The sequence below is a fragment of the Apium graveolens genome, chromosome 8 (genome assembly GCF_009905375.1).
Source record: "Apium graveolens cultivar Ventura chromosome 8, ASM990537v1, whole genome shotgun sequence".
NCBI classification, from domain to species: domain Eukaryota; kingdom Viridiplantae; phylum Streptophyta; class Magnoliopsida; order Apiales; family Apiaceae; genus Apium; species Apium graveolens.
Window position 1 is genome coordinate 115,541,318 of NC_133654.1, and position 72,089 is coordinate 115,613,406.

The window sequence follows — 72,089 nt, forward strand, 5'->3', positions numbered from 1 at the left end:
ATGGCTAATATGTTTTATGTTTAGATTTCAGATCTTATTTGAACAGAACAAATCAGTACTTAACTGATCAGTACTTATACTGGACGTCAGAACTTAAGGGATATCAGTACTTATGTTATCAGGAGATAAGCATCAGGAGATAGATATCAGAACTTAAGTGCTGAAGGACGATCAGATAAGGACAGTAGCTGATTAAAGTTAAGAAGATCAAGATAAACATAAGAAGAGATATGCATGAAGAAGGAATTCCGTAAAGAATGGAATACTTGGAAGGAAAGATATCTGATTGATATATATTAGGAAGCAGAATTATATTCCATATCAATTAGCGATTATCTTGTAACTGTGTAATATATAAACACAGACATAGGGTTTACACTATAAGTGTTATCATTATTGAGAATATTATTTACTGTAACTCTAGCAGCTCTCGTGATATTTTGTTCATCACTGAGAGATAACAGTTCCAGATTGTAACAGAGTTTATTGTTTCAATAAAGTTTGTTTTCTGTTACATAAGTTCTTGAAGTTTGATTTGATTATAATAAACACTGTATTCACCCCCTCTACAGTGAAAGTGTGACCTAACAGATTGTGATGAGATCATAATAATGAGACCTAAAAGATGATAACTCTAAACTTAAATAGTTCCTGGTCGTAGGATTACTAACTGGTAATTAATAATCCGCAAAGATCGGTACATACTATGCTTGCTTCATTATGAAGGATGTCTGTTCTCATAGACATTTGTGTGGTGACACTATAGCTAGTATGTAGGTGCTTATTATAGAATAAGTACACTGAACATGACTCACACAGCTGAACAACTGATGGAGTTCACTCACGTGTCAGCAGTTGTTCACATAGTGATAGTTGTACAAGTATCCTTAGACTTGATGTCATCATAGTCATCTTGTGTACACTGAACTATGCTTTGGTTTAGTTATTAATCTTCAGGGACAATTATAAGGGCTTTACTGGGTATAGGAATTTGTATACGAAGATAGTGTATGATCAATAAAGGATCTACCCCTTCCAGTGTAGGAAGAGAATGTTCAATGTTGATCCACTTATGTTAGTTCAGGAATCTCTGGCCAGAGTGAATGAAATTAGAAAGGAGTTTCTAATTTACATTAAATAGAACTAAGCATGGTGAATGGGAAAGCAAGTGATTAAATAAGATAGGTTTGACACAAGTTTCATGCCTTGTATTTAATCGTGACATTGCAGGGTAGAAGGAATTGATTGTAAGGTAACTACTCACTGAATAGGTTATTGGCATTCTAAGCAGTGAATTCGTATTATCCGGATTGTCGCGATATGCTGAGAAGTATCCATCACGATGTAGAATAAATATGATTAATTAATTAATCATATTTAATGAATTAGAGAATTTATATAAATAATGATAAAATAGTTTTATTATTATTTATTTCTACTACCGGCTTAATATTGAACCTACAGGGTCACACCATAAAAGAGAATGATTTAATGGTGGAGGAATTAATTAATAATGGCTGATAATTATTTATTTATAAAATAAATAATTAATTGGCAAATTTAATAATTAATTAAATGAGATTTAATTGATTATAAATTAATTAAGAAAGGTTCTTAATATTATTAATTAAGAATTTAATTTTTAGAAATTAAATCAAGTGAGAGAATTATTTCTAAATAGTTTAGAAAAAGGATTAATAATTAAAAGGTGTTTTAATTATTAGTGAGAATAATAAAGGGTTAATAATAATAATATTTTATGGGAAAATTTTCAGCTAAAAATTTTGCCTATAAATATACTATTATAGACCCTATTTTTGCCTCAACCAAAAAGATTTACAAAACCCTAATTCTCTCCATCTCCTCCTCCTTCATTACATAGTTTTCTTGGTGGATACCGGTGGAGTGCTTCACATTTGAGTAGTAGCTGCTAAGGATCTCCGTTCATCATTTTTGGATCGCCATTAAAGACCTCCATATTTCCATTAACGTAAAACTTCTTAAGGTAAACATACTGAACTACGAATTAAATATTATTTTTCGCATGGATCCTGCGGAGGGTTTCGTTTCATTTTTTTTAAGATTTAAATTTACATTTTCGCTGCGTTTATGTGCTAAAAACCCTTCAATGGTATGAGAGCTACTTGCAAAAAGTTTTTAATTCGTTTATGTGTTTAACTGTTTTCGATATATGAGCATGTACGTGATTCGCCATGATTTGATGTTGATATAATATGCTTATATATGTATGGTTTTGAATATATGATATTCATGTGAGTTGTATAATCATAAGATGATTATGTAATCTATATATATACTGATATATACATGATTTATGTTTGTTCTAATTATGAGAATCATATTAGATACGGATTCTGAATTGGCTGCTGCAGATTTGCTGAAATCTGGGTCTGGTGTCCGATTTACGCAAACGAATACCCTATTCCATAGGTAAATGAGCGTCTGAACAAAACTGATAGCTTAAGCTATCAGCGACTCGTCTATAAGGCGTTTGATGTCGGTTACTGCCCGTAAACAGTGATTCTTGTTTTTCTGATTTGATTCTTATTTTTCTGATTTTTGTCATATTTTCTTTTTATGATTAGATCATGGATAATATGATATGTTAAGATCAGATTATGTGTTTTAACATGCTTTTATGTGTTGTAGGAGCATGGTGGATGGTTATGACCTTTCGACCTTAGTGTAATGGTTTTGGTTTTGGTTTTAAATACGACTTGCATGTCATCAATCTTTGTAATCATAAATCTCGAATGTAACTCGAGTTATTCTTATAAGTTCATTAGATTAGTTTTACTTTCAATCATGTAATGTAATTGAAGACTCAAGAAGGCTATCCAATGGAGGTGATACAAAGAAAAAGACTTATGTAATAAGTAGTTGTATTTATTTCCATCACCATATTAGATTGAGCTTGATCTTTATCATGAGCTTGATAAAGATCACATAGGATGGGGTCATAACCAAACACATTTACTTTATTGTACTTTACATTTACTTGTTTATTTAATTTTATATATGAGATATATGCCTATGTTTACCATGCGATGATAGATTTAGGTGAACTTAAATCAATATAAGGCGTGCTCTAGAAAATCTAGAATAGGAATCGTTTCTTGCCTTAACAATAAATATTATGAATACGATAATGAGATTCTTGTGTTTATGAAACACGTAATTGAATATGAATTTTCAATATTGAGAGAAAGGATGATTCTGTCAACAACAGATTTTTATCTGTAAGAAAGGGTTATTAAGTGACGCCTCTTGACAATGCTCCACCCGATCTGGGAATCATCTGATTATCGATTATTGATTTGAAATATTTAATTTAAAAGGAAGAATCTCTTTATAATATGATTATGATTGTAACATAATATAATCCCTCTAAAATTAAATAATATCAAGTAGTAATTGGTCAATGACACAACGGGCTTGTGTCGGTCATAGCCTTCCAACATGGTAGAAAATGGTTCTTATTTTTAAATCATTGTCGTTTCATGCTACAGCCGAGGGCTTTGATTTCGAAATAAGAAATACTTATCTATTACATAGAGATGTGTACATTGAATTAGAATCTAAAGGTCGGTACGTGCTACAGCCGTGGGCCGTTGGAGACTGATTCAATTTTATGAAATGTTGGGTTAGACTTGACTTAGAATATTGAGTTTGTCGTGCCACAGCCGTGACTTAATTATTCAAGAGGCTAAACTTATATTAGGGAATAACATAAGATGTAATTGACAAGAGTTGTCTGCCTATTGAACATCACATGACGTTTCATGCCACAACCGAGGTTGTGTGATGGAATGTAGGATCCTTATTCCCACTAGCATTATGAATGCTTAATTTTCACTTAGGGGGTTGAAAAAAAATTAGATAAACTAGTGGGAGACACTTATGAATAAAGACCCGATTTATATAGTGTTTTGAAATGAAATTGAATATTTGCTATGTGTTGTTATGTGTTTATCATTTACAGATTTACTATATTCGTCATGTCTTCTGCACTATCACTCCGGAGCATACTAGATGCTCACAAGTTGACGGGTCCTAATTTAGCTGTTTGTTTTCACTGTAACAAGTTGGGGCACTGGAAGAGGAACTACAAGGTTTACCTTGCAGAATTGAAGAAGAAGGGTAGTGAGACTACCGCTTCTGATTCAGGCATGTTTATGATCGAAGTTAATATGTCACTAGGTCAAATTTCTACTTGGGTATTAGATACCGCCTGTGGTTCTCATATTTGCAATTCGTTGCAAGGACTAAAGGGAAGGACTCTTGAAAAAGATGAGGTGATTCTACGTATGGGCAATGGAGCAAGGGTTGCGGCCATATCTGTAGGATCATTTAGTTTACATATGCCTACAGGCAAGACTATTATTTTGAATAATTGTTATTACGTTCCCTCTATTGTGAGGAATATTGTTTCTATTCCTATGTTGGATGTGGATGGTTTTTCATTTATTATTAAGAATAATGAATGTTCTATCCTTAGAGATAATATTCTTTTTTGGACGTGACATTTTAACTAATGGTCTGTATGTATGTGACGTAGAGCATGATTTACTTCAGATTGAACAAACTAATAAAAGAAAACGAGATGATGAAAATCTGACTTATTTATGGCACTGTAGGCTAGGTCATATTAGTGAAAATAGACTGCAGACATTGCATAAGGAAGGATTACTTGACCCCTTTGATTTTGAATCATATCCTACATGTGAGTCTTGTCTATTGGGTAAAATGACCAAATCTCCATTTAGTGGACATGGAGAGAGGGCTGCAGATTTGCTAGGATTGGTACACACAGATGTATGTGGACCAATGTCTACGCAAGCCATGGGTGGATTTTCGTACTTCATTACTTTCATAGATGATAGATCTAGATTTGGATATGTGTATTTGATGAAACACAAGTCTAAAGCCTTTGAAAAGTTCAAAGAATATAAACATGAAGTGGAGAAACAAACCAAACACAGTATTATAACTCTTCGATCAGATCGAGGTGGTGAATACTTGAATGGAGAGTTTCTAGCTTATCTCAAAGAAAATGGTATAGTCTCCCAGTGGACTCCTCCATATACTCCACAGTTGAATGGGGTATCTGAAAGGAGAAATCGAACTTTGTTAGACATGGTTCGGTCCATGATGAGCTATATGCGAATCTTCCAGTATTCCTATAGGGTTATGCATTGGAAACCTCAACTTATTTACTGAATAAGGTGCCTTCCAAATCTGTTCCTCAAACACCATATGAGATATGGAAAGAAGGGAAAATGAGTCTTAAACACGTTAAGATTTGGGAATGTCCAGCTTATGTCAAGAAAGTTGACCCAGATAAGCTGGAATCTCGATCCGTAAAATGTAATTTTGTGGGATATCCTAAAGAGACTTTGGGGTATTACTTTTACACCGATCATCGGGTGTTTGTCTCCAGACATGCTACCTTATTGGAAAAGGAGTTTATCCTTGAAGGAAACAGTGGGAGCAAAATTGAACTTGATAAAGTTCAAGAAGCACAAACTACTACGGATCAAATGGAAACACTTGTTCAGACTGAACAACCTTCTGTGGAACAGCCCATTCGTAGGACAGGGAGAGTGTCTCGCCAACCTGAGAGGTATTATGGCCTTGTCATTGAGAATGACAATGAGTCGTCAATCATTGATGATGACAACCCTGTGACCTATAATGAGGCTATGAGTAGTGTTGACTCAGAGAAATGGCATAGTGCCATGAAATCCGAAATGGAATCTATGTATACCAACCAAGTATGGACTCTGGTTGAGGCGCCTGAAGGTGTTAAGCCTATTGGGTGCAAGTGGGTATACAAAAGAAAGATTGGAGCAGATGGCCAGGTGGAGACCTATAAGGCCAGGCTCGTGGCAAAAGGATTCAAACAAAGGCAAGGGATTGACTTTGATGAAACTTTTTTGCCTGTAGCCCTGTTAAAATCAATTCAGATTTTGCTTGCGATTGCTGCTTACTACGACTATGAGATCTGGCAAATGGACGTAAAAACAGCCTTCCTCAATAGGAAACTTGAGGAGGAAGTGTATATGACACAGCCAGAGGGTTTTCTTTCCAAGGGAAATGAACACCTAGTGTGTAAGCTGCTGCGAACCATATATGGTTTAAGGCAAGCTTCTCGTAGATGGAACATCCGTTTTGATGAGACTATCAAAGAGTTTGGTTTCATCAGAAATATAGATGAACCATGTGTCTACAAGAAGGTTAGTGGGAGCGCAGTAATATTTCTTGTATTGTATGTGGATGACATACTTCTTATAGGAAATGATATACTGATGCTACAATCAGTCAAAGTATGGCTATCAAAGAACTTCACCATGAAGGACTTGGGAGAAGCATCCTACATTCTCGGTATGAAGATCTATAGAGATAGATCTAGAAGAATGATAGGTCTTACCCAGGGTACATACATCCAGAAAGTGCTTAAAAGGTTTAGCATGGAAAACTGCAAAATAGGTCTCATACCGATGAGCCATGGAGTGTCCCTTTCCGAAAGAAATGTCTTCTAAGACACCTGAGGAAAGAGAGCGTATGAGTAAGATTCCTTATGCTTCAGTAATAGGATCTATCATGTATGCGATGTTGTGTACAAGGCCTGATGTTGCTTATTCAATTAGTGTGACGAGCAGATATCAGTCCAATCCAGGTGAAGACCGCTGGAAAGCAGTGAAAAACATCCTTAAGTACTTACAAGGACTCAGGACATTTTTCTTGTTTTTGGTGGTGAATCTGAGTTGAAAATAGAGGGTTATACTGACTCTAGTTTTCAATCAGAAAGTGATAGAAAATCCATGTCAGGGTACGTGTTTACTCTGAATGGTGGTGCGATTAGTTGGAAGAGTTCCAAACAGTCTACAACGGCTGACTCCACAGCGGAAGCAAAATATATAGCTGCAAGTGAGGCTGCAAAAGAAGCCGTTTGGATGAGAAAATTTGTTTCTGAGTTGGGAGTTGTTCCTAGCGTTAAAGAGCCTAGTGTGTTGTATTGTGATAACAACGCAGCAATAGCACAAGCCAAGGAACCTAGGTCTCATAAAAATTCAAAACATGTCATGCGGCGCTTTCATCTGATTAGGGAGATTGTTGAAAATAGAGGAGATGTCAACGTCGAGAGAGTTGACACACATAACAATGTAGCAGACCCACTCACAAAGCCACTTTCTCAGAGTCACTTTGATCGTCATAAAGACAAGATGAGTATTAGATACCAGAGTGATTGGCTTTAGTACAAGTGGGAGATTGAAAAAGATATGTCCTAAGTCCAATCATGTATGAGGATTTAGGAATAACTTTAATGTAATCTGTTTTGATTTCATTGATATTAATAAAAGACTTGTTTTGTTTTTATTGCGGGCTCTATCTATTTAAATGTTTAAATAAGATATACCACAGTTTAGAGTAAAGCTTTTTATGGATTGTGATGAGATCATAATAATGAGACCTAAAAGATGATAACTCTAAACTTAAATAGTTCCTGATCGTAGGATTACTAACTGGTAATTAATAATCCGCAAAGATCGGTACATACTATGTTTGCTTCATTATGGAAGATGTCTGTTCTCATAGACATTTGTGTGGTGACACTATAGCTAGTATGTAGGTGCTTATTATAGAATAAGTTCACTGAACATGACTCACACAGCTTAACAACTGATGTAGTTCACTCACGTGTCAGCAGTTGTTCACATAGTGATAGTTGTACAAGTATCCTTAGACTTGAGGTCATCATAGTCATCTTGTGTACACTGAACTATGCTTTGGTTTAGTTCTTAGTCTCCAGGGACAATTATAAGGGCTCTACTGGTATAGGAATTTGTACATGAAGATAGCGTATGATCAATAAAGGATCTACCCATTCCAGTGTAGGAAGAGAATGTTCAATGTTGATCCACTTATGTTAGTTCAGGAATCTCTGGCCAAAGTGAATGAAATTAGAAAGGAGTTTCTAATTTACATTAAATAGAACTAAGCATAGTGAATGGGAAAGCAAGTGATTAAATAAGATAGGCTTGACACAAGTTCCATGCCTTGTATTTAATCGTGACATTGCAGGGTAGAAGGAATTAATTGTACGGTAACTACTCACTGAATAGGTTCTTAGTATTCTAAGCAGTGAATTCGTATTATCCGGATAGTCGCGATATACTGAGAAGTATCCCTCACGATGTAGAATAAATATGATTAATTAATTAATCATATTTAATGAATTAGAGAATTTATATAAATAATGATAAAATAGTTTTATTATTATTTATTTTTACTACCGGCTTAATATTGAACCTACAGGGTCACACCATAAAAGAGAATGATTTAATGGTGGAGGAATTAATTAATAATGGCTGATAATTATTTATTTATGAAATAAATAATTAATTGGAAATTTTAATAATTGATTAAATGAGATTTAATTGATTATACATTAATTAAGAAAAGGTTCTTAATATTATTAATTAAGAATTTAATTTTTGGAAATTAAATCAAGTGAGAGAATTATTTCTAAAGAGTTTAGAAAAAGGATTAATAATTAAAAGGTGTTTTAATTATTAGTGAGAATAATAAAGGGTTAATAATAATAATATTTTATGGGAAAAATTTCAGCTAAAAATTTTGCCTATAAATATACTATTACAGACCCTATTTTTGCCTCAACCAAAATGATTTACAAAACCCTAATTCTCTCCATCTCCTCCTCCTTCATTACATCGTTTTTTTGGTGGATACCGGTAGAGTGCTTCACACTTGAGGAGCAGCTGATAAGGATCTCCGTTCATCGTTTTTGGATCGCCATTAAAGACCTCCATCTTTCCATTAACGTAAAGCTTCTTAAGGTAAACATACTGAACTACGAATTAAATATTATTTTTCGCATGGATCCAGCGGAGGGTTTCGTTTCATTTTTTTTAAGATTTAAATTTACGTTTTCGCTGCGTTTATGTGCTAAAAACCCTTCATAAGCAGACCATAAATGTCACATTGGACAAGAAAAGATTTTTTAAGCCAGCCTTTGACCGCATTGAGTATATAGAAAAGATTCAAGAAAAACAGCAAGCTCAACTATCTGATATTTTAAAGAATCAAGCTGCTCAACAAAACCGACTCAATGAAATCCAAAACTCTGTGGAATTGCTTGTCTCCCTGCTTCTACCAGATGATGCCAAAAAGGGGGAGAAAGTAATTAAGTCCAAATGCACAACTGATCAATCACTGAAGGGTAAGGATGATGATAATGAAAACCAGAGAAACCCTGAAAGGAGTAGAGGTCTAAGTCAAGGCAGGGGTTCTTTATCAAGGGAAGCCAGAACTATAAGTCAAAGAACAAGTTCTGATACTAAAAGGATAAGTTCTGATGAACAAACTCTGAAACTTGATGAAGAGATCTCCAAAAGGCTGTTCCTAAAAGACAATCCAGGCATGGATATTGAAAGTCTGAAGGAAAAAGAGATTAGACTGAAAGCTGAAAATGATAAATCTAAGTCAAAGTCTAAAACTCAAGTCATAGCAAAGAAACCACCTAAGCCTAAGGGCATTATGATCAAAGAGAGGACAAATACTGAGGCATCTAAGGCCAAGTCCAAATCACAGGTGGAAGTTGATCCTAGATTTAAGGGTAAGGCAAAAGTTGATGAATCTGTAAAGATATATATGCCAATCATGGATCTGGAAGTAAATGCTGATGAAGATACAAGTCTGATTTTGAAGGAGAAAAGGAATATTCAAGCAACCTCTGACAGAGCTCAAGTTGTCTTGACATCAGAAGAAAAGAAAACCTCTAACATTGCTCATGTTAAACCTTCAACAGTTCTACTACCTGGGTTTACTAAAGCTCAACAATCTGTTCAACCTATGAAGACTTCAACAAATGTTTTTCAGGGTAGATTGATCCAAGGGAAGGAAGCTAGAGATAAAAAAGGACTAGGTAATCCTGATGAGAAAAGAATAAACAACTCTACCTCAGATCCTACATCCCTTACTGAACCAGGAGTAGGGACAACTCCAGAAAGACTAAATCAGTTAGAGTCTGTACAGATGGTCTACAACTCCAAGCTAAAAGAAGACATAATGCTTTATTTTATGATAGACGGGAGAGTATTCCAGATAAGAAAGAATGCAATTCGGTTGAAGTATTATGAAGAACTGCATCATGTTTTATTTCTACTTCAAGTGAAGAACAGGTCAACAGATGGTGCTGCCAGATACTTAATATCTGATATTCAGAGGCAGAAGAAACTTTACTCTGTAAAGTCTGACATACCATACTATCCAAAGTACAGAGCTCAAAATGGTGATTTAGTTGAGATGAAGCCCAATACCGCCAAGATCACTACTTTTCTGCGTATTAAGGGTGTTGAATTTAATCCGGAGTTTGACAAAGCTTATCTGATCAGACTGGATCAGGAGATAAGGAAAGCAAAGATTAATGATCTCGGGGCTGCTATCTTTCAGACAGGAGAAGATACAGTTGAACTTAAAGATGCTAAAAGGAGGATGATAAATGAACTTGAATATGCTGAGAGAACTCTTCTGAAGAACTATCTCAGAACAACTCCTGACATTCAAGAGATCAAACACTGAAGCCAGGTCGAGGACTACAACTGTTAAATTTTGAAGGATATACAGGCTAAAGCTGATATCAGACTTTAAGGATGATAAAAGCTACAAGGATTGTGAGTTGTAGTTATCTAGTCAAATTCTCATATGCATTTGTACTTAATGTTTTTGACATCATCAAATATCTATTGAACTTGTATATTATGCTAATTTACAAGTTGGGGGAGATTGTTAGATATATTTGTGATGTCATGTCTAATAATGATTTGTGTTTAGTTTTCAGATCTTGACTAACAGGACAAATCAGGACTTAACTGGAAATCAGTACTTATACTGAAGTCAGAACTTAAGATATCAGAAGATATTCATCAGAAGATAATATCAGGACTTAAGAAGACTTTCAGATAAGGAAGGCGGCTGATTGAAGAGAAAGAAGATCAAGACTAAAACAAGAAGAGATATGTATGGAGAAGAATTCTATAAAGAATAGAAGACTTGGAGGAAAAGATAACTAATTGATATATTTTAGGATACATAATTATATTCGATATCAATTAAAAGATTATATTGTAACTGTGTGGTATATAAACACATCATAGGGTTTACACTAGAAGTGTTATCATTATCGAGAATATTATTCATTGTAACCCTAGCAGCTCTCGTGATATTTGTTCATCACTGAGAGAGAACGGTTCCATTACAATACTGTTTTATTAATAAGATTATTCTTTGTTACATACTTGTATTCTTAATTCGATTTGATTGTGTTATACACTGTATTCAACCCCCTTCTACAGTGTGTGTGACCTAACAATTTATTATATGTATTCTTTGATTGTGGGTATGCACAATAGTGCTGGAGGAAAGCTAAGGGTTGTTATTGACACGAGGGAAGTGGATGATGCACCACGATGGGTACTTGAGAAACTGAGCAATGGAAGTACATGAACGGTGAAAAATATAGCTAAGGTATTGTAGGGAATCCGGTATGACAGTAATAAGAAAGTGTGAAAGTTACAACATATTGATCCAGGTGCATTGATGGAGTTGAGCTCTAGACAAGTAATAGAGTGGTAGGAAGCTCAAAGAACATATCACCGTAGTAGGCAAATACTGAGTATTAATGGAGAAAAGTAGAAGGTGAGCTAGAAAAAACCTAAGATATGATGGTGTAAAGTTAACGTTGATGCCTCAGTATTTGCAGGGACTGTAGGTATAGTTATAAAGAATGATAACAGTAAATATGTTGCAGGAAAAAATCTGTGAAAATGGAGGAGATACTACACTGGAGGCTGAAAGCTATAAAAATGTACGCAACATTGAGTTGGCCGAAAGAAAGGGCAGCACAGAATGTAATTATCGAGACGGGCTCTCTGTTGGTGGTACAAGCACTTCAACATGATCAAACATACGAATTGAAGGTGGGTAGTATTTTAAAAAAAATGTTGTACGATGCAAAGACAAAGAGATGATATTCTCATTCGTCACGTTAAAAAGCAAGCAAACTCTGTATTATGTGTTGGAGATTTTGTAATCGGATTCTATTGATCTTTAATGAAAATCTTTGATTTCAAAGAAAAATATACATAATTTCTTCTTAATTTCTATTACGTATAGTGTATTCAAACATTTATCTCTCTTCTGAAAATGATCAACACAATTATTACATTTTTTGTTGACAATTTACATGGCGTAATTATTCATAAAACACATTATTATAGAAATCGACCGATTTTTCAAAAATCGTTAATAAAATGATAAAAATATTTATCTGATTTGACCTATTTCCAATAAATTACTGATAAATTATCCGATTATTTTAAAAAAATTACCCAAAAAATTGTAAATCATTACCTCAACGGAATAGTTCGGATTTGCGAAATTGTAATAACTTAATCTCTTATATTTTAGTTGTAGATTTGACTGAATAATACCGAGACCTTTATTCGATTCGCTTCTTCATCTCGTAAAAAATTAAACACCAATTCCACATCTGCCTCCTCTCCCCTTGAGCACGCAGGTCTCAAATCTCTCTCTCTCTCTCTCTCGGACTCACACACACCGTAATATTATTACTTGTAATACATAAACATGCTTGTTTATTCTTATCGAATCTGGTTTTTTGTTATCATTGGTTGTTGCTAATTGTTTAATTCCAAGGCTTAAATCTAGGTCTATCCTCTTTCACGCTTTTATTATTCAATTCATTTTGACTTTTCTCCTTTTTTGTATTATTATTTTCATTTGATTTTAATTATTTTTATATATATTTGTGTTAGGGCTAAAGCTGAATTGTTAGTTAAGTGTTATGATGTGGTCTATTGTAAGGCGTAAAGTTGCTTCTACCGGATCTTCGGTTAGTTACTTTTCGTAATTACGCTTGTTAGTTATGTATATAGATGTTTTGCGTTTTTGTTTGTCCGCTTTTGTTTCCGTAAATGCTTATTATTGTGATTGTGATTGTTTTTAGAGGTTAGGGCAGTCGATAGGACGAGTTCGACCCGCAGCAGTAATATCACATCCACGAACTTATATTGCAGATGAGGTATCATTGTTTTGTGATTGGTATATGTATTTATAACATTTGGACGTTTTATGTTTTATGTTGCCTTGACTAGATATTTAGCTGATTTGTACTTGTTAAATGTTTGTTGAGGTAATGAATTGAGCTTTAAAGAATTTCTGTAGTGTTATGCCACGAGCTACTAGCAATTTACGGTTAAGTTCAATGAAATGATTCAGATTTCGTTGAGTACTAAGATATCTTTGTTATGATTGTAGATCGTGACAAACTCCCTCATACAAGCATTTCCTGCTATTTAAACTTCAAATTGAGATGAATTAAGATTATTGTTCATTTTTCTTGATCACAGATTTCTTAGGTCTTTCCATTTAAAGAATAAACCACATAGTTTAAGGGATAAGAATCAGAATTATAAACTATATTGTTTTCATATTTCATTATTTAGTATTTACTTAACTATGAAGGTTCATATTCAACCTATCCGTGATTTTTTGACATTGAAAGCTTTCTTTAACGGATCTATTGCTCATATTTTTTGTGTGCTGGTCATTTAATCACCGTGAAGTTTCTTTGTTTCAACATTGTAGGTTTCTTTGAATTTTACATATCATGGTTCATTTAACAAAATATTATTTTTTATTATGTAGTCACCTTATTGGTCCTATAAACACTTATCTAATGTTTGTAAATTTTACAGACGCTACACATTAGAAGAGGATCCAAACTTATTCCCAATGTTCGGAACCAAGGTAATCTGCTAATTTTGACGCAATGATATTATACATGCAATTATTCTTGTTTGGTTGCTGATTTTTTATAAATTATGTATAGGTTGCTACGATAACTCAAGGCCTGTAAGGTTGGTATAACACCTCTCTCTCTATATATATAATGGTCTTATTTGTTTGATTTTCATCATTATGTTCTATCTTTAAAAGTAAAAAAGTACAGATGCTTTTTCACTTAGAGATTCTTGGTATGTGATAATTCCCTGCTCTTGTTACATAATTTTCTAGATCATTGATATTCTTTAATGTTTTGATGAGCACAGGAATGTTGTGTCATATTTTCGAAGTAATGAATCTGTATCAATGTGGAGTAGGTCATTTTCTTCGGATAGTGGTATGATACCTCAAAAATGAAAATTACATTTTTTCTCTTCTTTTCTTTAACCTCTACATTGACTAACTTAAGAAAGCTCATGGTAATATTATTTTTTATGAAGGTGAACTAGTTGAGGCTGTTGTACCTTTTATGGGTGAATCTATTACTGATGGCACTCTAGCCACCTTTTTGAAGAGTACGTTTCCTCGGGTCACTGTTTTTGTATAATGAGTATACTTGATTGTTATAATGATTGACTATACACCAGTTCCTTATGTAATTTCTAATTATATAAATAGTTTGCATTTTATTTATTTGGAACTCATTCTGTGATAACTGGGAGCAGAACCCGGTGATCATGTTGATATTGATGAGCCCATTGCACAAGTTGAAACTGATAAGGTAATATTTTGAATATATTAACCTACTATAGAAAATCATGATCAAGACTAACTTTTTCGGCAACATTCAGGTGACAATTGATGTTGCAAGCCCCGAGTCCGGGATCATTAAAGAGGTAATACATATTAGCAGGATCAGTATTATTACTTTACACCATAGTGCTAATTTACTAGAGATCTATTATGCTTCTGAGGAAGTAGCTATTCTTATCAGTTTGTAGCCAAAGAAGGTGACACAGTGGAACCAGGCACCAAGGTAGCAATAATTTCAAAGTCTAGTGAAGTTGCAACACATGTAGCTCCCTCAGAGAAGCCACCTAGCAAGGCTGCTTCTGAGTCTGCTCCTGTGGAAACGAAGGTGGAAAAGCAAATGCCTAAGGCAGAAACAACGCCTAAAGACAAGCCTAAAGTACCTTCAACACCACCTCCTAGACCCTCAGCCTCCGAACCTCAACTTCCACCAAAGGAAAGGGAAAGAAGAGTAAGCTTCAGGAGTTCTAATAACATGTTCCAGTTGTCATGTTGCTGTACCACTTAATTTTTTTTAATCACCCTCTTTCCATTTAACTTCACTATGATTTTTCCAATATTTACATCCTCTTTTATCTCAGTACAAAGTGTTACTTTTTTTAGGTTCCGATGACAAGGCTGAGGAAACGAGTTGCGACACGGCTGAAAGATTCCCAAAATACTTTTGCGTTGCTAACAACATTTAATGATGTTGATATGTAAGTGTCAAATAATACAAGTGATGCATATGGTTCATGTTTGTACTGAACACCTTCAGTACACTTTTTTAACACACCTTGTGAATTTCATTATAGTTAATTAAATTTAGGTCCTACTTTTGAACTCTAGACCTCTTCTACCACTAGGAACACCTTTGCCACTGCTCAGGAACTCTTTGGTTCTCTACTTTTAGTTTAATCACCAAGTAAATCCTTTTCTGTTCCATCATTTAATGTTTAGGTAGTTCTTGTTCTTTTTAGTTTCAAATTATCTGAATCCATGTCCAATGGTTCATCTTAATTTTATGTGTTAAATGCATTGCTGGTGTGAACAGTTCTGACTAACTGTTATGAACTTTTTTGAATGGCATTATATTTAATGAAATGAAAATTGTAAAAAGTTGAATTTATATGAAAAAATGAGTTTTTGAAGGTATAGTTGACGCTTTAACCAATTCTATCATTTAGAAAAATGAAAGCTGAGATTATTTCAATCTATGACATTTCAACTTTGACCATATCTGATTTTGTGCATATCCTCGATTTTGTACTCCTTTCTGGAGACTAACATAGTGGTTATTATTTTCTAGGACTAATCTGATGAAGCTTCGTTCTGAGTATAAAGATGCTTTTCTTGAGAAGCATGGAGTAAAACTAGGACTAATGTCTGGTTTTGTCAAAGTGCGTGCAGTAATATGCTGGTCTGCAGCACCTTTATGAATTTTTTTGATTACTGTTTCTGGTTGATGGTTACACCCACACCTGTATAGTATTTAAATTTCCTTGATGTTTGTTTCAGGCTGCCGTAAGTGGGCTCCAGAACCAGCCTATCATTAATGCTGTTATCGACGGGGATGACATTATTTATAGAGATTATATTGATATCAGTATAGCTGTTGGTACACCAAAGGTCAGTTGCTAATGGAAGTAAAACTAGTTTCTAATGTAATCTATGCTGCTCTAGTACAGAGTGTTTGCGTGACGCGTGTTGGACCCGAAATTTAGGGAATTTGGGATCTTTTGGACACAGTTTTGAGGAAACAACATGGTTTGTAAATTAATAATTTAATAATTTTGTTTAACATAATTGTGAGTACAAGATATAAATATTGACATAGTAGACGGCATAATAAAGGTGAACTGAATACAGTTAAGTAGATACTACTCTATTTTCACTATCGCTATGAAATAGTATTATTAATTATAAATAAGTTTTAAAGGTCAAGTAACTATTTTTTTCATGTCTATAAAAAAGGTAAATTAGATATAACTAATTTAGTTATTAATTGAACTTAAAAAAGGTATGATTATGAGTATCTACTTGTTTTCGAAAACAATTGACATTTTTCTAAAACAATTGACATTTTTCTAAAACAATTGACATTTTTCTAAAACACAGAGTTCTAGGCACAAAGTATTTTCTTTGCGTAATGGACCTTTTTTGAATACATAAACTAGAACTGAAATAATTATTGATAATTCTTGGTATTGTAATTATTCTTTTTCTGTTAATAATTTTTAAATATGGTAATCACTATACTACATAATCCGTTAATTGTAAATGGTCTTGAGAGTTCCAAGATAATTCCAATATATAAACTTTTTGAAATTTGCACAAATAAATTATTGGGTATTACTTTATATAATTGTACAAATACATGTTTAATTAGTAACACTGATATTACAATACCAAATTTCTTTAACTGTTCAAGTGTCTAGGAATAATGTTAAAGTAAAAGGTGGATATTCTGTGTGAGTATGTTCCGCTGAAAACAGTCTTCAAGTTTCATCTAGGAGAAACTAATGTGTCCTTTTGGTATTGGCTAAAAGTTTGCTGGTACAATTCACAGAGTATGGCCTGTTTCTTATTAAGTTTTCGTTTTAGGTTAGATCTTAATGAGAGTCCATTTCTAACCTATACTACTGTATAATGTAATTCTTTATGCTTTTCTTTGAAGGGTCTTGTTGTTCCAGTTATTCGCAATGCTGAGAAAATGAACTTTGCTGATATAGAGAAAGAGATCAACACCCTAGCGAAGAAGGCTACTAATGGTTCAATATCAATTGACGAGATGGCTGGAGGTTCATTCACAATATCTAATGGAGGTGTTTATGGAAGCCTTTTGAGTACTCCAATTATTAATCCTCCGCAGGTAACAGATCTTATTAACTCTATTCAGTACAAATATTTTTATTGTTAAAATAAATGTTTTTAGAACTTCACACGGGAGTAGAATTTATCAGAAATTATGTTGAACCCTTTAAATAAACAAGTCAAAACAAAACAAAACTTTGAACAATTCATTAACTGTTGAAAATGGGGATGCTGGATTTAATTTTTATGTTGGAAATTAATGATTACCCAAGTTACAACTGTCTTCCGCGGGACAGAGCTGTTGCAAGATTAAGGTAGGACATTTTTTAGGCAAAGGTGGTTTCTGAAACCCAGATGATTAATTACACATTTACTTATATGGAACATATAAAGGAAAAAGCTTGTAGAAAAATATCGCATTGACTTGGCAAAGGCCCCTTTTCCTTGTACTGTGTTGCAACTCTCATGTATGCCAGTCACCTTCAAAATTTTAACATGCATATGAGAGGTAGACAGGTCTCCCTACAAAAATATTGCAGTGACTTGGAAAAGGCCTTTGTCCTTTGCACCATGTAGTAACTCTCATGGACACCAGTCACCTTTAAAATTTTTACTTGCAAGTGGTAGACAGGACTCCAACTCCCTACATGCAAATATTTTATTTAAATTTACTGCCATACAAATGGTGTTGCAACAGTGTTTAGTACCTTATTTGGAGACGAGCCTAGTGTTATTCATCTAAACGCGGGATAAACTTATATTGCAGAAGCACTTGTAATACCTTACTTTTTCTTTATATCCTCTTTGCAGTCAGCTATTCTGGGGATGCATTCTATTGTGAATCGCCCAATGGTTGTTGGAGGTGAAATTGTTTCAAGACCAATGATGTACATTGCCCTAACTTATGACCATAGGCTAATTGATGGGAGAGAGGCTGTATATTTTTTGAGGCGTATCAAAGATGTTATAGAAGACCCTAGAAGGCTTCTACTTGACATATGAAAGCAGAGGGCAGGCACCCTTGTAGTAGACCCTAGTTCCTTATGGGAGAATAATGAATCGTGAAAGTTTGGTTCAAGTATTATTCAGTTGCGGCAACTATTTCTGAGTTTGCAAGTGAGAGTTTGTCATAAAACGTAAGTTATTTTTACTGTATTAACACTCTGAGGGTTCTTGCACCCGATCGAAGGAACAACTTTATAGGGAATCATCTAATGAACTACTTGTGGTCATCATGATTTTCATTTTGGATAGTTTGGCTGTGTGCGTGTTTTCAAGTTTCTATACTATAAATTTTGATATGTACTATTGGTGCATGTAGATCATGTATATTGTGGTCTGAGCTAATAAGTACTCCGGATCCACTATTTTCAATAATATTGATATGTACTATTAGCTTGTAAAGACGTGCTTGTGTAGTTTCAAACAGCCAAAACTTGCCATTGTTCTACTGATTCATGTCATGTTTCTTTTGGCACATAGAAATACTAGATTATAACTGTGCAGTATTTTTTGCATAATATGTTAAAAATTGTTTTTAATAACATACTTATATTTAGCTCTGTGTCTTTATACATGCATATTCAGTTTTAATATTAAGAGTCAAATTTTTAATCTATCAAAAGTATATTAATATTAAATATTTTAATAGCTTATAATAACCCTGGTGATGCACGGTTTTTACTAATACTATATAGTTTTTTTAAATGAAACTGAGTTTTGTTTTGTAAGATGCGCAATTTATTTATTCAAAATTTTATATGATATGATTGGATAATAATTATAAATATCCACATGCATATTTGATATTTTATTTCGAGATACTTAAGTTTGGGAAAGAAAATAATATTACTAACTGAAATATATAAAATTATTGTTATTTTTATGTATGTTTATGAAGTATTATTATTTTTTTCATTTAAACAATAAATTTTAACCCGGTAAATAGCATATGAATCACATTTAATTTGATTTTAATTTTGTATTATCTCGAAAGTCATTATGCTACCCAAATTTAACCAATTATATTTATTTTGATTTTCACTTTATTTAAAGTCGGATAAATAATATGCCTTTATTTTAATCATATTAATAGTATATATTATTTTATTTTAACTGATCAAATTCTATTGAGATTTTAATTATATCTTACTGTGGATCAACTCTTTAATTTTTAGTCTTGATGAATAATATATATTATTTTATTTTAGACCGACATTTTATTAACGTTTGACGAATTAACAATTCAATAATATATTCTTTTTAGCTAAATCAACAATATTTATTATTTTGTTAGCCTAAAATCCATTATACCAAATAAATCCAACTAATTATACTTATTTTATTTTTAATTTATTTTAAACTCGACCAATAATATAATTTTGTTTTACCCGGGATGAATATCATATATTATTTTGTCTTATTTGAAAGCCTATACAGAGAACAACAAATTATCTATATTTAGGTTTTTAAAAAAGTAGGATAAATAACATATATACAAAATAATTCCTTTATTATATAAACCAAGGTACAATATTTACTGATCGACTGCCGAATTTTTAATGTTGGGTGTTCAACGCATAAACGTTTAATTTTTTTATTTAAAAAATGTTTATTTATATGTAATAGTTAAAAAAATTAAATTAAAGTTCAAAAGAATAAAACAATTACTCAGTTTTGTTTGATTTTATTTCGGCTAACTTACTGATGAGTGGACCATTTTTTATTTAAGAAAAATGTTGAGATGTGTGTATATGTGCCGAGTCGAAATAAGGAAAGTTCATGTATCTCCAACAGTTATGATTCAAAAATTCAAATTTGGATTATTGATCCAAATTTCTACAACAGTGTGATCCAAACATTTAATCCAAATCACTTTTTATATATAATAATATATAAATATCATATTAAGTAATTTTATCTTAAATTTATCGTTTAATCATTATTAACAATTTATATAACTTTTATAAGTTAATTAAATAAAAAAATTAATACACATAAAAATATTAAAATTGTGCGCTTAATTCACGAAAACACATTTATTGTAATAATTAACATACAAAATATTATTGATACACATTAATTTTCCGAATTAGTATATTTTTCTCACAAATGCTCAACATCTCTAAGTGTAATATGTGTCTATTTATTTTTTATTTTTCTAAAACAGTCTACGAATTCTTGGAATCGGGTATTTTCATCGATGGGAATAGTCTAAACTTGGATTCGGCACTTTTGACTCTTTAATGTAATTCTATTTAAATTTTAATAAAATTATATTTTCTCATTGTTTTAAATTTTAGTTTAAAAAAAATCTTGTTAATTATTAATTATATTATGTTATTAATTATATAAGTAAAAAATCAAAAATTATTTTAAAATCTCATAAAGTACAAATAAGAAAACCATTATTTTCCAAATTTAGAGTGAATAATACTATTAATTGATGAAGAGAATTTGAGATAATTTACCCCAAATTTAAATTTTTGGATTGGATTTGGACTAAGCATTGGAATTGGGAACGCCAAAGAAAGAGGCAGATTTGAAGTTGACAGGCAGAAGTTAATTGTACAATAAAATTCATTCATTCGACGAAGGACCTCTTATATCCATACATATATTCGTGGCCTCTAGCCTCTTCACATTCTTCTCCTCTTTTTATTTCTTAAATGTATGTTTAAAATAGTATTTCACATATTTACTTTTGCTCTATAACTTGTTTATTCTCTCTTGGATTAACCTGTTGAATTGTGATTATATCTTCTTTTTGTGCAGTTTGTGAGATTACTTAACTGTATTAAGGTCAGTTTTGCGTTTTCTTCTGCTTCAGTTTTGCTGTTATTTATATTTATTCTAGCAGGTAATATCGAAATCGATTTACATGATGACTTTAGCTACAGGTTATCTTAAATAGTTTGTTATGGATTATCTTAAGCATTAGATGTGTGTTTTGGCCAAGTGTATGCTCTCTTTGAAGGTAGTTATAGTACCATGGTTCCACCATGTTGACAGTTGACAATTCCGGAGCTATCTGTAAGAGTCTAACATACTTGGACACCAATACCACACTTCAACAACCTGTTCGTTGCAAGGTTTCAAATGTTAATCTTCCAAATCATGCTCTCGTTTCATTGGTCAATATAAATAGTGGTTGTAGTAGTGGATTGCACACATCTTCTTTTTTTCAGAAAGGATGTACTCAACTTAAGGTACATCATTTACCGCAACAGACAACTTCGAAAAGGTGGCTTGTAAGTGATATCTTTCGACTGGACAATATATTCGTCTCTTGCCTCTCAGATTTTCCCAATATCTATCTTTTCATTTCGGAATTTTGTAGTGTCAGTTACATGATACGATTTCATCAGATGATGAGTATCGCTCCTCGCGAAATATAGCAATCAGCTTGTTTAAGAGATACAAAAATGTCATTGACCGTGGTGGAGGTGACAACTTGAAGGTATTAATAATTTTCACTTTCATTTTTAGTTAGCTACATTTGTCAAAAATTTTGTTACGATAATCCATACTAGGATTTCATTGGCGCTGGGGTAAATGCTAATGCATTGGGATGCACTGATGAAGGACTTAGGAAAGAACTTACAGATATGAAAGAATCTGGTTATGAGATTGAAGCAATGCAAACTTATGGTGGAATCACCAGTTTAAAATCCAAGATCTGCTATGAAGAGGTTAGTCCAATCTACTCTTAAACAAGTTCATTAGTTAGTGAATAAGCATCATTGTATACTTATTTCCAATCTACTTTATTCCTATATTCTAATTAGTTAGTGAATAAGCATCATCGCAAGTATTCCATGTCTTTGGTTTGTTATTCAAGCAGCATAGTTACCATTTCCGTTATCTTTATTAGAAAAACTTAATATAATGGAAGTAAAAAAGAACAATCAGAGGGCTACAATAATGTATATTCCAGTGGATTGATGTCACTCCAATTTCGTATGATTTTAAAATTGTAAACTAAAGATGACTGAACTTAAAAGGTTGGAGGAAAATACTTAAAGGTTGTTCTTATAGTACTGGACTTTGTTTTAAAGGATTTTACTGTTTGATGCGTTTACTTATGGTTTAAGTAAAACTGAATGCATGGCCATTATGTTATTAATGATAATGTTGAAGCTTCTAGTGTCTTTCCGTGTGTCTAGGCAATTTAACATTGTCAATGAGGTATCTTATTTTTAAGATTTCGAGTAGAGAAGACCTTTTTATTGGTGAATTTGTGTGTACCTGATTTTTATTAAGAAGATACTATTCATTTGCTTTAATTGGAAGGTACCATCTACAGAAGCCAGAGTTGTACCGGTGTCAGAGGAGGCACACTCAAATTATATTTACAATGCTGTAAAATATCACACCCAATGTTTGATGTGGGTGTCACCGTGAATACATATAGATATGATTAAAAATAAAATATGAATATGTTTGAATGCAATGTGAGGTTTAACCATTTAATTTTTTGGAACAGTTTTCTGGTTTCATTTAAAAAAAATATATCAGTAATAATTTGACATTATGTCTATGCCATGCAAAAGGAAATGAGGATCGAATGGAGAGGTATCTACCTATGGTTTCTAAATGAATAAATACTATACAAAATAACTCCTGAACAGAGATTGGGATTCTTATTTTCTCCCATTATTCTTGGTTACAGTACTGATTTTTTTCATATGGGGCTATGGTCCATATAGTCATTAATGACCTTTAAAGCAGTCCATGGTTGAGCTTTTTTTTTTTTTTTTTTTTTTATTTCAGTCACTTAGTTAAAGTGTTGTGCTTCAGATGAACATGTAGTGTACCCATTTAAAATGAGCTGCCTTGTTGCATTTCAAGTGTTTTCAGGGCAGTATCAATTTTTATGCAATGTACACGAGTTTGCAAGTGGTTTTATATTCATTAATCTACCAATTTTAGTTACCCGATCGGCTGTGTCCGAATTATTCTATACTTTTAAGAGCTCATTAATGGGGTGGTGCACAACTGATTTCTACAAAAAATTTAAGTTCCTATCATCTTTCTTTCAAATTTTAGTTTTACCAGTTTGGTTTTATTGTTTACAGCTATTGATGTAACTCACATGCACATTAGTTTCATGAAAAGCAAATATATATGTGTCTGTGAAATGATGAATGAATAATCAGTAAACTTGCTAACGTTGTTGCCTTCTGTATTCTCTTGGCAATGCAGATTTCTGAGTGTATTGTGTGGCTGAGTATAATTTTCATAACCATCCTGTGTACACCTCAAGCAACCATTGTGCGCTGGTCTTCAACATCTCCAGTATCTGATGAAATGAAGAATCAGTGGAAAGGCTTCTGTGCCATCATAGCAAAGGCATATTATGTGCGAGGAATGGCATGGTTTGTTAATATGTTTTGATTGTTCAGCTTCAGCATCTTTTTTGACGTTGAGTTTTATTGCTTTCAAGACTATATTAAGTTGCTTTGCATGATGTACTAAAGAAAATTTTTCAAGTGCCGTAAAATTTTGAAGAAGTCCCAGAATTTTAAATTTAAAGAAGTGAATAAGCAATTTTTGAAGATAGCTAGACACAAACGGAGATAGAAAATAGAGATACATTAAGCTCTGATAGCTTTGTTACTTAAGCTTTATTGTTCACAATTTGTTATAACCTTTTCCTGATAATATATATTTTATATCCATATTATAAAGTATAAACATTAATGTTTATTTTTTTCTTAATATTAAAGGCTACCTGTGAAGACTCTTCAATTAGAGCAATTGGCAGTATCTGGCTGTGCTGAGGAGCCTTCAGTGGTTTCCAGCCGGATGAGATTGGTTTTCAGTACACTGGAGGTTTGTGCTACTAATTTCATGTGAATTTTTATTTTGTTCTTTGGCTCCGCTATTTCGCAAGTATCTGGGAATTATTTTAAGAAAAATGCTTGGTGTACATAATTGTGTACAAAATTATGTACATAATGACATGTGATGAGTTTTAATTGGAATGACCCACTCTATTCATGTCAACAAGCCCAATTAAAATACCCCACATCAATTGCATATCATTCTGTACAAATTTTTTGTACAAAATTTTGTACACCTAGCACTACTTTTATTTTAAATTTGCTCTAATATAGTGATCGGATGCTTTGATGATTATCGTCGACTGTTATTTACATTTCACACCTTTCAAATAATTTATTAGGCCTTATCTGATCCCACTGTATTATAATGTGTTATGAGTACTTGTAAAATGAACCAAAATTTGATAAGAATTGGTCCATGACACGAAGAAAAAGGTACAGTAAAATACAAGTTGATCGTGAATGGTCCCCAAGTTGTAGCCCTTCTAAAGAACGTAGCCTTTAAAGAATGGAGAGAAATTTATATGGGTATCACGGGAAGCATCATATATTATTGCAAAAAGAGGATATGTGTATTTGGACATCATTAGTTAGTGGTGTAAGTGTGCTAAACAAGTCTAACTATTCGTAAGTTATGGCGTGTTTGATTGGATAGAATGAAACATGGAAAGATAAAACTAAATTTGTACTAAATACTGGATAAATGTATATAACTTTTGTTCTCCTCCATTCCATTCTGAGCTTAAACTAACAAGTTTTGAAAAAAAAAATGCTCCATTCCCCATCTTTACTCACTTTATATACAGATGTCATAATTTTTTTTTATAAAAACTACTCATTGTATTCATTCTTCCATTTTTGTTCATTCCTCTATTCTGTTCCGAGTTCAAACCGACCAATTTTGAAAACAAAGTGCTCCATCCCTGATCTTTACTCTTTTTTTATTCAGATTCTTGTCAAGTTACCGGTTCTTCTAAAATCTCAAGATGTTAGGAATTGGGCTTACGAGGATTGTGATCACTAGGTGTTCCATACAATATCAATATCTTTAATAATTATTGAGAATATTGGGGGTAGCAGGAAGACGAAGGAAGACAAACCTGAGTCCTCCCCCGCCAGCCTGAGGTCTGATATCATGTCCATGTTACGAGTTCTCCTAATATCTCAAGGTGTTGGGAAATGGGATTTCTGGGATCATATTTCATTATTAGGGGTGATCAACGGGTCAGAACCGGATCGAACCGAACCGGAACCGAAAGAACCGAGAATCGAAATAGGAATATTTCAAGAACCGAACCGGACCCGTTTATATGTAAGAATTTACGGTTCGGTTTGGTTCTGAACCGAAAGAACCGAATTCATATTTTATTTCATAATGATTTATTTTGCATATTATTTTATATTTTAACTTTTTAAATTTTGACTAGTTTTGATTATTTATTAAGAAGATTTTTATTAGTGGTGGATCGTTTTGAATTCGATTACTTTATAATATTTAAGAAGAAAAATATTTATAAAAGTATTCAAAAGTCCATGTATATTTAAAGAAATGAGTAATACAATAAAAATCATATTTTTCTTAAAATTTATTATAATATTATAAATAAGAAAACATAATAAGTAATATATATATATATATATATGTGTATATATATATGTGTATATATATATATTTGTATTTATTCATTTATATACGGTTCGGTTCGGTTCTTACGGTTCTAGTATGTTAAGAATCTAACCGAACCGAGAAATGAAATTTCTAGAAAATCAAGAACCGAACCGGACCCGAATTAGTTAAGAACCGAACCTGAACCGTAATTTTGATCGGTTCGGTTCGGTTCTCGGTTCTGAACCAGGAAATGCTCACTCCTACTCATTATCAACAGATCTTATTAATTAAAAAAAATTACTTATTCTTTTCACTCTTCCCTCCTCCCTTTTTCCTTTGATTTTGTTCATAATTTCCATTCCATTTAATTCCCTCCAACCAAACCGAAGTAGATCTTTTTTCGTAGACTTTTGATGTTTGACTTGACGCTAATTGAGTAGAGCTTGAGTTTCAAATTATTTATGAGAGGCGGCATAAACAGCTTCTGTTGTTTAATATATCCAGCAATATGTTGAAAATGACAAAAATAACCATTTTAAAAAAAATTAAACAAAATAATCATTCTGAAAAAAGTGGCCAATTTTTACCAATTGAATACTACAGTGTTAATTGCTTATCTCAATTTATAAAAGATACTCTACTGTTAGTTGGATATTTCATGTATGTGATAATTGATTGGGTATCTGAATACTGCACTCATAGTTGGGTATCCGATACGCTAAAGTTGGCCAATTTTTAAAAAATGGTTATTTTTATTAATTTTATATAGAAAATAGGCTTAACTTGTCCTTCACAGTAAAATATTGCAACATATTCTTCAGTTAGCGCTTCACCTAAGAGTTCATTTAAGAGTATGCCACCAAACTAAATCCTATTATATTTAATTATGTAATTATTAAAAAATTATATACATGTATGTTACACGTTCAATTGAGGTGAGTTCAATTCAAACTTTCGAACCAACCTCAAGAACTTTTGTTAAGTCAAGCTTTAAGCTTAAAATTCGTGGTTTCTCTCGACCCTGATTCACCCATAAGCGTGCATCAGTTAACATCAGCGTGAAACATTATACATGTGGAAAAATATAAATCCGAACACATGTAAAAACATGCAGTTCTGTGACAAGTAGTGCTTAAATTTGACATCTGATCTTTTGTATTCTACAGGTTGTAAGCCCACAGTGGCCAAGAGTATAGGGAAATACGGAAGCAGCATACAGAAGAATAATGCATACAGTAATGTATATTTGGAATCCTAACAGTTGATGTATATTTGTGCAGAAAAGTAGTCAAAGATAGATGGTTTCCATTTCAAGTTCTATGCAAGGGTTTTAAAAATTGATCCGCATATCAGAAAGGATCTTTCATCCTCATTTTATTTTATTGAGTATTAGATATGTTGAACCATAGTAGTTCTCATTTACTAAAATTATGTTAACCTCATCTATTATAAAACGCCTTAGCCTAGCGGGCTCAATGACTAGTATATATAATAGTGCAACATTAAGTTTTTGAGAAACATTTTATTCGTAATTACTATTTTATCCCTTTATTTTATTAAATGTTAAAAATTGTTGTTTTGGATGGGAATCAAACCCAAGTCAACTATTTGTAAATTTAGTATATAAACGCATATTTGTGAAACTCTTGATAACATTAAGTGTTGAGGTAGAGTTTATTTATTTACACTGTGTCTTACTCTATATTTAATTTGATATTTATTTTGATATATCTATAAAATATAACGATTTGAGGCTTGAATAAATTACTCATTCAAGTTTCTGGGTAAACATTTTATTCGTAATTACTATTTTACCCCTGTATTTTATTAAATGTTAAAAATTATTATTTTGGATGGGAATCGAACTCAAGTCAACTATTTGTAAATTTAACATATCAACCACTTGAGTTAGAGACACATTTGTGAAACTCTTGATAACATTAAGTGTTGAGGTAGAGGTTATTTATTTACACTGTGTCTTGCTCTATATTTATTTTGATATATCTATAAAATATAACGATTTGAGACTTGATTAATTAACTCATTTCTATATACTAGTTTTATACTACGGCAAAACCGTATATATATTTTAATTGTACTAACTTTTTATTTATAATTAAATTTAGAGTTCATAGGCAACTTTAGTAAAAAAATTCGTTATAAACCCAAATTTCTTGTGTAACATAGCTAACTTATTCTAATCAACGAACTGAAGCATAATTTTCTAATCATAGTAATTTTAGAAATATATTTTTCTCTGTAACCATCGAACCATGTTAGTCTCTTTATACTAATTTTATAAAAAAATAATGTAGAATATTCATAAACATAAAATATACAGTATTGATAGACGAACATTCGATAAATAAATAAATTAATAATCTCGGTAAATAAAAAAAATTACATTCCTGAATGTATTCATTCATCGAGATTTCATTGTACATGTTTGTGATTGTTCTAGAGATGAGCAAACCCGGACCAAAAACTGAAACCGAAACCAAGACCGAACAAAACTGAACCAAACCGCACCATGAAAAACTGAACCAATTAATAACCAAACCGAATAAAAACCGATCCGATAATATAGTTGCGGTTGGTTTTAATATTTTTTAAACCAAATACAAACCGACTGAACCAAACCCTTCACAAATTTTCAACACATCTGTAATTCACAAGTCAATTGATTACCCTCCATTTTCATTACTTTAGTAATTTGGTTGATTACTTTTTTACCATTAAAATTGACGTATAATTTATATATGTCTTACAAAACAATCAAATAATCATGTTTATCCCAACAGGAGCAAAATGGCAAGGGGATAGGCCGGTACACAAATAACTTAGTACTTTTTTTAGTCATCTATGGAAGGAGGTCGTAAAGAAATAGATTTGAGACGAAAATATTTAAAGAAGAAAATTTTTCTTTACCAAAATATATGTATATCCATTTACGATCTTATAATAAGAGCAGAGGATCATTCCCTATGAATCGATAATTAGTTAAATATTATGAATATAAAATCATATTTATGAATAAATAATTTAGAATCAATATATACCCCCGTAAGCACATAATATGTGACGTCGAATATGCCCATGAATTGCATGGGGGAAGTAATTAATACCGCTGATATTTGAACATGATGAGAAGATAAAAAAAACTTTTAAAACAACGCACATAACGACCATCGTCCAGTTCACGATAATTTTAAAATTTTCATTACTGTTAAAAACTAAAAACATCTCGGTATGAAATGTTTAGCTACCATCATTAATAATAATCATGCTCTACTTCAATGATTTGGATCCATTTTTATTGCGTAGTTAATTCAAATCATTTATTTTAAAGAGTAAAATGTTCGATAAAGAAAATTAAAATAATATATTCTTTTATACTACAATCACTTTGAATATTACATGTTCTTACATATTTTTTATAAATATACTCATATTTTTCAGTTATAAATATTTGTAAAATATATATTTAATAAATATTAAAATATTTAAAAATTAATAGATAAGAATTGCCCGTGCCTTGCACGGGTTTATGTTTATGAGCTAGTTTAAGTAATACACTAGCATTTTGCAATATATTTTTTTGGGTTAATTGCATAGTTCACCCCTTTTGTTTGGACCATTGTCACTTTGGTACCAATAGTTTCAATAATTGCACTTCACACCACAGACAAGTTTGGGCGCTGCACTTTGCAACCCTTCCGTCAATTTCCGCCATTACCGTTAAAAAAGCCGGGGGTAAAAATGTAATTTGACAATGTTTAATTACATTTTGACCCCTAAAATTCAACAAATTTTTCATATTAACCGCCGAACATGTTTTTTAACAATTTCGACAGCTATAAAAAATATCCATTTTAACCCTTTTATTAAAAAAATTTATACTACTTTTAAAATTTAGAAACTCATTTTTATAATTTTTCATTGAGTGTGTCATTATAATTCCATTTTTAATGAGGCTCATCGTTTCATAAATGATAATTTTATTATCTAGCACTTTCATTTTTTACAAATTTTCAAAAAAATATCATTTAAGGGGGTTATTATCAAAACAAATAAAAAAAATTCAAATTACTTTCGAAAACAAAAAAAAATCAAATTTTCAAAACATCGAAAATACTATCAAATTATTTTTTTTCGAAAGTAATTTTTAAAAATATTTTTTTTAAAATTTTTGAAAAAGAAAATTTAAAAATAAATTTTCGAAAAAAATATTATTAAATTAATTTTCAGAAAATAATTTCTTTTAATAAAATGATTAAAATGTATATTTTTTTATAGTTGAATGTCGAAATTGTTAAAAAAAATGTTCGGGGGTTAATATGAAAAATATGTTGAACTTTAGGGGTCAAAATGCAATTAACCATTGTCAAATTACATTTTTACCCCTGGCCTATTTAACGGTAACGGCGGAAATTTACGGAAGGGGTGCAAAGTGCAACGCCCAAATTTGTCTGGGGTGCGAAGTGTAATTATTGAAACTATTGATACCAAAGTGACAATTGTCCAAACCAAAGGGGTGCCCTATGTAATTAACCCTATTTTTTTTCAACAAGCTACTTGAACAACTCCAGAGAAGCCATAGGCCTTTTGTTTAGTAATTATCTCCCTCTTTGCAAGAAGACGCGGGTTTACTTTGTATGAGGCTTCCTTGGTTTGTTCTTGTGCCTTTATGGGCTGGTCTCTCCTCATCAACACTTAATGGGTGGTTGCTCAGGCCACTGTTGTAACTTGTAAGTGCTCATGCAGCTGGTGCTCTTGGTGTGTGGTAGTGTATGGTGATTTGTAGGTGAGTGGTGCTTCGTCATTTTTGTGCCATCACCGCCAGAAATTTGAATTTTAAGCCTTTGTTGAATGGTAACATGATACCCTACAAAATTCGAGTCCTATAACTCTCAATATTCTTGTACCTGACTCCAATTGTTACAGGGTGTTGAATTAAACTGAAAGACACGTATCAAAAACTCACTCTAAATATTGGCTGCTCATTTGCATAATTCTACTTTCAAATGACGTCGACGTTTATGTTACTTTAACTTCATGAGAATTTGTCGACTTCCGTAAAAGAGACAGGTGGAAACAGTTGAAAGGTTACACGTCAGTTAAAATAAGCTCCTATATTACCAATCATCATGGGTGTAATCTTAGCAAACCTGGCCGTTTTGGAAGTATATGTCAACCTCAACCTTTTGACATTACTTGCGACCGTTCATCTTACTGGTCTTGCTACCGAGGTTTTTAATGTTTTACACTTAAATACCTAACCCATTATTATATTACTGGGAGCTAAATTTTATCATACACTTTCAAAAACTAAAATTTCAGAGAAAGCTCACACTTTCCAAGTAAAGATCTAAGGTACTGCCAGCATATAAAAGTTTTTTTGAACAAAACCGAGGGCAATAATTAGAAAATCATACTATACTTCCACTTTGTTTCAACTGGAACAAACAATTGAAGGGACGAGTAATCGAGCAAGGACAACAAAGAAGTAAATAAATGAAATAGCTCAAAATTTTGCACTTGTTTACACTAGTACAACACTAGGAAAGAGAACCAACCAGAAGAATTACAGTCAAAATTGAAATGTGATATCATCTGCAGATGTTCATGACAAACTTTCAGAAGTTAGTAATGCAGCATTATCTTTTAATGTCTTCCTTGCACGCCAATGGACAGCAGCAGCAGCTTCTGAAGTTCCCATCTGCAAGAATCAAAGTAAGATCGGTAAACATGTGTATCCAATCTACAATATCACTTGGGCAATAAACACAACTCAAGTAATATTTCTCTATAAAATAAGTAAATAACTGGGAAAACGAGGTGGATTGGGGAGAGGGATTATACTGGAACTGGAGTAGATTAAAGTGAAGTTTTCTCTGAGAATGATCAAAACATATTTAGCTCATGACCCCATTGTATATAAACTGCAAACTTACCTTAATCTCCATATTATGATAATCTTGCCACAAGCTCACGTCTTGATCATAGGTTGCAAGTGCAGACTCAAATAATCTTTGGACTTCTACCAAACTGCTTCTAGCACTTGCAGATGCAAGATTCTGTTCCAGCTCTATGCAACTTCTATATAATGCAAGACCTGGATGAGGTAAAGCGAGATATCTGCATATGAAAAAAGCACACGCTTCTCAAGTAAGATTACATTCTACACAATCTAGCTCTTATAAAAGTTAAATTATAGTGTCTTGATAGATCAGAAGAAGCCTGTGCAAGTGAAGATGGTCAAAATTGACACTTAAATAAGCAAATGTAATTTTCTATGCTTAGTGTGCAAGAAAAAACTTAAAACGCCCATCAAAAGGATAAATTACTAGAAGAAAAAGACACAAGATACCAAGCCGGCAATATTTGAAACAATTCAACCAAAAAGACAGAGTAAAACGGACACTATAAAAAATGAACTTCAAGGGCACATATAAGCATTAAATTTGGCTAGTAAAAAATACTCATGTTGTAAAGGGATACTTCCTGATTATCAGAAACGAAGTCAAATATTAAGCTAAAGGGATGAATATTCATCACCAAATTGAAAATCATACCGCTTATACATCTCTCTTGCACTCTGAATTCCATCTTTTTGAAGAAATATTTTAACAACTGCAGAAGACAGGGAAAAGCCATCGTCGCTACCACCATATTCAGCCAACAAACTAAGTGACATCTCCACCAGCTTGTCAAAGTAACGTCTTTGATCTCCAAAAAATTTAAGAGCCTGCAAAAGAGATGACATCAATGAACCTACAACTTTGTTTACCCCGTTATTTATGAAAAAAGCATGAACACAAGGAATAAAGAACAATGTTGGAGCAAAAATTAGAGGCATAATATCATATATAGATGACAAATTTCTAGCAGATGAAAATATGGGTGTCAACAGTAAAAAAGTTGCTTCACGGAAATTGTTTTCCTAAACACTTTTCCTTTACATTTCGGAGAAAAATAAGATCCAACGACGAACATAAATACGCTTTTAAGAAAAAATATATTGCAGGAATAAAACCAAACTGTACAAAATTTGTAAGCACTTGGTACTAATTCAAAATTCTTTTGAAACATTGAAAAAATATATTAAGTGTAGCAGCAAGAATGACGTAGAGAATAGTACTCAATGATTAAGGGGGTCTAAGTGGCTCAATAGCTTAACATGAACCGAAATTTGTTTATTCCTGACTTTGAGGAAAGAAAAGGCAACACTAAGGGATACATTATTTACATACCATAAGCCACAAGCTCTGAGCTTCTGAAACTGATATCCGCATTAGAATACTTTTAAAGAGTTCAAAGACAACTGAGAGATCAGTTTTGCTCGGAGAAGGAGATTTTTCTGTAATGCACTTAATCTCCATTGATAGCCGCAAATCCCATAAATGCACTGCATCTAAGAATTTTCCACTACAAAGCCTTTCTGCCAATTTCCTAGCTTCGTCAGATCTCCCCGATTCCATTAAGAATGTTACATGCTGGCAAGCAAGATCTTCCGTAAGACAACCTATTGTCTCAGCCTTTTCATATACCATAATGATGTGTGAGATAGAATCTACACCATTAGCTAAAGCAGAGCTACCCAATTTTCCATCTTGTTGAACAATCGCATCCATTAAAAATTTTGTATAATGTTTAAACATTATATCTGAAGGTACGACTTCTACAGCTTCCTCATAAATCTAGAAATCATTAAACAAAGTACGATTACAACATCAACCAAGTAGTTGCCGAGGTAAATAAAGCAGCTGCAAAAATAACATTAAGGAATAAATTTACTGACAGCTACTATATGTAAAGCCTACACTATTTCTGGTACGCACACTAGGCAACAATGTAATCAGAGTCTCCATAGGGAGAATATTGCTTGCGGTTGTCTAAAAATTAACATCCAGGACCTTTATATGTAAATAAGAGATACATAAGATCGTTCTGTACACGTCCTCATTCCAAAAAGAAACATAAACATTTCCAGTTCCATATCTTTGTTTATCCCAAAAATAACGATGCACTTCAGTATATTTTCTAATTTTGAATATACATTAGTATGAAGTCCAAAGTCCCTCCTATAATATGCAAAGTTATTACTAGTATTTGGGGCTACTACAATAATGCGGTTGTACAATCAATACGGAACACAGCTACTCTGTTCAAAAGAACTCACTGGATTACAATATCTCGATCAACACACACAAATTTATTCCTTATGAACTGGTCATAAAAACATAAAAATAAACATTTCACATTAATATGATGTAGCGAATCCAATATATAAATCCACAACACAGTAAGAGCCATAAAACAAAACAAAAAAAGACTCTGAAATTTTTTAATAGACAAAGAAAAAACTAGAAATTAAAAATAAATGTCACTTCAGTTTAGAAGATTGAATGTGATACAAATGCAAGCTACTTAGAACCACAGTTCTCTTAATAATTGAAAATACCTGAATGGCTTTTTGCAACTTCTTTAAGCTAACATCTCCAGTCATTCGATGGGTATTCTGAAGTTGAACTGCTTCACTTCTTGCAAGCCAGTCCCAGTACTCAGTTTGTTTCGAAAAATCTCTTCTCATGTCAGCAAGTATTTTATTTTTCATTTCTTCTGAATGTGCTAAGTCTGTAGCTTCAAGTATCTCCAGCATTCGAGTTCTCAAGCTAAAATCTAAAGGGAGGGCTTTAATGGCATTGCTGTAAACGGTTTGAAGAATGCTCAGACCTTGCTCTCCAAACAGATCTGAATTTTTCTCAACTTCTCCATTTCTAGTATCTGCTGCCTCATCATCATCTTTCTTGTCATTAAGAACCATAAACAACTCTTTGTTTTCGTCTCGCCACTGCTCATCTGAGAGATCATGATTCTCACGAGACAGAGTTCCCTCATCTTCTCCAAGAGCAACTTTTCGAGCTTTTAACTTATTAAGGTATGTGAGCTCCATACGAATATACTCCACCCATAGATCAACTGAAGTTGGGCATGCTCTCAAACCAGCATGCATTAAAGCACGAGCAGATGCTACATTTAAGTTGGTGTCAAACTCCCAAGCAGCAGCATATATCCAAACCCCTGGTACTTTGGGATGAAACCTAACTACTTGAGCAAGAGCCTACATAATAAAGTAGTACTGTTTCTTAAAAACCATAGTTAAGAGTTAAAATTATTATGGCAAAGCAACCTTGATTCTCAAATTGCTCATTTACTTTACAAACCTCCATCATGGGAAAAACCAACCAAAATTACCACAGAATCAACAAAGACATATAACAGCTGATTATTAAACACTTAAGTGATTAATAATTAACCACATCTCCAGATATAAAGTCTCCCACAATTAGAACAGGCACACTAACCGATATCGATAAAATAAGCAACACATACACCTCTATTTCTTTGGAAGGAGCGGATTGAAATTCATACCATCTTGTAGGTAATATTCATCAATGTCATTCCTTTAGTTTTATTCAAATTTCTCATTCCATTATTTCCAACAGAACGGAAAGCTAAATGTTGATAAAAAAAAAAACTTAAGCTTACAACACAATCCGTTTGCAGAGACAAGCAATTCATTACTTAACACACCCACCGGAATCATAAAAAAGAAGCAGCTAAAACTAAATTATCATACAATCAAACAAATAACATATTGATTGGATAAACTAAAACATCAAACCCATTTTTCATTTACGGAGATTAATCATTTTTCCACATTACCTTCTTCAAATGGCCATTCCTTTTCTGCCTACAAAACTCAAGATACTGAAACCAAATATCCAAATCACCCTTAAACCTATTAGTAGCCATCTTATAAATCTCGACAATTCTGGATATCCCCGAATAATCGGAAACCGACTTCTTCATCCTCTTATTCCCCTTTTCCTTGAGCTCTCGGGAAACCGCCTTTCGTCGTAAAATCCTAAGATTATCCAAATTCTTCTCATAATCAATGTAATTCAAGTAGTCTTGTTTAAGAGGGCTGGGTCGTTTGAGTCTGTACTCGAACTTGCGACGTTGTTTGACAATCTCGGCGATTTCGAGCTTGCTGAAGAGATTGCGACGTTCGAGGTCGTCGAGCTCTTTGACCATGCGCTCGAGCTTGAATTGGACCACGTCAGCCATTTTTACACAGTTAGGGTTTAGTGTGTGTTTTTGGGGAGGTGGAAGAAGAAGAAGAGGGGGTTTTAGGTTTTGGTTTGGATTAATGTAATGGGCTTTCAGGTTTCGGGTTAAAAGGCACCCCGGGGGGCTTCAATAGATTAAAAACAGACCCAAGAGTAGTTTCATTTATTGTAACATTATAACAATCATACAAACTCACTCTTGCAATAACAATTTTAATTTAAAATTGGACTATTTTGGTTGAGTTGCATTGGATAAGGGTTAATATTTCATAAACCCTCGCCCAATCCAATATATCCGGGTTAATATAAAATCAACCCAACTATATTTTGGATTTCAGATGGCTCGGTTTGTTCAGCCGAAATAAGGGGCGGGTTGGATCGATTTCACGAGTTCGTCGATTTTTTGTTCACCCTTAATTATCACGACCATCTCAATCACACTTGAGCCCTTAAGCAAAATTTAACGAGACATTTTTAATATTAAAAATAATTTTAATTTATTTAAAATACCAATTTATATATTATTAATACATTACGATGTATTGCTTCTTTTTCTTATATTTAAACTAGTGTATATTTTAGGTTATTACAAGATAAATATATACAAATTTATGATACTAACATGATAATTAATTAAATCTACATTTTACACAAAATTTATATATCATTTTATTTATTTTTAGATAATTTGAGTATGTTAATGTAATATGTAAATTAATTGGATGCTAAAAAAGGTTTTTTTAGCAAAAAAAATATAAAATATAATATTTATAATTGTTATGGGTTAAAAACTTCGGGTGTATTTATTACTAGGGTTCGTGAGTTTCGAGACTCGATTTGACTGCTCTTGTGTTTCGTGACTCGATCTATCTTAACAAGATGCCTACGTACCCTACGATATACCAAGGATCAAGTCAAAAACGTAGTTCTGATCTGTGGGGTGATGTCTCTTATATAGGCATGGAATGCCTTGAAATTAGATTAGGGTTACAAGTCTCAAATTTAGAGTGGACTTTGGAGTCCTAGGAAGTAGGGGACTGATTCCTTATCATATAAGGCCTTTTGGAGGCTGATCCACAAGGACTCATATCCTTTCTAGGACTTTTAACAATAGCTGATTTTTCCCATTTTTATTAACTATGAAAATAATTAATATTCAGGGTTTTTGGGCCTTCATAAATGGGCTTTATTGTTGGCCCATCCCGGACATAATTAATGCGATATTAATTACGCAATCAGGGTTTATTTTTCTTCCCAATCATTTGTCCCCCAACTTCCGGGAAATCGTAAAAGATTTCGAGGAAGTTAAGTTCAATTAATCCCTTATAGGTATCGTTATCTACGTAAAGTGTGGAGCGACCTACACTTTTACAACGATTTTCCTTGTACGTGGCTTCAGGGTATTTTTGGAACCTCCTTATAATTTCCCTTACCTTATTCCTATTTTTTAGGAATTTTCTAGTATTTTTGCTCAATTTACAGGAATTTTCCCTTAATTTCTGGAATTTTTCTTAATTTACAGGACTTTTCCCTTAATTTCTGGAATTTTCCGTAATTTACAGGAATTTTTTTAACTTAATTTCTGGATTTTTTCTTAATTTATTGGAATTTTCCTTAATTTACAGAAATTTTTCCTTAATTTCAGGAATTTTTTTTTCAAAAATTCTTATTTTTCTGAATTTCCCAGAAAATTTTCCATCTTTCTTTCTTTCTTTCTTCCTTTTTCTTTTTTTGTATAATTTCAACCAGGAATCCATTCGACCAGGATCCTGGTCGAATTATGGTCCCAAAACTCCCGGTCGAAGCTCCTTTCGGTCAGGATGATTTGATCAGAATCCTGACCGAATTAAACTCCCATGTTTTCTGATCGTGCATAGTTTTGACCAGGGTGATTCGATCAGAATCCTAATCGAATTTTGGTCAGGATTTATTGTAAAATCAGATTTTGACTGAATGAAGGCCCAATATTTTCTGCTCGTGGAAATTTCGATCAGGAACGCTCGATCAGAATTTCTGATCGAATTTTCGGTCAAGACCTGGTGCTTATCCCATTTTCTGACCGAATTAAGGATCATTATTTTACGATCGAATGTTTTTTCGACCAAGATCCTTCGACTAGGATTTGGACAAAATTTCAGTCAAAATTTTAAAATTTTTGATCGAATTACACCTCTATATTTTCTGGGCGTGATGTTTTCCGAGCTGATGCTTTCGATCAGGAATTAAATCAGAATCCTGACCGAATTTAGGTCAAGATTTTAATTCTTGATTTGATTTTAATTAGGCCGGGCTTTTCATTCATGGGCTTTTTACTGGGGCCCCCTTTTTTCCATGGGCTTTCCTTTTTTTGGCCCATTTTTTCCTGGGCTTTCCTTTTTTTTGGCCAATTTTTTCCCGGGCTTTCCTTTTAGCCCATATTTTATTCCAGCATATTCTGGAAACTATAAATATATTATTATTATTATTATTATTATTATTATTATTATTATTTTTTGATTTATCCAGGAGACTTCTGGAACTTTCTTGATTTTGGGCCCAAGCCTTTGGGCTGGGCTTTTAACCGGTTATAACTGGTTGGCCTGCCTTTTTTACCGGCCCAGTGACCTGTTGGGAGTCCTATATAAGAGTGGGGGGAGTGAAGTGGTTTCTCACACTTCACTTTCTAATTTCCAAACTCTCCTCTCAAAACCTCTCTCTCCATCCTTAAAGCTTTTTCCGGTGAAATCATCCTTTTCCGGCCTCCTCCTTCCTCCGCTTCAAGCTTTACTCCAACCTCCATTAATGGCTGACAAAGGTTCAGAAAGGGCAGCGAAGATTACTTCAACATCTAAGAGAGGTAACGACATCGAAATTCGCTCTTCTTATATGTCGTTGATAGATATGATTAATACTAGGGGAGACGAATACCCGTATAACGCTCATTTAGATTCCTTTGATTATTATAACAAATGATATAAGGCATATGCTATTAACGAACTTAACACGACTTATAACGTTCGCCTTCCCCTTTGGATAGTTCCTGCTGAAGGTGGTGATCGTACATGCCACTGGAAGCCTGACACTTTATTTGTTTATATTGATGCCCTTACCGCGAGGCTAAGGTTTCCTTTTCATGAGTTCATTCCCAGATTATTAGCTGATTTGAAAATCAATCCTTACCAACTTCCCCCAAATGCATGGAGAAATCTCCTTTGTTTCATGGTTTTATGCCTTATGAGTGGTTTTCCTCTTTCGGTAGCTGTGTTTAGAAAAAAAATTCAATGCTATAATAGTGCCCAACCCGGTTGGGTTTTATATTAGAAAACGACCCAAGGTCTCCACAAATCTTCAACAGTGCTTCAATCCCTGATAATAACCAGCACTAGAGGGATAGTTTTGTGGGCTCAGATGGGAGAATGGTGACTGGGGCATACTCTTTAGATCCTCCTTCGGGAAGGTCAGTGATGGCAGCCCTAAAACCATCCACCCATCTCCCGAGGAAACTATCATATATAATGAGCTTATAAAGGATAATGACCAGACTCCCAACTGGACTTTGTTAGAGGAATTTTCTTTGATTCAAGTGGGACTTTCCTCAGTCTTTACGCAGGGTACTTCTTTTCTTCCCTTCCCATATTTTCTTCTTTTTCATGCACTATTGACACCTCTTATCTTTGTTTTTCCCTTGTTTTTGGAGCCGCTAAGGAAATCAACAATGAGAACTTGCCTGTTGTTGAGGAAACAACAAGAATGAAAAAGGCTCGGCTTGCGGGGTTGGACCCCCGTGGTAAGGTAATGGAGCCAAGCTTTATGAAGAAATATAAAGAGCCCATGGTGGAGGCTTCTTCTGGGGAGACTGAAACCCAAGATGCTCTTGCTTCTATAGCTACTTGTGCTTTCCAGCCTCTCTGGGGATTCCGTCGAGGGGATACCGTGGTTGGTTCCCCACAAAGCACGCATGTGATTGGTCCTATCACTCTGTGATCCCTAAGGACTTCACTAATATTGTGACTGGTCCAGATTTGGAAAGGATAAAACTTATGGGTGCCCAATCTCTAGCCTCGGTAAGAGTCTTCCATTTTTAACTCCTCCTTTTTTACATATACTAGCTTACGGCCCGTGCGATGCACGGGTCTTGGTTAGTATTTATATATTTTAAATTTTTTATATAATTTTATTAAAATTTAATATAAATAATTAAATAATATATAATAGTTATATATTTATAATTTCAAGTTAAGTTCAAATAGTATAAATAGTATATGATTGATGAGATCTTATTCGTATATAACAATGTAAATGTTATTGTTGGTGAGTGAGATTCGAATATGAAAACTTATACATATCTTTATAAATAATATAAATATTTGTTATTAATGGGATTCGAACTTGAGAACTTTTATGTATATTTATAAATAATAATATAAATGTTTGTTGTTGACAAGATTCGAACCTGAGAACTCGTGGAGTGTATTTTTTTAGTATTTCGATTTAACGACTATGATTATTTGATGAAGAAGATCTGACGGTCGTGATAGAAAGGGATAACCAAAATGAGGGGTTAACCAAACTATAAATTATACCGCATTCCGGCTATTATAGTATAATATGCACATCTTAATAAATATTTATATATTTTCATTTCTATTTTATATAATGTTATTATAGTTCTTTATAAATAATTAAATACTAAATAATGATTATATAATTATAATTTCATGATGTATAATTTAAGTTAAGTTCAAATAATATAAATAGTATATGATTTATGAGATCTTATTCATAAATAAAAATATAAATGTTTGTTATTGGTGAGATTTGACCTGAAAACTTATATATATTTTTATAAATAATAATTTAAATATTTGTTGTTAAAGAGATTCGGCGGGATTCGAACCTGAGACCTTGTGTACTATATTTTTTTAGTATTTTGATCTAACGGCTCTGATTATTTGATGAAGAAGATCCGACGGTCATGATGTAAAGGGATAACCAAAATGAAGGTTAACCAAACTACAAATTATACCCCATTCCGGTTATTATAGTATAGTATAGAAGATACTTGTAACATTCTTTTGTCTTACACCCTTTATTTATCATTTTGTTTCAGTCCAATGCTTATTTCCAAGCGGCTGTTAGGCAAGCCGAGTCCTGGAAGAAAGCCTCGGATAACGCCCTCAGGAGGCAACAGAGGAAGTATGATGTGTTTGAGAAGAAGATGAAGCACAAGGAGGAGGAGCTAGGGGAGGCTAATACCGAGCTAGTTACTCCGAAGGCTGAGAAGGACATAATCATTGATGCTTACCTGGACACGGATGAGTTTGCTTAGTCCATGAGGGTTAGGGATAACACAGTGTTCCCTGGGTTTTTCAGGACTGGCTGGGACACGGCCCTCGGGACCGTGAATGAGGCTTGTCTCGATATTAACCCGACGAACTATGTGTGCCCCGATGATGAGACCTTACTACAGAGGTTCCGTACCCGTGTAGTTATCTCGGATGATGTTCCTCAGGATCAGCTTCTTCCCCCTCCAGAGTCGTCTTCCAGACCTGCTGCAACGGATCTTAGCTCTTCTTCTACCGAGACTGGCACTGCTGAGATATCGCGTGAGAGCGGACGGGATGACGACATGGATGCCGATGGCACTTCTACTCCTTAGAGTTTTCATTGGCCCTACGAGGCTTTGTTATTTATGATCAGAACTTGTAAAAGTCTCTTTATTTATCGAACTTTACATTTTTATATCCGAATTTATGCACTTAGTTTTATTTATAATAACTTTGTGTGATGTATGAACTTAGTACCATATATCGAAAACTTCATGAATTTCATAAACTCTTGAGATTCATCCCTTACATAAGTCTTGGTAAAACTAAAACATAAAATAATAGCCTTGTAACACTAAAACATAAAATCCTAAGTGAGCAAAGCTTCAAGGTGCTTTTTAACCTATTTTCCAAGTGATAATCTTGCTCATCAGGCTTATACGTAGTAGACTTTCAGGTTCTGCGCGTGCCAAGTCCTTGGTACTTCAAAGCCATCAATAGTTTTCAGCCTGTACGATCCTCTTCCTTGAATACTTTTGATCTTGTATGGCCCTTCCCAATTTGGGGCAAGCTTTCCTTTCTGCCCTACACCGGAAGCTTCCAATTTTCTTAGAACCAAGTTACCTTGTTTGAAGAACCTTTCTTTCACCCTTAAGTTGTAGTAGAAAAAAGCTTTTTTCTGATATTCCACTATCTTGGCATGTGCCTCATCTCATACTTCATAAATTAGATCCAGGTCTAGCCTTTGCCCTTCCTCATTTTCTTCAGCATTGTATGCTTGGATTCTGGGAGATGAGTGCGATATTTCCACTGGAACAACTACCTCCGCTCCATATGCCAACATAAAGGGTGTCGCTCCGGTAGTGACTCTACAAGTGGTTCGATAAGCCCAAAGTATTGGGAGTATTTCATCCACCCAATTATTCCTAGATTTTTCAATCCTCTTCTTTAGCCCATCTAGAATTATATGACTTGCCACTTCCGCTTTCCCGTTGGCTTGTGGATGAGCTACGGAGGTAAACCGCAACTCGATCTCATTCTCCTCGCAATACTTCCTGAACTCTTCATTGTTGAACTGTGTTCCATTATCGGTGACAGGATATGAGGGATTCCAGATCTGCACATGATGTTTTCCCACAGGAATTATGCAACTTGCTTGGTTGTGATCTTGGATAAAGGTTTAGCTTCAATCCACTTAGTAAAATAATCTATAGCTACAATCAGGAACTTTCATTGTGTAGTAGCCATGGGAAAGGGCCCAAGTATATCCATTCCCCACATGGCAAAGGGAATGGGTGAATTGAAGGAAGTCAGCATCTCAGGGGGTTGTCGAACAACCGGTGCATATTTCTGACAATGATCACACTTCTTCACATATTCTTTGGCATCGACCATCATCTCTGGCCAATAAAAGCCTAAATGAGTTATCTTGTGTGCCAAAGCTCTGCCCCCAAGTGTTGACCATAAATGCCCTCGTGAACTTCTTCAAGAGCCAAACGTGCCTCATTAGGCCCAAGACATCTTAAGTAAGGAACCATATAAGACCTCTTGTATAAAATTCCATTGATCAAGGAGTATCTCAGTGCTCGCATGGCCAACTTTCGCGCTTCAGTTACATCATTCGGGAGCCAACCGGTCTGAATATAGGCTTTGATGGAATCTATCCATGACGCCCCCAACCCTATAGGGGCAACAAGTTTAACATAAATACTTCGTGTTTTCAAAACGCGAAAGTACACACTACCTGAACTTTTCTCTATCTCTGATGAAGCGAACTTAGACAACGCATCTGCCTTAGCATTTTCCTCTCTTGGGATGTGCTCAACGTAACACTCGTCAAACTGAGTCATCACAGCCCTCACTAGGCGTACATATTTTACCATGGTTTCGTCTCTTGCTTCGAATTCCCCCTTGACTTGGGATATTACAAGCTGCGAATCTCCACAAACTTTCAAGTTCTTAACCCTCAATGTTCCCGCCAGGCCAAGCCCAACTATCAAGGCTTCATATTCAGCTTCGTTATTCATAGTTGGGAAATCCAACTTCATAGCATATTCGATCAGAAAACCATTAGGGCTTTGTAAAACCAACCCAGCTCCACTTGAATTTATTTTTAATGCTCCATCAAAATAGAGAACCCGTAATTCCTTGTCCTTGTTCTATCATCCTTTATTATCCTCTTTTCTCTCCATACCCCGAGGTTCAGTATTTTCCTGCCCCCCGACTTCTTGGTTGGGGATGGTACATTCAACTACGAAGTCAGCCAAGGCCTGGGCTTTTATCGCCATTCGTGGATTATATTTTATGTCGAATTCTCCTAGCTCAATTGACCATTTAATCAGCCTTCCACTGGCTTTAGGACTGTGACTTTGGTGTTTTTTGTTATCTTGTTATGGCGTTTGGTCTTATGAATGCAGGAGCTACCTATCAAAGGTTGGTAAATAAGATTTTCAAAGATCTCATTGGCAAAACTATGGAAGTTCATGTAGATGACATGTTAGTCAAGAGTCTGGTGAAGACTGACCACATAACCCATTTGAGGGAAGCTTTTGAGGTCTTGAGATACCATAAAATGATGCTAAATCTTGCAAAGTGTGCTTTCGGATTGAGATCTGGAAATTTTTTGGGATTGATGGTCTCCAAGAGGGGAATTGAAGCAAATCCTGATAAGATAAAAGCCATTTTGGCCATGGATCCTCCGCCGTCTATTAAGGATGTTCAAAAACTTACTAGAAGGGTCGCTGCCTTAGGACGATTCATCTCCAAATCCAGAGACAAGTGCTTGCCATTCTTCAAATCCTTGAAAAAAGTAAAAAAATTCACATGTACTGAGGAAAGTCAGGAGACGTTTGAAGGATTGAAAAATTATATGGTTCAAGCCCCGTTGTTGGTCAAACCATCCTTGAATGAAACTTTATACTTATATTTGGCCGTTTCAGAGAATGCCTTGAGCACCGTATTGGTTAAGGAGGAACTTAAAGTCCAGAAACCCATATATTATGTCAGTATGATTCTGCACGGAGCTGAGTTGAGTTATTCGACTATTGAAAAGTTTACTTTAGCCCTAGTGATGGCTTCAAGGAAGTTGCGTCCTTACTTCCAAGCTCATAAAATTAAAGTGCTAATAAATCAACCTTTGAATGATACCTTTGGGATGTCATTCTTATGCATCTTGATTTGACTGTATCCACTGAATCCATGCATAAAGCTTAGCATTTCATGATCAGCAGTCGCATCTATCAATGTATCTATCCTTGTCAGCGGGAAACAATCTTTCGGGCACAGATCGTTCAGATCCGTGAAATCTACACACATTCTCCATTTTCCATTAACCTTATTTACCATTACAGGATTTGCTAACCATTATATTTCTTTAATGAAACCAGCCTCTAAGAGCTTCTCCACTTCTTGCTTGATCGCTTCCTTCCTCTCAGGGGCAAAACTCCTTTTATTTTGTTTCACGGTCTTTCGATTGGGATCCACATTTAACTTGTGGGTGATCAGTCTCGGGTCTATACCAGGCATATCAGCTGCTGACCATGCAAACACATCACTATTTTCTTGCAAGAACTTCACTAACTTTCCTCTAAGAGGCTCCTCCAAAGATGCTCCAATAAAGGTCACCTTCTCGGGGTCCTCAGGAGCCAAAGGGACCGAAATCAGGTCTTCTACCGGCTTCCCTCATTTCTCATCATTCTTACGAATATCCAGATCTTCAATAGGCAAAATCTTCCCTCCAGCACCATCTACCCTAAGGGAGGCCCCGTAAAAACTCCTTGCCATCTTCTGGTCTCCTCTCTCTTCTCCAATCCCGTTTATGGTGGGGAAACTTCATTACCGAATGGTAAGAGGAGGGGACTACTTTAAAAGCATGTATTCCAGTTCTTCCCATGAATGCATTGTAAGTTGATCCAGCCTTTATCACTACAAAGTTCAACATCTGTGTCGCTTGTCTTGGTTCCTGACCTATAGTCAAAGGCAACTTAATTATCCTGGGGCACTCGAATCCAGCGAAACCATATATCGGCATATCAGTTGGGGTCAGTTGAGAATCGTTATAACCCATCCTTATGAAGGTATCATGGAGTAAGATGTCCACCAATGCCCCATTGTCTACAAGGACTCTCTTCACCGGGATGTTCCCTATTATTGGTGTTATGACCAGGGAATCGTCATGAGGAAATATGACACCCTCTAAGTTAAAATCATCAAATGTCATTGACACTCCGGTTGCACTTTTCAGAGCTTCCCCCACTATGTGCATGACTTCTCTGGTATAGGCTTTCCTTGAGTTCTTAGATAATCTGGAAGCAGTTGGTCTATCAAAGATCGTGTTTATTACTGGCCCTCGGGGTTGAGGTCCTCCAAAGATTGTTTCTATCACTGGCCCCTGGGTTGGGGGTTTCGCCCCTGATTATCCTGATCCTTTCTACGATCATCCTTCTTCCATTATTACTCTTATCTCCTCCATCTCCAGTATACTTGCTCAGCCTTCCTTTTCGAATAAGGAATTCAATTTCATCCTTCAGTTGTCTACACTCATCGGTGTCATGACCAGCATTCTTGTGAAATCTACAATATTTGCACTTATCTAGCTTAGCAGGATCAGCCTTCAAGGGTTTGGGCCAACGAACATCCCTATCTCTCTTGATTTTCATTAAGATCTGGCTCCTAGGGGCATTCAGCTTAGCATATTCGGTGAACTTTTATCCAGGTCCTCCCTTCCTTGGGGTTTAATCAACATCTTTCTCGGTTCTAGGATACTTGTCCTTAGCATTATATTCCAGATCTGTCTTCCACTTCTTACCACCAGCGGGCTCGTTGTTCACCACCGTCTTTCTCATACTTTTCTCCACCTTATATACTTCACGGCCCTATCTTGGAGCTGTAACATGCTTTCAGGGGGCGCTTGGCTATGGACATCTTGAAAAACTCATCTCTAGTTCCTTGCTGTAGCGCTATCATAGCTACCTTGTCATCGAGGTCTGGAACCTTCAAAGCCTCCTTTGTGAAACGGTTCAAATAGTCTCTCAAGAATTCATTTGCTCCTTGCACAATGTTCATGAGAGATGCTGAACTTTTCTCATGCACTATTCCACTGATAAATTGCTTGATAAAATCTTGACTTAGATCTTTGAAGGACCCAATAGAATTCGGTGGCAAACGACTGTACCACCTTTGAGCCATTCCTGACAGGGTTTGGGGAAAGGCCCGACACTTAATAGCATCGTTCACGGGCTGCAACAACAGTGCGTTAGAGAATGTCCTGACATGGTTAGCGGGATCTCAGTACCATCATATGCTTTAATGGTGGGCATTTTAAACTTCCTTGAGATGTGGGCATTCATTATTTCTTCAGTGAATGGTGGAGTTGGATCATCAGAATCTCCTAGGGCAGAAGATCACTTTGATCAGCCCTTGGGACAACAACACTTCTTGGTATTGGACCATCCAGGTCTATGATTGGAAGAGGATCTCTCCGCCTCGGAGGAAGTGGGGGTCTTGGGGTCAGGTGCGCCTCCAGATCGCGCTTTAGCCTTTAGATCTCAGCTTCGTTAGCCCTGATCCTCTCTTGTACTTCTTGGAAATTCATCCCCCGGGTGCTCCTGGGACGCTGATTAGCATCAGGCATCGGTTCTTTACCAGCACGCCTCCTTCTTGGAGTCACATCATCATCCGAAGATTCAGAGTCTCTCTCAGTATAAGGCCTTGAGAATTCTTGATCCTCCGGAATAGGAGCCAAACCACGTATGTAATGAGGCGTCTGCCCTTGTGCTTCACTCCGATTGGAGTGCCCACTCCCTCCAATCTCTGGGTATAATGGCATCCCGTAAGGGGGGGTTTGTGGTCACAATTGTTGAATACTCATACCCAACGGGTTGAGGATTCACAGGTGCTTGTAACTGCTGAAATTGGGGATTCGTCCCTTGAAGAGTAGGAGTATTCGTCCCTTGAGGCCGTGCCTCGGTTGTTCCCCCAAGAGTTCCTCCTTGGGTGGAGGCATAGGTTGAATGCAGGGGTATCTCTACCACTGACGAAATTGGTTGGGTTGTTCCAGCCGGTGTTTGATAAGTGGCATTTTATTCCACTTAGAGCGTCTTAAAATGGCTTAAATTGGTGTGTTGAAATCAAGTATTTTGTGTATTTGTTGCGTTTTTCTAGTGTTTATGCATTTCAGGGTTTTAGTTGCATTTCGGGGGAGGAATCATCAAGAATAAGCCTTGGCATGTGTTCACCATTGCGAGAGGAAAGAAACGGGCAGATTACGGCGAAGAAACGGAGAAAAATCAGAATTTTTCCAGTAGAGGTCTGAGCGCCCGCTCAGCATTGCTGAGCGGCCGCGCAGCAAGCTGAGCGCCCGCTCAGCTAGGCTGAGCGGCCGCGCAGGGTCGGGAAAAAAGACAAATTATTTTAGGACTTCTACTTCTGTTTGGTTTCCAGTTCTATGTAATCTGAGTTTTATGGGACTATTATATAAGTAGATTTGAGACATTTTCACAAGCTGAGCGGCCGCGCAGGGTCGGGAAAAAAGACAAATTATTTTAGGACTTCTACTTCTGTTTGGTTTCCACTTCTATGTAATCTGAGTTTTATGGGACTATTATATAAGTAGATTTGAGACGTTTTTCACAAGTGTGGATTGAAGAAGATTGTGTTTTTACGCAAGGAGCGAAGGAGATAAGGAAGAAGACCGATTTAGCACACCGCAACGAAGAGGGAGCATATCTTCTTGTGATTCTTGTTTCGTTGTAACATTGGATGCTAGTTTTCTTGCTTTGAACTTATTTACTCTTGTGACGTACTCTGTTTTAATATAATTAGTTTAGTTATTATTTTCTTGTGTTTGTTCATCATGATTTCATATGAACCCATGATGACGATAAGTGTTATTGTGGGCTAATCGTGATCATGGGGTTGCAACGGATTTATTATGGAATTCTTTAGTTAATTGTTTAATACTTTAGTGTGTGATGATTGCATGATATCTAGTATTGGTTGTGCATATTCGTCTTATGTGCGTCGCGAACATATAAGATAGGGTGTTAATCTCTTGTGAAGCGACGGTGGATCTTGAGATTTAGAACTTGCCATGCTAGCATAGGTTCATGTACGTTGTGCATGATTAGTGGGTAACTCTAACAGTTTTATTTGCCCTATGTAATCAAAAGGAATAACTTGTGCTTAAATCGTTGTGTTGTCAATTTCTGTAGACATATGGGAACTCAACATAATTGATGACTATTCAACTTCTATCTTAATTGTGGATGCTTGGTAGAATGGTATTAGTACAATGAAAGTTGGCTTTTATCAATTTCGTGTTATTCGATTAATATCATCACTGTCACATGCTAAAGGTAATAACAATGGCTATAGAAGGAAGTAATAATGAAGTTGTAATCTCATGAGTGTTTTATTATTGATAAATTGAAGTGTTAGTTAAGTGATTAATTAAGTAGTTAATTATAGTTAATATTTAATCAACAATTTTAAGTGTTAGTATCTTAACATTGAGAAGTAATCATACATTGGTGAGTGAGTTTAATTAGACAATAATTTAGTCTGAGTCTCTGAGGGAACGAACTAGAAAGTATTCTATATTACTTGCGAACGCGTATACTTGCGTGAATATTAGCGCGTGTTTTCGCCCTAACAAGTGTGGATTGAAGAACATTGTGTTTTTACGCAAGGAGCGAAGGAGATAAGGAAGAAGACCGATTTAGCACACCGCAACGAAGAGGGAGCATATCTTCTTGTGATTCTTGTTTCGTTGTAACGTTGGATGCTAGTTTTCTTGCTTTGAACTTATTTACTCTTGTGACGTACTCTGTTTTAATATAATTAGTTTAGTTATTATTTTCTTGTGTTTGTTCATCATGATTTCATATGAACCCATGATGACGATAAGTGTTATTGTGGGCTAATCGTGATCATGGGGTTGCAACGGATTTATTATGGAATTCTTTAGTTAATTGTTTAATACTTTAGTGTGTGATGATTGCATGATATCTAGTATTGGTTGTGCGTATTCGTCTTATGTGCGTCGCGAACATATAAGATAGGGTGTTAATCTCTTGTGAAGCGACGGTGGATCTTGAGATTTAGAACTTGCCATGCTAGCATAGGTTCATGTACGTTGTGCATGATTAGTGGGTAACTCTAACAGTTTTATTTGCCCTATGTAATCAAAAGGAATAACTTGTGCTTAAATCGTTGTGTTGTCAATTTCTGTAGATATATGGGAACTCAACATAATTGATGACTATTCAACTTCTATCTTAATTGTGGATGCTTGGTAGAATGGTATTAGTACAATGAAAGTTGGCTTTTATCAGTTTCGTGTTATTCGATTAATATCATCACTGTCACATGCTAAAGGTAATAACAATGGCTATAGAAGGAAGTAATAATGAAGTTGTGATCTCATGAGTGTTTTATTATTGATAAATTGAAGTGTTAGTTAAGTGATTAATTAAGTAGTTAATTATAGTTAATATTTAATCAACAATTTTAAGTGTTAGTATCTTAACATTGAGAAGTAATCATACATTGGTGAGTGAGTTTAATTAGACAATAATTTAGTCTGAGTCTCTGAGGGAACGAACTAGAAAGTATTCTATATTACTTGCGAACGCGTATACTTGCGTGAATATTAGCGCGTGTTTTCTATATTATTTTTCTAGTGTTTTTGCATTTCAGGGTTTTAGTTGCATTTCGGGGGAGGAATCATCAAGAATAAGCCTTGGCATGTGTTCACCATTGCGAGAGGAAAGAAACGGGCAGATTACGGCGAAGAAACGGAGAAAAATCAGAATTTTTCCAGTAGAGGTCTGAGCGCCCGCTCAGCATTGCTGAGCGGCCGCGCAGCAAGCTGAGCGCCCGCTCAGCTAGGCTGAGCGGCCGCGCAGGGTCGGGAAAAAAGACAAATTATTTTAGGACTTCTACTTCTGTTTGGTTTCCACTTCTATGTAATCTGAGTTTTATGGGACTATTATATAAGTAGATTTGAGACGTTTTCACAAGTGTGGATTGAAGAAGATTGTGTTTTTACGCAAGGAGCGAAGGAGATAAGGAAGAAGACCGATTTAGCACACCGCAACGAAGAGGGAGCATATCTTCTTGTGATTCTTGTTTCATTGTAACGTTGGATGCTAGTTTTCTTGCTTTGAACTTATTTACTCTTGTGACGTACTCTGTTTTAATATAATTAGTTTAGTTATTATTTTCTTGTGTTTGTTTATCATGATTTCATATGAACCCATGATGACGATAAGTGCTATTGTGGGCTAATCGTGATCATGGGGTTGCAACGGATTTATTATGGAATTCTTTAGTTAATTGTTTAATACTTTAGTGTGTGATGATTGTATGATATCTAGTATTGGTTGTGCGTATTCGTCTTATGTGCGTCGCGAACATATAAGATAGGGTGTTAATCTCTTGTGAAGCGACGGTGGATCTTGAGATTTAGAACTTGCCATGCTAGCATAGGTTCATGTACGTTGTGCATGATTAGTGGGTAACTCTAACAGTTTTATTTGCCCTATGTAATCAAAAGGAATAACTTGTGCTTAAATCGTTGTGTTGTCAATTTCTGTAGACATATGGAAACTCAACATAATTGATGACTATTCAACTTCTATCTTAATTGTGGATGCTTGGTAGAATGGTATTAGTACAATAAAAGTTGGCTTTTATCAGTTTCGTGTTATTCGATTAATATCATCACTGTCACATGCTAAAGGTAATAACAATGGCTATAGAAGGAAGTAATAATGAAGTTGTGATCTCATGAGTGTTTTATTATTGATAAATTGAAGTGTTAGTTAAGTGATTAATTAAGTAGTTAATTATAGTTAATATTTAATCAACAATTTTAAGTGTTAGTATCTTAACATTGAGAAGTAATCATACATTGGTGAGTGAGTTTAATTAGACAATAATTTAGTCTGAGTCTCTGAGGGAACGAACTAGAAAGTATTCTATATTACTTGCGAACGCGTATACTTGCGTGAATATTAGCGCGTGTTTTCGCCCTAACAAGTTTTTGGCGCCGCTGCCGGGGACTCGGCTTATTTGTTTAGTTTATGTACTTACCATCATTGGTCATTAGGACTCAGTGATTAGGACGTAGTAGTTACTTATTTTTTCCGGTTGTGTTTCAGGTACTTTAGCAAGCGTTTATGCAAACTCGTTCTCGTGCTCGCAAGAGGACTTTAGATACAGCTGAGGATACAGACGAAGTTCTTGATATTCCGGAGAAGTTAGATTTTGAGGATTCGGATTCAGGAACTGAGCAGAAAGAACCAGAAAACATGGGAGATCGTATTGTTCAAGCTGATCCAGCTCTTATGGATTTTTCTCAGCCTAAAATTGATGACATTCAGTCAAGCATCCTTCATCCGGCTATTCAAGCTAACACCTTTGAAATCAAGCCAGGCACTATTCAGATGGTGCAGAATTCTGTTTCTTTTGGAGGAGCGGCAACTGAAGACCCCAACATGCACATAAGGAATTTTGTCGAGATCTACAGCACTTTTAAGTATAATGGCGTGACTGATGAGGCTATCAAGTTGAGGCTTTTCCCATTCTCACTGAGGGACAAGGCTAAAGAATGGTTACATTCTGAACCAGCTGGGTCCATCACTACGTGGCAAGAACTTGCGCAAAAGTTTCTGGTGAAGTTTTATCCGATGGCAAAGACTGCTGCTATGAGGAGTGCTCTTACTCAGTTTGCGCAGCAACCTACAGAATCTATGTGCGAGGCTTGGGAACGCTACAAGGAAATGTTGAGAAAATGTCCACATCATGGAATGCCGGATTGGATGGTGATCACAGGTTTCTATAATGGTTTGGGGGCCCAATCTCGGTCCATGCTCGATGCAGCAGCTGGAGGCGCCTTATGGGCTAAAAGCTATACTGAGGCGTATAATCTTATAGAGACGATGGCTGCAAATGAGCATCAAAACCCAACTCAGAGGATGACGTCAGGCAAGGTAGCAGGTATTCTGGAAGTTGATGCAGCCACCGCTATTGCAGCCCAGCTCCAAGCGCTATCAATGAAGGTTGATTCTCTGGCTACATATGGAGTTAATCAAATAGCTATGGTTTGTGAGCTTTGTGCAGGTTCTCATGCTACGGATCAGTGTTCTCTTGTCAACGAATCTGTTCAGTATGTGAATAATTATCAGCGACAACAGCAGCCTGTGCCAGCGACCTATCATCCTAACAACATAAATCATCCAAATTTCAGCTGGGGGAATAATCAGAATGCTATTCAGCCACCATATCAGCAAGGAGTGAGTAAACAGTTTAACCCTCCTGGATTCCAGCAACCACAGCAGTATGCTACAAGGCAATCATATCCTCAACAGGGAAGTGCAGCTGCACCTACTAGTGCTGATTTTGAGGAACTTAAGCTGTTGTGCAAGAGTCAGGCGGTTTCTATCAAGACCTTGGAAAATTAAATCGGTCAATTAGCCAATGCAGTGCTCAATCGTCAACCTGGCACTCTTCCCAGTGACACGGAAGTACCAGGCAGGAAGGAAGCTAAAGAGCAAGTCAAGGCTATTACCTTAAGGTCTGGAAAAGTAGCTGATGCTGAAAAGGTAAAAGACGTAGAAGCTGAAATTAGAGGTGAAGAATCTAAGTAAAAGAAGAAAGCGGCGGAACCAAGGAAGACTACTGTTGAACACACTCTGCCTGAGGCTAATACAGGGGAGAAACAGCTCTATCCTCCACCACCTTTTCCTAAGAGATTGCAGCAACAAAAGCAGGATAGACAGTTCGGGAAGTTTCTGGAGGTGTTCAAGAAACTTCACATCAATATACCTTTCGCTGAGGCTCTGGAACAAATGCCCAGTTATGCGAAGTTTATGAAGACTATTCTTTCAAGGAAGGTGAAACTGGATGACCTTGAAACCGTTGCTCTAATGGAAGAATGCAGCGCTGTTTTGCAGCAAAAGTTACCACCAAAACTGAAAGATCCACGAAGCTTCACCATTCCTTGCACCATTGGCAATCTGACTTTTGACAAGTGACTTTGTGATTTGGGAGCAAGCATTAATCTGATGCCGTTGTCGATCTTTAAAGAGCTGGATCTGCCTGATCCAAAACCCACATACATGTCGCTACAATTGGCTGACCGTTCCATTACTTACCCAAGGGGCATAGTTGAGGATGTGCTCGTCAAGGTGGATAAGCTCTTCTTTCCAGCAGATTTTGTTATTCTGGATTTTGAGGAAGATAAGAAGATTCCCATAATCTTGGGAAGGCCTTTCTTGGCTACTGGCCGTACCTTGATAGATGTGCAAAAAGGGGAACTTACTATGCGGGTCCAAGATCAGGATGTGACCTTTAACGTATTTAAGGCAATGAAATTCCCTACAGAAGATGAGGAGTGCTTAAAATTGGATGTGATTGATTCTGCGGTTACTTCGGAACTCGATCACATGCTAATGTCTGATGCATTGGAAAAGGCCTTAGTGGGGGATTTTGACAGCGATGATGAAGATAACAACGAGCAATTACAATATCTGAACGCTTCTCCCTGGAAGCGAAAGCTGGACATACCATTTGAATCTTTTGGTACTTCTGACCTTAAGAACGCTGAAGGGAAGCTCAAACCATCAATAGAGGAAGCACCTACCTTGGAGCTCAAGCCATTACCTGAGCACTTGAGGTATGCTTTTTTAGGTGATTCATCTACGTTACCTGTTATTATTTCATCTGACCTTTCAGGTAGTGAGGAAGACAAGCTCTTAAGGATTTTGAGAGAATTCAAATCGGCTATAGGATGGACCATATCAGACATCAAGGGGATAAGTCCTTCATATTGTATGCATAAAATTCTGCTAGAGGAAGGTAGTAAGCCAACTGTGGAACAACAGCGAAGACTGAATTTCATCATGAAGGAGGTGGTGAAGAAAGAAATTCTGAAATGGCTAGATGCAGGCATCATTTATCCTATTTCTGACAGCTCGTGGGTGAGCCCCGTACAATGTGTACCTAAGAAGGGAGGTATCACTATGGTCGCAAATGAAAAGAATGAGCTCATCCCTACTCGAACAGTTACAGGATGGAGAGTATGCATGGATTATAGAAAATTGAACAAAGCCACAAGGAAGGATCACTTCCCTCTTCCATTTATTGATCAGATGCTTGACAGATTGGCGGGTCATGAGTATTTTTGTCTTCTGGATGGTTATTCCGGGTATAATCAGATTTGTATTGCACCAGAGGATCAGGAAAAGACTACCTTCACTTGTCCATTTGGCACGTTTGCTTTTCGCAGAGTTTCGTTTGGGTTATGTGGCGCCCCGGCCACCTTTCAGAGATGTATGATGGCTATATTCTCTGACATAATTGGAAATAACGTTAAAGTGTTCATGGATGACTTCTCCGTCTTTGGACACTCATATGATGAATGTTTGAATAATCTGCGCGCCGTACTCAAAAGATGCGTGGAAACTAATTTGGTGCTCAATTGGGAGAAATGTCATTTTATGGTGCGTGAAGGCATTATCCTTGGGCATAAGGTCTCTAGCAAGGGTCTGGAGGTGGACAAGGCCAAGGTGGGAGTCATTGAAAATCTTCCCCCACCTAATTCTGTGAAAGGAATCCGTAGTTTTCTTGGTCATGCGGGTTTTTATCGGCGATTCATCAAGGACTTTTCAAAGATATCTAAGCCGTTGTGCAATTTGCTTGAGAAAGATGTGCCTTTCAAATTTGATGATGAATGTTTGGCAGCATTCGAGACTCTCAAGAAGAGTTTGATCACTGCACCAGTTATTACAGCACCAGATTGGATAGAACCGTTTGAGATGATGTGTGATGCAAGTGATTATGCGGTAGGTGCAGCTCTGGGACAGCGCAAGAAAAATCTCTTCCATGTGGTCTACTATGCGAGTAAGACTTTAAATGGTGCCCAATTGAACTACACCACTACTGAGAAGGAGCTTTTGGCTATAGTCTTTGGTTTTGAGAAATTTCGATCTTATCTGCTTGGTACGAAAGTAACAGTATTCACTGATCATGCAGCTATTCGTTATCTGGTTTCCAAGAAGGATTCGAAGCCGAGACTCATTCGTTGGGTGCTTTTACTTCAGGAATTTGAGTTAGAGATCAAAGATAGAAAATGTACTAAGAATCAAGTAGCTGACCATCTCTCTAGGTTGGAGAATCCCGATTCTACTTCACAAGATAGGACGTTAATCAATGAATCTTTTCCGGATGAGCAGTTGTTTGCAATTCAGGAGGAAGAACCATGGTTTGCAGATATTGTAAACTATCTCGTCAGCAATATAGTGCCTCCTAATTTGACATCCGCTCAAAAGAAGAAGTTTCTGCATGAGGTGAAGTGGTATATGTGGGATGAACCATATTTGTTTAGACAGGGAGCTGACCAGATCATCAGGAGATGTATCCCGTTCTGTGAGACGGAGGGGATATTACGAGACTGCCATTCCACGGTTTATGGTGGACACTATGGTGGTGAGAAGACGGCAGCTCGTATTCTGCAAGCAGGTTTTTTCTGGCCTACTTTGTTCAAGGATGCTCATCATTTTATTTTAAGGTGTGATCGTTGCCAAAGAGTGGGAAATTTGTCAAGGAAGGATGAGATGCCATTAAATGTGATGCTTGAAGTCGAGGTCTTTGATGTGTGGGGAATTGATTTCATGGGGCCTTTTATCTCGTCTTGCAATAATCAGTACATCTTGCTGGTAGTCGATTATGTCTCAAAATGGGTCGAAGTTAAAGCTTTACCGACAAATGATGCAAAGGCAGTGCTAAATTTTCTTCATAAGCAAATTTTCACAAGGTTTGGAACACCTCGGGTAATCATAAGTGATGAAGGATCGCATTTTTGTAACCGTAAGTTCACTTCTATGATGCAGCGTTATAATGTGAATCATCGAGTAGCTACTGCCTATCATCCGCAAACAAATGGTCAAGCGAAAGTGTCTAACAGAGAGATAAAGCGCATTCTAGAGAAGGTTGTTTGTCCGTCAAGGAAGGATTGGTCTTTAAAGCTCGATGAAGCTGTTTGGGCTTACAGAACAGCATACAAAACTCCACTTGGGATGTCACCGTTTCAGTTGGTATACGGTAAGGGATGTTATCTACCTGCGGAGCTTGAGCATAAGGCCTACTGGGCATTGAAGAAGTTGAACCTGGATTTAGATGCAGCTGGTAAGAAAAGAATGCTTCAGCTTAATGAACTTGATGAATTTCGACTTCAAGCGTACGAAAATAACAAAATGTATAAGGAAAAGGTGAAGAGGTGGCACGATAGGAAGCTACATCCAAAGTTATTTGTGCCAGGGCAACAAGTTCTCTTATTCAACTCTCGGCTCAGACGTTTTCCTGGGAAGTTGAAATCAAGGTGGTCTAGACCTTTTATTGTCAAAACTGTGTTTCCACATGGAGCGGTGGAAATTTTTGAGAATGATCCGGACCAAGCATTCAAGGTTAACGGTCAGCGGTTAAAGCAGTACTATGGGGACATGGCAAACCGAGAAGTGGTTAGTGCCATTTTGTTGACTACTTGAGAAGGGTACGAAACGTCAAGCTAATGACGAAAAAGAAGCGCTGCGTGGGAGGCAACCCATGAATTGTTGTTACAGGAACCCTTAGAAGTTAATAACCTATCCAAAAACACAAAAAAATCAGAAAACAGGGGCTGAAAAAAAAAAAAAATTTCCAGTGACCCCCTGAGCGCCCGCTCAGCTTTGCTGAGCGACCGCGCAGCAAGCTGAGCGCCCGCTCAGCTTTGCTGAGCGACCGCACAGCAAGCTGAGCGCCCGCTCAGCCTTGCTGAGCGACCGCTCAGGGGTCGAGTATCAGAATTTTTTTTTACAGTTCAGAAAAAAAAAAAAACAAAAAAACAAAAACACAAAAATAGTTTTAGCCCGTAAACCCACGATTTGTTCCCACTACCCCATCATTTTAACCCTTAATTCCCAAACCCTAATCTAATCCACACCCTATATATACATACACCTATCCTACATATCTCCCACAAAACTTCCTACACTTAAACCCTCTCACAAACATCAAAAATCAGTTCTTACACACTTTTATTCACGAATCAATGGCACCCAAGAGAGCACGCACTATTGACAGCAGCAACACAGTTCCTACTGCTGATTCATCGAGGGGTACTGCTGCAAGGCCTCGGTTAACTGACAGAGCCGCGGAGGAGGAGTACACTAGGCTGTTGGGAAAACCGATTCTGAAGGAGAGGGGGTTTTTACCATCGGGGAGGGATGGTGAGTTGCTGCCTATGATTGCAGAGAAGGGGTGGATAGCTTTTTGTGAGTCACCCGAAGCGGTACCGATGAGCGTTGTTCGCGAGTTCTACACGAACGCGAAGGCCGAAAAGAATGGGTTTTCTGTGGTCCGAGGGCTGACGGTTGATTATCATCCTGCGGCGATTCACCGTGTGATTGGACAGCGAGAGAGGAAGCCCGAGGAGGAGAACTGGAATGAAAAGACTGCTGAGGATTTTGACTTGGATTTGATTTGTGCGACTCTCTGTCGACCGGGCACAGTTTGGACCTGCAGGACCGGCACTAATGAGTATCGTCACTTTCCGGCGATCGCCATGAACAGGTATGCCCGTGCATAGAATGCATTTATTTGTGCTAATATTTTGCCTTCTTCGCATGCACACGAGGTCACAGTTGAGAGAGCACAGTTGTTGTGGGGAATTCTGAATGAGGAATACTATGTGGACCTTGGTGAGTTTATCTACCAACGAATTCTGAAGTTTTTGAGAGGAGCGAAGCATATGAACATCCCTTATGCATCTACGGTTACGAAGCTATGCCGAGCAGTTGGAGTGAACTGGCCGGCTCATGAGCAGTTGCAGTTGCCAGCAGCTCCGATTGATTCTGGCACTCTGAATGGGATGCAGGAGTGGACCGGTGGTGAGCCTGAGGAGCATGGGCTGGGTTATCGTCTTTCAGGAGGGCGTCCAGCACGAGGTGCTACTATGGCTAGGCCAGGGCGTCATGAGGCTGGTTCTTCGAGAGCTCAGGAGAGTGCTGGGATGGTTGATGCCCAGTATAGGAGGCTTTCACGGCGGATGGATGCCATGTATGAGACGCAGAGCAGGTTTGCTTAGGAGCTCACCCTTGCGTTAGGGACTGCTTTTCGAGGCCTTGGAGCTGATATCCAGTGGCCAGTTTTTGGTGAGGACTCTGCATACCCGTCGCCTGATACTCCACCCACTGAGGGTGATGATGATGATGACTCCGAGTAGGTATACCCTGTGTTCCTTTCTACTACTTTCACTGAGGACAGTGAAGATTTTTAGTTTGGGGGTGGTAGTTAAGGAATATTGTGTGTGTGTCATTTAGTTGCATATTCATGATAGTTTAGTTCATATAGTTGCATAATTTATGCCATATAGTTTTTTTTTTGTTAAGAATGTCATGTAGCTCATGCATTTACCATGATCCCTTTTGCAATGATTTATCGACTGAATTGTGATATTGATGCGAGTGTAGTGATAGCATTAAAGTGATATTAAGTTGTGTAGGTTGATATGCATGCTAGAAATAATTGTAAGTCCACTAAGTCTTAGAGAATGCGTAACGGCTAGATTGTTGTTATGATTTGGTTGTTTTCAAGGTCAATCTACTTATTATGCTTAGAATTCGATTATAGGTTCTTAGTGATAAAGGCATGAAAACGAAAAAATTTTGGAGAAAAAAAATATGGAAGTTGTTGCTAGTTGTGGCTAGGTGTCAAATGGCTAGTAGCCGGCTCGCATATGGTGCGAGTAGTCTAGGGTTGAGCAAGATGGAGCGAAACGCACTTGCTCAGAAGTTAAAAAAAAAAATTGCATAATTGATCAAGAGTGGGCTCTTTGGTATTCGAGTTATTAAGTTCTTAGGGGACTTTGTGCCTAGTGACCTAAGGCTTTGAGAGTCTGGGATCCGCTAACCTAACGCTCGTTACATGGATACCATTGTATAAGTCTTTTGTGGACCTCACTCATTGCACGGTCAAATAAGCATTTGAGTTGTAAATAAGAAGCACGATTCCGTAGTAAGCTCCAGAGTTCTTGTAGTGTTGTATATCACTTTGTGCCTAGAATTTTTTATTCTTTGTATAATCGTAGGATTGCCTTGAGGATAGTCTAGTCATAGTAATTGGTCTAGTTCCGAAGCATATCTGTTAAGCATTTGCACACACCACGTTTCTGGCTGTATGTTCGTTTGCATGAGTTTATTGATCTTTAGTTGTCTAACTGCATTCGTTGGGATGTGGCAATTTGGTTGATTAATTATAGTAAGGGGGATCGCTGCATTTTCATATAGATTGCATTCATGCATGTTTTTATTTGTTTTTGAGTCTGTGACGCTTGAGGACAAGCATCGATTTAAGTTTGGGGGTGTGATAAGTGGCATTTTATACCACTTAGAGCGTCTTAAAATGGCTTAAATTGGTGTCTTGAAATCAAGTATTTTGTGTATTTGATGCGTTTTTCTAGTGTTTATGCATTTAAGGGTTTTAGTTGCATTTCGGGGGAGGAATCATCAAGAATAAGCCTTGGCATGTGTTCACCATTGCGAGAGGAAAGAAACGGGCAGATTACGGCGAAGAAATGGAGAAAAATCAGAATTTTTCCAGTAGAGGTCTGAGCGCCCGCTCAGCTAGGCTGAGCGGCCGCGCAGGGTCGGGAAAAAAGACAAATTATTTTAGGACTTCTACTTATGTTTGATTTCCACTTCTATGTAATCTGAGTTTTATGGGACTATTATATAAGTAGATTTGAGACGTTTTCACAAGTGTGGATTGAAGAAGATTGTGTTTTTACGCAAGGAGCGAAGGAGATAAGGAAGAAGACCGATTTAGCACACCGCAACGAAGAGGGAGCATATCTTCTTGTGATTCTTGTTTCGTTGTAACATTGGATGCTAGTTTTCTTGCTTTGAACTTATTTACTCTTGTGACGTACTCTGTTTTAATATAATTAGTTTAGTTATTATTTTCTTGTGTTTGTTTATCATGATTTCATATGAACCCATGATGACGATAAGTGCTATTGTGGGCTAATCGTGATCATAGGGTTGCAACGGATTTATTATGGAATTCTTTAGTTAATTGTTTAATACTTTAGTGTGTGATGATTGCATGATATCTAGTATTGGTTGTGCGTATTCGTCTTATGTGCGTCGCGAACATATAAGATAGGGTGTTAATCTCTTGTGAAGCGACGGTGGATCTTGAGATTTAGAACTTGCCATGCTAGCATAGGTTCATGTACGTTGTGCATGATTAGTGGGTAACTCTAACAGTTTTATTTGCCCTATGTAATCAAAAGGAATAACTTGTGCTTAAATCGTTGTGTTGTCAATTTCTGTAGACATATGGGAACTCAACATAATTGATGACTATTCAACTTCTATCTTAATTGTGGATGCTTGGTAGAATGGTATTAGTACAATGAAAGTTGGCTTTTATCAGTTTCGTGTTATTCGATTAATATCATCACTGTCACATGCTAAAGGTAATAACAATGGCTATAGAAGGAAGTAATAATGAAGTTGTGATCTCATGGGTGTTTTATTATTGATAAATTGAAGTGTTAGTTAAGCGATTAATTAAGTAGTTAATTATAGTTAATATTTTATCAACAATTTTAAGTGTTAGTATCTTAACATTGAGAAGTAATCATACATTGGTGAGTGAGTTTAATTAGACAATAATTTAGTCTGAGTCTCTGAGGGAACGAACTAGAAAGTATTCTATATTACTTGCGAACGCGTTTACTTGCGTGAATATTAGCGCGTGTTTTCGCCCTAACAGTGTTCCTTTAGGGGCATTGTTTCTGCTCCGTGTGCTCTCCATGGTTGTTGTTATGCTGTCCCATAGACGGCGCCAAATTTTATGGATTAAAAACTTATGGTGTATTTATTATTAGGGTTCGTGAGCTTCGAGACTCGATTTGACTGCTCTTGTGTTTCGTGACTCGATCTATCTTAACAAGATGCCTACGTACCTTGCTGTATGCCAAAGATCAAGTCAAAAACGTAGTATCTCAGATTTAGAGTGGAAGTAGGACACTGTTTCCTAAGGCCTCTTGGAGGCTGATCCACAAGGACTCATATCCTTTTTAGGACTTTTAACAATAGCTGATTTTTCCCTTTTTTATTAACTATAAAAATAATTAATATTCAGGGCTTTTGGGCCTTCATAAATGGGTTTTATGTTGGCCCATCCGGGGCATAATTAATGCGATATTAATTACGCAATCAGGGTTTATTTTTCTTACCTATCAATAATAATTTATAACTTTTAAAAAAAAGTTACATACTTAAACAATAATTTTATTGCATTTGATATATACTTGACATTATATACATATAATTAAAATATTAATATTATTTAATTCTTCTAATTCTCATTTTCTTGAGTTAACCTAATTCATTTTGCATATCTCATATTACATATATTTTCTTTTTAAGTACATTAATTTATTTTCATTTAAATTTTTTCATATATATCTATATAAATTTAATTATTATCATGCATTTAAATTTATAAAAAACTTTACAATAGAACCTAAACAGCCGCTTATGTGGCTCTACAGTAGAACCTGAATATTATGTTGAGAATAAATTTATGAGGGTATTTGAGGAAAATTATCTGAGAAAAGTTAATAAAGACATGAAAGTGTGGAGTCACATATATATTTATTAATGAATAATGGATAAAATATGATGTCCGTATATATATACAAAATAAAACAAATAATTATTTAACCGAAGATGTATTCATAATTGTCGGAAATAAAATAATTGAATATTGTACCTTAGATAAATTTTTGTAATTTAAATTTCACTTCTATTATAGTTACGAAAAAGAGAGTGGATATTAGTTTATAAAAATTAATATTAAAAAAATAAAACTGATAACATCTTTATATTTTATACTAAATATTGATAACACGGATCTTTTTAAAAGTTAAGATCCTTGGTACCGGCTCCTTTTTTTAAGATATAATATAAATATATAAATATAAGCATACCATGGTACGGAGAGACTTGTATACAACATATAGGGCCTGTGTGATTTTTTAAGATTTAAAGTTGCAAAGTGTCACATTAATTTAGGTGTTTGGATAATTTTAAGTATAAATTCGATAATATGTTTGGTAAATTATAATTTATAAGTCAAATTTTTTATTTTAATTTAAATTAATAATAACAATTAGATATGTTAATAAAAGTTATTTTATAGAGTAATCGAAGATTCCAATTTCAACAACAATGTAACTAATTCTTAACTAAAATATCCTAACCAAATACATGACTTACATACTTGGACTCAGTCTATAATTTTTTGGTCCTCATTCAGAAAAATTTATTAACTTATTTATATTAAAAGTTAGTTTAATGGTTAAATTATCTAAGAAATTTATTTAATTATTTCACATGTTTAATCAATATAAATATTCTTTTTATTAAAATTTTATTAAAATATATGTTTGAGAATAATTATTCAGACTTACTAAATTATCATAACACAATGTAAATAATAAAGTACTAAAAATAAATATAAAACAATAATATAATAATTATTTTAAAAAATAAGTTGCAGGTTATGAAAGTACATGTGTGCTCACTTTCTCTTTCTGATTATCTTATTTTTCTCATTTTTGGTTGATGTATGATCATTTTAGAAATCCTGGCAAACCGTCCATGTTTGTTTAGACTATGTGGACAAGCCGGGAAGCCAAACATGCACATAATTAATGAGAAAATAATATAATGACATCTACATATTTTGTAACTATTTTTGAAATATTTTTTTAAGACATAATATTTTTTATAAATATACGTGCAAATAAAGATATTCATTAAATTTTAAATTACCATACTTTTTGATGTATTTTTATTTGAGGAACGTATTTTTTAAATGTATCATACATTTTAAATAATTATGAGATCTCCTTCTTATTCTCTATTACATCACATTGATATACTATATTATAAATGAGATCATTAAATTAAATTGTTCATTTTGAGTTCTTAATTTTTCTAGAAATATTAAGTTCAAAGATTAAATGTTTATGTTATTAATTGAAAAAAGGTTCGTGAAATTAACTTTAGGTAAATAATCTAAGGAGTTATTTGTTTAATGTGAATCAGCAATTCTCAATGATTAATATTCAGAATGCAACTAAATAAGATCATTTGATATGTATTTTTTTGCACTATCTGAATGACTTTGTTTAAAAATGATTTTTTTTTATATAATTATTATATGCTTTCATATTCTTGCTATATTTATTAGTTTTTTTTATCAATGCTATATTTATTAGTTAATTTACCTATATTGTAATAGCCATTTTTTTCATAATAATGCTAAATATAAAGTATATAATACAAACATAATAATAAATATTAAAATAAAATAAAATAATGATAAACGAGGGTAAATAGAAATATGAAAAAATCTTTGTATGTATGGATATAATTTTGATAGGCCAATTTTTTATTGTTATGTATTTATATTCCTTTAATTAGCAATTAGATCGTGCAAGGTTATTAATAAAGAACATTATAAACAAGGTATAACAGATACATAAACAGGGTGCCAAAGTCCATCTTAGCGCTTAAGCGAGGGTTTTAAGGTTGAATGGTTAAGAGGATTTTTAATCGTTAGGAAGAAAATTTCGAAGATTCAAATGATATTAATGAGCTTGATAATTAAGATAGGATGATTGAGAATTATTAAGAGAAAAATAAATGACCCTTAAATTGATTATGATTTTTTTTTAAAAGTTGGATAACAATCTGTAATGATAGAATTACACCATGCATTGACAAAAATATCATGATTTTATGCTAGAAACAGATAAATTTTAATAATTATCTAAACTTAATTTTAGAAAGCCCTAATTAATTTTTTTTATAGATACTAGTAACATAGTTCAAATTTGATGAACCATATAATATGATCTAGGTAAGGTTGTATTTGTTGTAACAAAGAGAATTTGTGGAAATTGGCCCTAATTGCAAACTGCAAATATTTGGTTGACACAGTACCAAAGTGTAGAAACAACAAACGTTAATGCTTAATGTGCAAAATTTCAATTCGGTATGATCATGCAATCCATCAGCGTGATCATGTCATCATATATCCTTAGTACTGTGATTATACATTTACTTTTCTCGCATTAATCACACCCTCGATATATACTGAAAATGTGGCGCCCTCCAAACCAGGATCAGAAGTTTGGGGTCCACACATATACTTTATTTATAACCTGCTTATAACAATAATAAAGATAATAATAATAATAATATGTAGTGACCCTATTTACCAACTATCACGGACCGCAACAGGTTAAAGTATGCGCACAAGCCAAACACACACTTATATTAGAAACCGTCCAAATCCCAACTATTCAAACTCGAAACTGAGTATTAAACATTATTACAAACTTTTACAAATTCAAATTATCCCAAAAGATGTCTACTAGCTTAACTCGATCAACCTGAACCCCTATCTCTCGCGCTGGACTGGGGATCCTCGTTACCAATTGGTTCCTTCTTAACTGGAAAAGAACATAAACAATATCGCACAAATGAGCTAACTAGCTCAACAAGTCACAATGACAAAACTGAGAAAAATGATCATCAAATGAAAAGGGTTATGATATCAAGTGAATAATGAATTATGATTTAGAATTGGATATTACATTTTAATTTTAAAAACCAAGGTTAGGCTGTTGATCAGTCACGCACTAACCCCGAGCAAAGCACACATCACTGCTCTAACTACTGGATCCAAGACACACATTGGCCTAACTTGACCATTTATATGGTCTGACCACAAATCTGGTCCACAATTTTATAAAACAATCCAATTCTGACATAACAACGGAATAAACAATTTAAAACAATAAACAGAATCATAAGCAACATTGGATATTTAATAAGGAAATGGTTTCAATCTTTACAAGGGATCAATATGGCAATTTCAAAGCTTGACTGTTAAGTGACGAAATAATTAGATAACAAAGGAATCAATATTTCAGGGTTACAAGGATTTGGTATTTCAAAGCATAAGGTACAATAGGTTGAATATGTAAGTAATCTGGTTCAGTGCTTGGTATTCAGATTGTATGTATTTGTGGAGTAGTATCGTATATTTGTGGTTCGTATCCGGGTGTACAACAATCAGTGGTTTAGAAAGAATAAGGTTTACGGCTCAAAATCAATAAATGGAATCAGGGTTTAGGGTTCAGTGCTTCAAAGCACTTGCAATATAAAATAGGATTATCAATCATCTACAATATATCTCTAGAAAGTTTAGAACACTTTCCTGGTACTAGCTTGCTATACTGTACTATCTTCCAATCACAACCGTCTTACTCCTCGACTATCTGTTTCCCTTTCCTACACCTTGCCTCTTCTGCTCATATATTATAAGCATCTATCAATATTTAACTCATACGATTTTATTCGAAACACACTTCTATCTACCCTTCGTTTCACCCAAATCCGATTAACGGATTGAAAGTTACGCTATAACCAAGTAAATACCGAACATATAGACCGAAAGTTAACCAACAAGTCACATATAACACATAACACATTAAACAATCAATGATATATCATTTATAAAGAAGTCTCGGGTCATAAACAGACTTTCGAGTATTTAAAATGATTTTTAAAATATTTTTCGGAATTAAAACGGGTCGTTGGATCAATTTCAGAGTAATAAACAAGGTTCGGTTGGTCAAATCTGGCTTCAAAAACATTTTGTGATAATTATTGAGCCTTGAAAATAAGTTAAAATAATATTTTAAAACTCGAAACTATTTTTCGGAAATTTTAAATCATTTTTAAATAAATAAATCTAATTAAATAATTAATTTAAATTAATTAATAATTAATTAAGTCAATTAATCAATTAATTTTTGAATTGATTGACCAATTAATCAATTAAATATCAACTAAAATTAATTAACTAATTAATTCAGATTTATTTTTGAATTAAAATAATAATTTTTAGAATTTTCAGAAATTAAAAACGGATTTTTATAATTAAAATAAATAGAAAATATGATTTTTAAATAATTTTAAAACAGGAATCCAAAATATGCAAATTCTGGAAAGTTCAGGGACTCGACTTCACCATCTTCAAAAGTACAGGGACTAAACTGCAATTTTACAGTTTAGTCGCGGGAAAATTTCGGGGATGGCCGGAGAACACGATTCCGGCATCCTCACCCCACCATCTAATCTACTCCAGATATGATCTACACAACACCAGGAACACAACCATGCAACCAAATCACATCAATAACCCCTGACCTGGCCGGAAAATGGCCAAGAACATCACCGGTTTTCGATGAACCAACGAAAACTTCAAAACACAACTCCCTTCGATTCACTAATCCTCTGTTAATGAGCTATATACCAATCGATTGCAAATTTCATAAGGAACACAACCCACTATAATACAACAGCTAATAACCCCTAAATCAAAAAGCCCCAAATTCAATTGAAAATATTCATACGGGTTATAAACCCTAATTTTAAAATTCGAAGATTAAACTCAATTTTGAACATGTTATTGAACTCCAAATCAGTCATATGACATATGAAAATCATCAGGAAAACAAACTCTACAACATGCAAACATCAAATCATTCAAACAATCATCCGAACAAAAATTCATATTTTTAATAAAAATAATTCGAAAATAAATAAATTTCCAGAAAATAAACCATTGATTCTGCAGTTCTGGAACTTGTATAATCTGATAGTACTCTTCAAAACCTCCGTTTTGGTTACTAGAGCTTCCTGAGCAGATTTCAATAACACCTCCCAATAGTAGTTTGATTCTCAGAAAGGTTTATAAATATAGGTATTTTCTCTGGAAAATTATATAATTACTGTCTGCAAATGATTTTTGATACGAAATAAAATACGGTAAAGGCTATTTATAATTACGGAAAATTAATATCCCGTTGGATCATTCCAGATACAAAATGGTACGTTTATTTATAAAAACTGATCCAAACGATATCGGTTTTCGGGATAATTATCCAAACCAGTACAATTTGTACTGCGGTCTTGGTCTCAACGCCTGGTTACACGTATTACGAGGTGATAACTGTGATAGTTTAATAAAAAGATCCCGTTTATCAAAAATACGAGTTTTATTGATTTACCGAAACGAATAATGTATCGAAAATGTTGCGCCGGGACCCGCGCAGGACAAACCGTACGCCAGATCGAAAAAGTCGAAACATGGAAAATGCTCGGAATATTGTAATTAGGTTAGGAAGGAGTTTTTGGAAGAGTTTCGGGTTATAAAACCGTAACAACGGATGACGTCGGTGGGTTCCCGATTATATAAAATAGTTTTTTAAATACTCGGAAAAAGATTTTATAAAATCCATATATTTCCTATAAAATCATAAATCAACATAAAAATAATTAGGAAGATATGACAATTATCTATATTTTATTTTGGACATATAAAAATTAAAATACTCAATTAATATTATTTTTAAACATCCAAACACATTTAACACTTAACAAATAATTCACAGAATAGATACTGAACATACATAATAATTATCTATTAGTAAAAATAATTACACGATATATCCCGGATATTACATCCTTCCCCCCTTAAAAGGATTCTGTCCTCAGAATCTCCTAAGAAAATAAATGAGGTTACTTTTCTTTCATATCACTTTCTAACTCCCAGGTTGACTCTTCAACCTTTGAGTTTCTCCACAATACTCTTACTAACTTTACCACTTTATTTCTTAATACTTTCTCTCTTTCCTCTAGAATTTATATCGGACTCTCTATATATGACAAATCTGCCTGAAGCTCTATTGGCTCATATTCTATTACATGCTTGGAGTCTGGATTATACTTCTTAAGCATCGATACGTGAAAAACATTGTGAATATGCTCCATGTGCGGAGGTAACGCCAACTCGTAAGCTACTTTGCCAACACGCTTTAGAATCTCAAAAGGTCCGACATATCTTGGGCTCAACTTTCCTTTCTTTCCAAACCTCGTTAATCCCTTCTACGGTAATACTTTCAGTAATACTAAGCTTCCTTCTTCAAATTCCATGTCTTTCCTTGATTGATCTGCATATTTCCTTTGACGATCTTGTGCTCCTATCAATCTCTTCTGGATAACTTCGACAACTTCCTTCGTCTGCTGTACTGATTCAGGTCCAAGTATTTTGTGTTCTCCTACCTCGTCCCAATACACTGGAGATCTGCATTTGCGTCCCTAAAGAGCTTCATAGGGTGGCATCACAATACTGGCGTGATAACTGTTATTGTAAGCAAATTCTACCAGAGGTAAATGCTCGTCCCAACTCCCTTTGAAATCAATAGTACAAACACGTAACATATCTTCAATTGTCTGGATCGTTCTTTCACTGTGGCCGTCCGTCTGTGGATGGTAAGCTGTACTCATATTCGGTCTTGTTCCCAAACATTCTTAAAAACTCTTCCAAAGTCTTGAATTAAATCTTGGATCTCGATCAGATACAATAGATACAGGAACTCCATGACGAACTACAATTTCCTTCGGGTACATATGGACTAACTTGTCGAGCGAAAATCTTTCATTTATAGGCAGAAAATGAGCTGACTTGGTAAGTCTATCCACTATAACCCAGATGGCATCATGATTAACCCTTGTCCTTGGTAATCCAATTATGAAGTCCATGGCAATATGTTCCCACTTCCATTCTGGAATCTCCAATGGTTGTAGCAATCCACTTGGTCTCTGATGCTCTGCTTTAACTCTCTGACATGTATAACATCTGCTAACCCATTCCGCAATTTCCCTCTTCATATCCGGCCACCAATAATTTTCCTTTAAATCTCTGTACATTTTGGTACTCCCTGGATGGATTGAATACCTCGAGTTATGAGCTTCCTGTAAAATTTCATTCTTCAGCTCCGTCACTGGTGGAATCCAAATTCTAGAAGAAAACCTAATATTACCTTGATCGTCCTTTTGCGTGCACAATTCTTCACCTACCAAACGATTTATGTCCTGATCCATTACTTCTTCTTGACATTTCTTTATCTTTTCTAACAATTCTGGCTGGAAAGTCATACTATACACTTTTGCTTCATCAGGCTTGCAAACTCTAATTTCCAATTCTAATTTCTGGAATTCCTTATATATTTCTTCGGGTACTGATAACACATTTAAATTTTCCTTCCGACTCAACACGTCCGCAACAACGTTTGCTTTACCGGGATGATAATTAATTATACAGTCGTAATCCTTGATCAATTCTAACCATCTCATCTGTCTCATATTAAGCCCCTTCTGTGTGAATATGTACTTCAAGCTTTTGTGATCCGTGTAAATCTCGCACTTTTCTCCATATAGATAATGTCTCAAAATCTTCAAAGCGAAAACTATGGCTGCTAGCTCCAAATCATGAGTAGGATATTTCTGTTCGTGTGGTTTCAGTTGCCTTGACGCATACGCAATCACTTTATCGTGCTGCATCAGAACACATCCGAGTCCTTTATGAGAAGCATCGCTATAGATTACGAAATTTCCTTGATCGTCGGGAAGTGACAAAATAGGTGCCGTGATTAATCGTTGCTTCAATTCCTGAAAGCTTTCTTCGCATTTATCGTTCCATATAAACTTTTCATTCTTTCGTGTAAGCTTTGTTAATGGTGTTGCAATTCTTGAGAAATTTTAAATGAATCGACGATAATATCCCGCTAATCCCAAAAAACTTCTTACCTCTGTGGGTGTTCTTGGTTTTTCCCAATTTGTAATGGCCTCAATCTTTGCTGGGTCCACTTTGATCCCTTCATTATTGACTATGTGTCCTAAGAACTGAACTTCCTGTAGCCAAAACTCACACTTCGAGAATTTAGCATATAACTTCTTTTTCCTTAAAATCTCCAAAGCTGTTCTTAAATGTGCTGCATGATCCTCTTCCGTCTTTGAATAAATCAGAATATCGTCTATAAACACAATAACGAACTTATCCAAATATTCCTTAAAAATTTTATTCATCAGGTCCATGAACGCTGTCGGGGCATTGGTCAATCCAAAAGGCATCACTAAAAATTCATAATGTCCATACCTTGTTCTGAAAGCTGTCTTTGGTATATCTTCTGGCTTAATCTTTAGTTGATGATATCCCGATCTTAAATCAATCTTGGAGAAGTACTTGGCTCATTTTAATTGGTCAAACAAATCATCAATTCTGGGTAACGGGTACTTGTTCTTGATTGTAAGCTTGTTGAGCTCCCTATAGTCGATGCACAGTCTCATGCTTCCATCCTTCTTTTTGATAAATAGTACCGGTGTACCCCACGGGGATACACTGGGTCTGATTACTCCTTTCTCTAACAACTCTTGTAATTGCTTTGCTAGCTCCTTCATCTCAACGGGCACCATTCTGTACGGAGCCTTGGATACTGGTTCTGTTCCAGGTGCTAAGTCAATTGCAAACTCAATTTCTTTGTCTAGAGGAAGTCCTGGTAACTCATCGGGAAACACTTCCGGAAATTCATTGACGACTGGAATATCTTCAAGTTTAGCTGGGTCCTGGCTTTTATAAATCACATATGCAACGAAATGCTCGCATCCTTGCCGTAGTAACTTCTTGGCTTGAATCATCATTTAGAATTTCTTTACCTGCTTCTGGCCTTTAAATGTTACTACCCTCTCATCTAGCATCTTCACCATTACCTTCTTATTTCGACAATCTATCTGGGCATCGTGCTTAGATAACCAATCCATTCCTAAGATAACGTCAAATTCTCCTAACTTAAAGGGTATCAAATCTACACAAAACTTACTACCAGAAATCTCAACCTCACAATTCCCACAAACTTGATTAACAGATACACGTTCTTGATTTGCTAATTCCACAGTCATTATTTCATTTAGATACTCAACTGGACAATTTAACTTACTAACAAAATCTTGAGAAATAAATGATTGAGTTGCTCCCGAATCTATTAACACTTTGGCACATAAAGAATTCACATTAAGCGTACCTGCCACGACATCAGTATTCAGGATAGCGTCTTTCATAGACATATCAAAAACTCTAGCCCTTGGAGTCTCATTCACTACTGGGGTAGATCCCATAATCCTCAATGCAATACTGACTGGGGCTGGTGTCTTGCAATCTCTGGCTATATGTCCTGGCTTTCCACATTTGAAGCACGTAAATCCAATAGATGGAACCTTAACTGCTGGATTCCGGATAGGCTGATCCTTGTTTGCTGGCTCTCTTGCTAGCTGATTTCGGCACTCCCTCGAATAGTGCCCTTTCTGATTGCACTTGAAACAAACCACATTCAACTTATTACAAACTCCTCCATATTTCTTCCCACATACCTGATAATCTGGAAAAGTTAATCTCAACTGATTCGGCTGATTCATATTAACTGGACGGTTGCCCTGGCCTCCGTCGCCTGCATTTTGTCTCTTGAAATTAAATTTTCTCCCTGGCTGAA

At 35.2% G+C, this 72,089-nt stretch overlaps 5 protein-coding genes and 1 non-coding gene across 9 annotated transcripts; 2 read left to right on the plus strand and 4 right to left on the minus strand.

Moving 5' to 3' along the window:
• The first annotated feature begins 12,516 nt into the window (after positions 1-12,516).
• Positions 12,517-18,910, plus strand: LOC141677413 (dihydrolipoyllysine-residue succinyltransferase component of 2-oxoglutarate dehydrogenase complex 1, mitochondrial-like). Of its 2 annotated transcripts, none has more exons than XM_074483339.1 (15): positions 12,517-12,622; positions 12,882-12,958; positions 13,073-13,147; positions 13,824-13,875; positions 13,958-13,985; positions 14,178-14,248; positions 14,352-14,426; positions 14,577-14,632; positions 14,703-14,747; positions 14,846-15,112; positions 15,265-15,359; positions 15,950-16,040; positions 16,159-16,269; positions 17,318-17,512; positions 18,265-18,910. In XM_074483339.1, exons 2-15 carry the CDS (start codon positions 12,911-12,913, stop codon positions 18,454-18,456), a joined length of 1,401 nt encoding a protein of 466 aa, XP_074339440.1. In that variant the 5' UTR covers positions 12,517-12,622; positions 12,882-12,910; the 3' UTR covers positions 18,457-18,910. The 2 variants fall into 2 exon arrangements, with proteins under 2 accessions (XP_074339440.1, XP_074339441.1); XM_074483340.1 differs by lacking the exon at positions 12,517-12,622 and adding an exon at positions 12,629-12,774.
• A 2,087-nt stretch (positions 18,911-20,997) lies between these two features.
• LOC141677738 (uncharacterized) lies at positions 20,998-27,400 on the plus strand. Of its 3 annotated transcripts, XR_012557508.1 has the most exons (9): positions 21,002-21,124; positions 21,229-21,255; positions 21,431-21,704; positions 21,794-21,913; positions 21,987-22,145; positions 23,659-23,831; positions 24,183-24,288; positions 25,249-25,424; positions 27,075-27,400. XR_012557508.1 is itself a non-coding variant. In XM_074483785.1 (6 exons), exons 1-6 carry the CDS (start codon positions 21,456-21,458, stop codon positions 27,102-27,104), a joined length of 837 nt encoding a protein of 278 aa, XP_074339886.1. In that variant the 5' UTR covers positions 21,160-21,455; the 3' UTR covers positions 27,105-27,400. The 3 variants fall into 3 exon arrangements, 1 of the variants encoding a protein (XP_074339886.1); XR_012557507.1 differs by having other exon boundaries at positions 20,998-21,124; positions 21,229-21,704; XM_074483785.1 differs by lacking the exons at positions 21,002-21,124; positions 25,249-25,424 and having other exon boundaries at positions 21,160-21,704.
• Positions 27,401-31,321: 3,921 nt separating this feature from the next.
• On the minus strand, positions 31,322-36,160 carry LOC141678478 (uncharacterized). The gene is made up of 6 exons (XM_074484811.1): positions 35,638-36,160; positions 34,373-35,032; positions 33,162-33,608; positions 32,484-32,656; positions 31,863-32,046; positions 31,322-31,627 (listed from the first exon to the last, which is right to left on the minus strand). Exons 1-6 carry the CDS (start codon positions 36,040-36,042, stop codon positions 31,532-31,534), a joined length of 1,965 nt encoding a protein of 654 aa, XP_074340912.1. The 5' UTR covers positions 36,043-36,160; the 3' UTR covers positions 31,322-31,531.
• Positions 36,161-42,993: 6,833 nt separating this feature from the next.
• On the minus strand, positions 42,994-43,596 carry LOC141679876 (uncharacterized). The gene has a single exon (XM_074486248.1). It carries the CDS (start codon positions 43,594-43,596, stop codon positions 42,994-42,996), a length of 603 nt encoding a protein of 200 aa, XP_074342349.1.
• Positions 43,597-45,320: 1,724 nt separating this feature from the next.
• LOC141679877 (uncharacterized) lies at positions 45,321-45,833 on the minus strand. The gene has a single exon (XM_074486249.1). It carries the CDS (start codon positions 45,831-45,833, stop codon positions 45,321-45,323), a length of 513 nt encoding a protein of 170 aa, XP_074342350.1.
• Positions 45,834-52,275: 6,442 nt separating this feature from the next.
• On the minus strand, positions 52,276-52,382 carry LOC141681527 (small nucleolar RNA R71). Its single transcript, XR_012558956.1, has one exon. It is a non-coding gene; the product is annotated as a small nucleolar RNA R71 (small nucleolar RNA).
• Between the last annotated feature and the right edge of the window lie 19,707 nt (positions 52,383-72,089).

What these genes read in the sequence shown, in the direction of transcription:
- LOC141677413 (XM_074483339.1), top strand. Translation starts at nt 12,911, where the DNA reads ATGATGTGGTCTATTGTAAGGCGTAAAGTTGCTTCTACCGGATCTTCG. An exon ending in TTGCTTCTACCGGATCTTCG is followed by an intron (nt 12,959 to 13,072) that starts GTTAGTTACTTT and finishes GATTGTTTTTAG; the next exon opens with AGGTTAGGGCAGTCGATAGG. An exon ending in GAACTTATATTGCAGATGAG is followed by an intron (nt 13,148 to 13,823) that starts GTATCATTGTTT and finishes TAAATTTTACAG; the next exon opens with ACGCTACACATTAGAAGAGG.
- LOC141677738 (XM_074483785.1), top strand. Translation starts at nt 21,456, where the DNA reads ATGTTGACAGTTGACAATTCCGGAGCTATCTGTAAGAGTCTAACATAC. An exon ending in GTGGAGGTGACAACTTGAAG is followed by an intron (nt 21,914 to 21,986) that starts GTATTAATAATT and finishes AATCCATACTAG; the next exon opens with GATTTCATTGGCGCTGGGGT. An exon ending in TGGTTTTCAGTACACTGGAG is followed by an intron (nt 24,289 to 27,074) that starts GTTTGTGCTACT and finishes TGTATTCTACAG; the next exon opens with GTTGTAAGCCCACAGTGGCC.
- LOC141678478 (XM_074484811.1), bottom strand. Translation starts at nt 36,042, where the DNA reads ATGGCTGACGTGGTCCAATTCAAGCTCGAGCGCATGGTCAAAGAGCTC. An exon ending in GGAATGGCCATTTGAAGAAG is followed by an intron (nt 35,033 to 35,637) that starts GTAATGTGGAAA and finishes TTTATTATGTAG; the next exon opens with GCTCTTGCTCAAGTAGTTAG. An exon ending in GCAAGAGAGATGTATAAGCG is followed by an intron (nt 32,047 to 32,483) that starts GTATGATTTTCA and finishes TTTCATATGCAG; the next exon opens with ATATCTCGCTTTACCTCATC.
- LOC141679876 (XM_074486248.1), bottom strand. Translation starts at nt 43,596, where the DNA reads ATGAATAACGAAGCTGAATATGAAGCCTTGATAGTTGGGCTTGGCCTG.
- LOC141679877 (XM_074486249.1), bottom strand. Translation starts at nt 45,833, where the DNA reads ATGCACATAGTGGGGGAAGCTCTGAAAAGTGCAACCGGAGTGTCAATG.